The 72089-nt window shown below is 36.8% G+C and overlaps 1 protein-coding gene across 1 annotated transcript; it reads left to right on the top strand.

Annotated features, from left to right (window-relative positions):
- The first annotated feature begins 48152 nt into the window (after positions 1 to 48152).
- LOC105750842 (zinc finger protein OZF-like) lies at positions 48153 to 62544 on the top strand. The gene is made up of 6 exons (XM_012551900.3): positions 48153 to 48250; positions 50335 to 50499; positions 50989 to 51080; positions 54335 to 54461; positions 56324 to 56419; positions 59916 to 62544. The coding sequence occupies exons 2-6, from the start codon at positions 50466 to 50468 to the stop codon at positions 61238 to 61240; spliced, it is 1674 nt and encodes a 557-aa protein (XP_012407354.2). The 5' UTR covers positions 48153 to 48250; positions 50335 to 50465; the 3' UTR covers positions 61241 to 62544.
- Positions 62545 to 72089: the final 9545 nt, after the last annotated feature.

Raw genomic sequence — 72089 nt, 5'->3', positions numbered from 1 at the left:
GAGGACAGGAGATGGGAGGAGACAAAGATAAGCACTTTGCAAGGCAACAAAGTAGCACAGTGCATAGACTATTGGGTCTGAAGGGAGGAAAAACTAGATTCAAACACTTGTTAGATGTGTTATATTCAGCATGCCACATAACCTTTGTGTCTTAGTTTTCCCATCTATACAATAGGAATAAATAAAAAATATTTTGAAGACTCTTACTGTAATACTTGTCACAAAGTTGCTTAGTAAATGCTTGCTCCCTAACTTGTTCCATGGTTGAGACTTGGGACACATGCTTCTCTTGACATGATCTCCTGTCTCAGTGAGAGCAAAAATAAAGAATAGTCAGAGGTGGAATCCTCTAGAGGGATGCTGTCCCTACAGACAGGCTACACAGTGACAGGACAGTTCCTTGGCAGTCTAAGGTGCAGAGCCCCACCCATAAAGAGGATACCTTGCTTATCTGGATCTTATTCTACCCCTGACAAGATAGAGAAGGGAAGCACAAATCCCTGGAGACAAGTTCTAGGATGGAAGCAGACTCCTCTTTCTGTCAAAAAGAGGAAACACCTGAGGGTCGCAACCCTAAGAGTCCAGAGTCCATATAGATATGGGATAGGAAGTACCCTTCCATATTCCACAGTCAGTTATCAGAGAAGGGTAGGAGTGGTTTCCTAAGATCAACATCTCTGTGCCCCCACCAAATTCCTCCATTATTGAATTTGCCTCAGATTTTAGAATTTTTAGGACTGGTTCTTTAACTATAACGTGTCTGTTTACCAACTGCTTGAGACCTAGGTGACAGGGTATCTACTCCTCTCAGAATCATTCTAGTGAAAATTTTTATAAATCAAACATCTAAGTCACTCAGTGAATAGTTCCCTAGATCTCAGGTTGCAAAGACCCAAATTCTAATGTGATCTCAAATACTAGCTGTTTGATTCTGAATGAATCTCTTAATGTTTGTCTGCTTCAGCTTTCTCAGCTATAAAATGGGAATAATAGCACTTGCCTCCTGATGTTGTTGTGAAGTTCAAAAGAGATATTTATGAAAAATTTAACACAGTGCCTGGCACATAAAAGGTGCTAATAAATGCTTATTTCCTTTCTATTTATTACTCCTAGCAAAAGCCAATTAAATCAAATTAAATCCCTCTTCCACAAGATAGGAAGCCCTTTAAATGCTTGAAACTAGCTCTTTGGCCCCTGAATCATTTCTTCTCCAATATAGCTTTACCAGGATCCTTCAGCCACTGCTCCTATGACATGGTCTCCTAAGTCCTACACCACTGTGAGAAGTTCAGCATCAAATATTAACTCATCATAAATGCTTTGGAGCAGCATGGTTCAGCAGAAGTAGCTAGCGACCTGGCACTGAAAATAGCTAGAATTTCATATGTGTCTCCCACTTCTTGGCTGTGTGACTCCATTCAAGCTCTCTTCTGCTTCTACTAACCAATGGTTCTGTGTCTATGGACATTATCTTTGTACAACACTTTTTCTTCTTTGCCTCTTTTCACAAAGTTCAGGAAAGAACAACCAAGACTGTCCTAGATCAGGCTTCCCACTGCTTCTGCATTAACCATGTCATCATTGGCTCCAGTCACCATATTGCCCTTTTGCCCCCTGTGGCTTTTGTTTGTCCTTCCTTGTCAGAGGACCAATGTCATCAAAGGCAATGACTTGTCAGTGAACTGGATTTAAGTGAGGCAGAGTTACAAAAGTTGTCAGCCTCATTGTTTCTTCTAGACTCATCAAAGTCCAGTAGCAAAACAAGAGACACTATATCTCAAAGAGAGCTTAAAAGAGGGAAACAGACCCACATGTCCAAAAATGTTTGTAGAAGCCCTTGTTGTGGTGGCAAGAAACTGGAAACTAAGTGGATGCCTATCAGTTGGAGAATGGCTGAATAAGTTATGGTATATGAATGTTATGGAATATTATTGCTCTGTAAGAAACAATCAGCAGGATGATTTCAGAGAGGCCTGGAGAAACTTACATGAACTGATGCTCAGTAAAATGAGCAGAACCAAGAGATCATTGTACACAGCAACAATGAGATTTTTGATGGACATGAATCTTTTCAAGAATGAGATGGTTGAGGCTAGTTCCAATGATCTTGTGATGACGAGAGCCATCTATACCCAGAGAGAGAACTGTAGGAACTGAATGTGGATCACAACATAGCATTATTACTCTTTTTGTTGTATTTTGCTTGCATTTTGTTTTCTTTGTCATATTTCCCCTTTTTGATCTGATTTTTTTGTGCAGCAAGATAATTATATAAATATGTATGAATATATTGGATTTAATATATATTTTAATATGTTTAACATTGAATTACTTGTCATCTAGGAGAGAGGGTAGGGAGGAGAGGAAAATTTGAAACATACGATTTTGCAAGGGTCAATGTTGAAAAATTATCCATGCATATGTTTTGAAAATAAAAAGCTTTAATAAAAAAAAAAAGGCAAGAGCCAGGATGGCTGGTGATGACTTGAGTTGCAGTGATTGACATTGACTGCTTCAGCCAACTTCATAGCCATTAGAACAAATTGTTCCCATCTGTCCATTCCACAGGGCTAACCTCTTTATAGTCTTGGGGTAAACATCCCCAACTCATCAATGGGCTGCATGCCTATCACTTGCCCTCAACCTGGTTTAGCCCAGCTTCCATTTACCAGAGTGTGGGTGCTATGCATATTATAGAATCTTGTTTCTATAGACAAGAGTTGAGTGCCAAGTAAATGTCAAAGATAGATGAGTATCCTGAAAAGTGCTCAACATGTCCTCCCCTAGAGATGTTAATGTTCCCTCCAGAGATGTTAGTCCTCCCTGAACACCAACTGAGAGTGAAAGGGCTAAAGCCATATTACTGTGAGAGGGAAGAATAGGCTAGGCAAGCAGAACAATGAGAAACTTGGTAGCCAAGGAGCAGAGGTTCAGAGCTCAGCTAAAGTAGCTGATCAAGATACTGAGGGAATACATCCTTCCCCATTAAAGAGGCAACGCAGTGTACCAGATAACACAACATCTGAAGTCAAATGTTTAAATCCCAGTTCAACCCATGTGACTTCAGACAAACCTATCTGGGTCTCACTCCATTTTCCTTTTTTCCCTCTCCTCTCCCCCATTCCCTCTCCTAGTTGGGGTAGTCCAATACATGTTAAATATATTAAAATATAAGGTTAAATTCAATATATGTATACATATTTATACAGTTATCTTGCTGCACAAGAAAAATCAGATCAAGAAGGAAGAAAAAAACAGAGAAAAAACAAAAATGCAAGCATACAACAATAGAGAGAGTGAGAATGTTATGTTGTGTTCCACACTCAGTTCCCATAATCTTCTCTCTGGGTGTAGATGGCTCTCTTTATCAGTGAACAAGTGGCACTTGTTTGAATTATTTCAATGTTGAAGAGAGCTACATCCATCAGAATTGATCATTGCATATTATTGCTCTGTAAGAAATGACCAGCAGGATGATTTCAGAAAGGCCTGGAGAGACTTACATGAACTAATGCTGAGTGAAATGAGCAGGATAAAAGATCATTATATACTTCAACAACAATACTATATGATGATCAATTCTGATGGACATGGTCCTTTTCAACAATGAGATGAACTAAATCAGTTCCAATAGAGCAGTAATGAACTGAACCAGCTACACCCAGTGAAAGAACTCTGGGAGATGACTATGAAGCACTACATAGAATTCCCAATCCCTCTATTTTTGTCCCCCTGCATCTTTGACTTCCTTCACAGGCTAATTGTACACTATTTCAAAGTCTGACTCTTTTTATACAGCAAAATAACTGTTTGGACATGTATACATATATTTTATTTAACTTATACCTTAACATATTTAACATGTATTGATCAACCTGTAATCTGGGGAAAGGGCTGAGGGGAAGGAGGGAAAAAGTTGGAACAAAAGGATTTGCAATCGTCAATGCTGAAAAATTACCTATGCATATATCTTGTAAATAAAAAGCTATAATAATAAAAAAAAGAATTAATCATTATATAGTCTTGTTGTTGCTGTGTATAATGATCTCCTGGTCCTGCTCATTGCACTTAGCATCAGTTCATATAAGTCTCTCCAGACCTTTCTGAAATCATCCTGTTGGTCATTTCTTACAGAACAATAATATTCCATAACATTCATATACCATAATTTATTCAGCTATTCTCCAATTGATGAGCATCCATCCAATTTCCAGTTTCTTGTCACTGCAAAAAGGGCTACCACAAACATTTTTGCACATGTGGGTCCCTTTCCCTCCTTTAAGATCTCTCTGGGATATAATCCCAGCAGAAACATTTTTTGAGCATAGTTCCAAATTGCTTTCCAGAATGGTTGGATCTGTTCACAGTTCCATCAACAATGTATCAGTGTCCCAGTTTTTCCACATCCCCTCCCACATTGGTTATTGTCTTCTCCTGTCATCTTAGCCAATCTGACAGATGTATAGTGATATCTCAGAGTTGTCTTAATTTGCATTTCTCTGATCAATAGGGATTTATCACTCCATTTTCCTACCTGTCAAAAAAGGGACTTAAACAAGATCTTTAAAACTTCTTCCAGTTCTAATATTCTATGGTCTAACAAATCTTTTTCTCTCTGGACTCAATTTTCCATGTGAAATTAGTAGGTGAGACTAGATGATCTATATTCCACTTAATATGATCCAATTAATGACTTTGAAGTGGTCCATTATACTTGGCAGGTATACGATGTGGCACATAATCTTAAGCAGGACAGAATGCCAAGTGCAATAGAGAATAGAACAGAGGCAGCATGTAGGACCAGAAGAGCAACAGACGCTGTCAGTCCCCCTTAGCCTCACTCCTGGCTCTGATTGCTGTGTTTCCAGATGTCTAGCATTAGGAAGGATATAGCAAGGTTTGGTGGGGGGAAGAAAAGGCAAACAAGCATTTACTTGGTGCCTGCTAGGGGCTAAGTGCTTTGCCAGCATCATCTCATTGATCCTCACAACAATTCTTCCAGGTAGGTGCTATTATTGTACCCATTTATAGTCAAGGACACTGAAGTAGAGTTTAATGATTTTCAAGTGGTTATACAATAAGTGTCTGAGATCAGATTTGAATTGAGGTCTTTTGACTTCAGGCCTAGTATTAACCATAGTCCCACAGAGCTGCCTCTAAGGCGGGTGGTCATTCATCTGTGCTTTGTCCTTTTATTCCCAGAGAAAGGTTTCATTTCATCTCATAAGAAAGTATTAAGGATGTAATACTTTTGTATTGTAGGCTCAAGAGACCAGTCTGACAAGTCCATCATCTCTGAGACCTCTAATCCCAGGAAGATCTAGATCATTCCCCTAGTTGATTTGAAAATCAACTTTGATCAGATCCAGATTCATAGCCTAAGAAATGTGGCCTTTAAAAACTTATGTTTGTAGGGGCAACTAGATGTCGCAGTGGATAGAGCACCAGCCCTGAAGTCAGGAGGACCTGAGTTCAAATCTGGTCTCAGACACTTAACACCAATTGCCTCAGGAAAAAAAAATTGTATAGATATATTGCATTTAACTTACACATTAACATATTTAACAGGTATTGGTCAACCTGCCATATGGGGGAAGGGGTGGGGGGAAAGAAGGGAAAAATGGAACAAAAGATTTGGCAACTGTCAATGCTGAAAAATTACCTATGCTTATATCTTGTAAATAAAAAGCTATAATAATAATAATAAAGGAAAAAAATTGAAAAATAAAAGGCATATACAGAAGATAAGAAAAAAAACTTATGTTTGTGACAGCCCTTTTTGTAGTGGCAAGAAACTGGAAACTGAGTGGATGCCCATCAGTTGGATAATGGCTGGATAAATGATGGTATATTAATATTATGGAATATTATTGGTCTATAAAAAATGATCAGCAGAATGGTTTCAGAGAGGCCTAGAGAGACTTACATAAACTAATATTATGTGAAATGAGCAGAAATGAGATCATTATACACAGCAATAGCAAGATTATATGATGATCAATTCTGATGGACAGGGTTATCTTCAACAATGAGATGATTCAGACCAGTTCCAATTGTCTTGTGATGAAGAGAGCCATCTACACCCAGAGAAAGGACTGTGGGAACTGAGGGTGGATCATAACACAGTTTTTTCGCATTTTTGTTGTTTCCTTGCTTTCTGTTTTCTTTCCCATTTTTCCCTTTTTGATCTGATTTTTCTTGTGCAGCATGTTATTTTTGGAAATAAATGTAGAAGAATTACACATCTTTAACATATATTGGACTATTTGCCATCTAGGGAGGGGAAGTGGGGGGAAGGGAAGGAAAAAAATTGGAATATAAGGTTTTGTGAGACTGAATGTTGAAAATTATCCATGTATATATTTTGAATATAAAAAACTTTAATTTTTTAAAAATGGACTTATCAAGTCTCACTGAGGAATTTATGAAGCTAAGCCTAATCAGGAAGGCCTTAAAGATAGGCCTTTGGTCAAGCCCCGACCTGTGAGACAGGACAAGATTGTGAATAGTTTTAGGTCTATGGAAATGAAGAACAGAGCTCTTTCTTTGTTGGTTTCAAAACACAAACTAATGTTGAACAAGAATGTATATATACTTTCCAAACTTGCAATGTGTTTCTCAAGGGAAATATTCATATACTCCATTACTAAATCTTTTGACACTCCCACCTCCATCCAGATATAAGTTTCCCTGTAGCCCCAACCCTGTGTATTGAGGTTCTATTCTCACTGTCACAGAGCAAGAGAGACTACATTTTCCCAAGCAGGTCAGCGTCTCTTGATACATTTGGCTTAAGCCTGATCTGCTATGGTGTTCCTACTGTTAAGATTCTGGAATTTTATTCCTCAGTTTCATCTAACCAATTAACATCATTTAGCTTTTATGTTGGGATGTTTATTTTGAAGATATAGTAGGAACAGAAGTACAAACATTTCCAAAACATGGGATTTAAATCAATCTACACATTATCATCAAGGCAAGGCTCATTGGTCAGTAACCCAATATAACTGATTTATCCTTTCCATAGATGGATAGGCCCATCCAGTCTATGTGCCTTGGACCCCTCTTCCTCTCTCCCTTGATAAATATATGGTACCGCCCAAATGAGAATCTTATGCAGATTTAACATGAATAAACTTTGGCAACTAAACTGAGGTACTAAGGTAGAATGTATTTGAAAGATCACTGACTTTGAGTCAGGAATCCTGGGATCAAATTCTGATATGTCCCCATTTTTTCAGTATGAACATGTGAAAACCCTTTTCCTTCTCAAAATCTCTCTTTTCTCATCTGGAAAAGTTTTCATTAGCTTATCTCTATGGTTCTCCCTGCCCACCCAGCTCGATGAATCTTTTCTTTTCTCCCCTCTCCTCCTTCACATTTCTATAGAATCAACTGTGTACTTTTCCAAATCTTTTTCCCTCTGCATATCATGAGGGGAACTGGGAAAGAACAAAGAAAAGGTCAGTCAGAGAAAATAAGAGTTCAATATAAATGAACAGTGTTACATGATCATCAACTTATAACTCAACCTTGGATTCCAAAGAGAAGCAAAATTTTCAGAATTGGAAAGTAGTTTGCCCTAGTCAGACCATATCCTGGTCAGGATAATGTTCAGTGCTGGACACTATGGTTTAAGAATTGACATTGGAAAATGTACAGAGAGACTAACAAGGATAGGGAAGGACATTGGGTTATGCCATTTTGAATTATGACATATGAGATTTTGCTATTGTTATTCAAGTTGTTTCAAGTTATGTCCAACTCTACACAACCCTGTTTGGAGTTTTCTTGGCAGAGAGATACTAGAGGAGTTTGTCATTAGCTTCTCAAAGTCATCTGACAGATAAGAAAACTGAAGCAAGCAGGGTTAAATGATTTGCCCAAGGTCACACAACTAGTAAGTATCTGAGGCCAGATTTAAAATCGACAAGATGAGTCTTCCTAACTCCAGGTCTGTCACTCTATCCACTAAGCCACCTAGCTACCACCATATGAGGTTAAATTGAAATAACTATGTACAGAGAAAACTCAAGGGAGGAGAGAGAATACATATGAGAGTTGCCCTCAAGTGTTTTGAGAGTCATGTAAAAAAGATATTAGACTTGCAAATTTTTTGGATGGAAGATGCAGAGAAACAAATTTAGGTTTGATATCAGGAAAACTTTCCTAACATTAAAATTGTCCAAAAAATGAAATAGACTAGAATTGTACATATTTAATCTATATCAGATTGCTTGCTGTCTTGGGGAGGTGGGAGCTAAGGGAAGGAGAGAGAAAAATCTGGAACAAAGTCTTACAAAAATGAATGTTGAAAACTGCCTTTACATGTATTTGGGAAAAAATATTATTGAATTTTTTAAAAAATGAATGGAGCTGTCTTGAGAGGGGCCTTCCTATAATTGGAGAGCTTCATGCAAGTGCAGAATGACTATTTATTAGATTTGTTATAATAGAGCTTACTCAATGAGTATGGGTTAAGATGCTTGTGGCAGTATTTTTCCAAATCTATATCCTGTGATTCTGTAATTGTATGATTTCATAATGTGCAGACTCTAACCCTTTCCTAGAACCATCATCTCTATTGAACAGCAAATGTTGAACTCTCCATATGGGCTTGATTTTAAAAAAGGGCTGAAAAGTCTTACTCTAATCTACAAATATTCTTTAAGAACAATCATCTCAAGTACATGTTATATACCAAGTACCATTTTTGGTATTTGGACAGCTGAAATGCAGCAGAGGGATATAGAGGGCAAGTCTTCTAAAGCCTAAATATTGACAAACAAGTTCTGGAAATTAGCATGGTTCTGAAGTATAGAATTTTAAAATCAATATTAAATTCATCATTAGGTCTATGAAAATGAAGTTTGCCTTTACTAGAAGCTAGGAAACCCTCAGAACTTTACTTTTCCTACCACACTAATCTTTCTCACCATTCTGCCTGGGAGAGTAGCTATCCCTTTCAAAGGTTCTAAACATTTTTTTTTTTTTGGCATCATGACACCCTTTAGCAGTCTGATGAGGTCAAAGCATCCATTAGCCATTGGATGTCTTCTCAAGATCATGTTTTTAAATATATAAAATACATGAAATTACAAAGAAAAAAAGATTGCACTGAAACAGTCATCAACTCTTTTCGCCTCTGCCTAGACTGCCTTCCACTTTCCCCGCTGCTGCCAGGGAAAAGCCCTCAGCTGATTCCTACTAATCAATCAGAGTAAGCTCTAATGTCCCAGATGGAGACAGAGCTGTCACGTGGATAACTGAGCTGGCTTCGCTCCTTTTCATTTTACTTTCAAATCAGTGTGGGAGATCATGAATCATGTCGAATCCCAATGACATGAAAATTAAAAACTTCTCGTCCCAGTATCATTGGACCCCTGGGACCAAGTTTGTTTTCTTAAAAGAAGCCACCTAAGAAGACTGTTTCTTTTACAAGACAAAAAGAACATGCCACAAGGGAGCAGAAGCTAGGGGATCTTCCACTTGAAATAATCCCAGTGCTTACCCAAATGCAACAGAATTATAATTTTCCTGGTTTATTGATAAAAGTAATATTTGGAAAAAATGGAAAAAAAAAGAAAAATGTATTTGGGGAGCAACCTTTGGGAATAAATCTCTGCAGACCAGATAGAGGGAAGAAGGCATGGGTTTCTTAGAAATGTAGTCATCCAGTATGGGTTCAACCTGTCCTGGATGGGCTTTTAGAGAAAAGGCTAGAATAGAGGGCAGATAAAGGGATGGGCAAGAGGGAAGAAGGAGTAAGACACAGAGATTCTAAGAGCTGGATTCGAATACAGTTTAGTACAGAGAGAAATAGAAGCTGATTTGGGCTTGCATCAGCTGCAGCCTCTACCCATCAGGACTATGAAAGGTGAGACTGGCTCAACTATTTATTGCCAGGAGATTTTGAAAGGACCTTTAACTCCCTTTCTGGGTCCTTTTTTAATCTTCTTTTCTTCCTCCTTTCCTCTGCCCAGCTGAGTAAAGATTTACTCAAAAATTTCTTCTTTGTTTCACTTCATAATTCCTGATTTAATTAATAATTTATAGCTAACTTACTCTACATAAAAATTTGGTCGATCCTAATTGTCCCTAGATGTGGTTCATTATTGTCAGAGAAAAAGGAGTCAGTGAATAGCTTGTGGTAGACAAAAGATAAAAAAGGAATAGAGGTTCAAACCTTGGTCCACAGAACCACACTTTCTCCTGGTTCAGGACTTGAGCCAAAAGGGAATAAATCTCAATGAACTTTGATTTAAGAATGATTTTATGAGCTTTCTAATATTAGAGAATTAAAACTAGACAAGGACTGAGCCATTAGTAAACTTATTTAAGAGGGGAAAAGAAATTTCATAAATAGGATACAGTTAACAAAGAGAAATCAGTCAACAATTAACATTAGGGAATTTTAGTACCCCCACACCTCCACTGTCCTCTCTCAACTAGTTCAAAGGATTTCATGTGCTCTTGAATGACTGGTGGATGGAAGGAATATGGTGAGTAAAGTCAGTCACCTGCTCTGTAGCCAGCTAAGGCAGGGGCTGGGAAAGAGAAACTCCCCTCAGACTCCCAGAGATGCAAGGAGGAGGGAAGTAGCTAAACAGGGATAATTTTCCTGTGTCCTTAACCACTTCTAGATGCTACACAGTGTTATGCTGGTTTCTGTATTGTCAATCTCACCTTAACAAGGGAACCCTCCCTATAACAAAGAAAAACTGTTATACAAAAGTGGCTACAATGACCTTAGCAAAAAATTTATGTAACATTTCATTCCTGTTCTTTTAATATAAAAAAAAATAAACTTCTTGAGGTCAAGGACTCAGTTTTCACATTTGAAGAAAAGATACTAAAGATATTAAAAGGTATTGTCTATAAATTATTATATTGTTTATATGTGTGTGTTGTCTATAAATTGTTACAATTTAAATTTACAAAATATTTATTAAATCAGATATCTATTGTTTGTTGACATAAATCTTTAGGACTTCCCCATCTTCCTTTGGGGGCGGGGCCTTCAGAAAAGCAAAGTACCTCATTGGGCCAAGCTCTTCTCTTATATGGCCTTCCTTGAGTTCTCATTAATAAAATGTAGGGTTAAGACAAGATTAACTCTTAGGTCTTTCCATTCATCTCCTGCTCTCCCATGCATTCAGTGATTAGAATAAGAGAAACAGTATCCCTGTCCCCTGGTTTCATGAAGCAAACTATAGTAGATGGCTACAGGGCCCCATCCCTGCCCCAACTCTACCACCATTCCTGTTCTCTTCTTTGGCAGTCTGTGTATAAAATAACTGATCTTGCTTTTTCCCCCAACAGTGTTGCTGGTGGTGGCAGAAATTCTGAGACTCTACTTCTCATTATGGTGACTGCTCTATGTTTGGATCTTCCTGCCCATGAGAGAAATTCAGAATTCCCTATACAATTTATTCTTAACATGAAGACTGGCAGGTCTCCATACAAGATTGATTCTGCTGGCTTAATGGTGAAAGCAAAAGCAGAGACTGGTGTCACTCTGAAGGAGAATGAGATGAAAGCGAATCTCAAATTTAGGCAAATAGCCCTGGTGGAGACACAGATGCTGTAATCCTGCCAACCTTCTACCTCTGAGAAAACAAGAGAGAATTTCACGTATCACATTAGAATTAAAAGTAATAACATCACACTGCTCAGCACTTTGTAAAATTCTTTTTTTTTCTTTTTGTGGGGCAATTGAGGTTAAGTGACTTGCCCAGGGTCACTCAGCTAATAAGTGTTAAGTGTCTGAGGCTGAATTTGAACTCAGGTCTTCTATCCACTGTGCCATCTGTTTTCTATTTCCCAAATTCTTTTGTTCTGGATATTTTAGGTACCACTCTTTACTCATCCACAGTACATTCCTGTCCAAGGTATATAAATTCAATCAGTGGACTAACCAACCAACTGAACATCACTCTTTGGACAGTAGACTTTTTTACCCAGTTTGAACTTTTTCTCCTGTGTAGATAATTAGAATGAGTCTTTACATGGTTATGGATCTTCAGAGGAAGCTCTCTAAGATGGTATTTGTGCCATTCATATCGTGAAGAAGCACTCATATTTAATGAAAACACTGATTAAATGGGGTGCAACTTTAGAACAACTGCACTAAACTCAAATTGAAACAGATCCCTGCCAGTCAAGTATTAATTTAAAAAAACACAAATTAACATCACTTATGCTAATTAAACATTTCTTAATGACATTTTAATCTGTTTGGGGACACAGGAGTTTTGCCTGCCAGCAACCTAGAACTTGACATCTTTGCTTTAGACCAAGCTGATTAGACTTACCAGTACCCATATTATTAATGCCAGTATTTTCCCAAGGGTACCTGTAAATCATAGAATAAAACAGTCTCTGCACAATCAAAATTACAAGACATTTAAAGGGCAATAGAAAATTCAGGCTTGGAGCTAAGGAGCCTGTAGCCAAATTAGGCCTCCTCAAATAAAATCAGTGGGCTGCTCATGTAGCCTGAGTGGAGTTGGAGGCAATCTGATCATTGCACTAGAATCCATAAAGTCTTTTAGTACATAGAGGAAGATCTCTATGCCTAATGTAAAGCTTTTCCAGAAAATGTCTAAAATGGCATACACAAGGAGAGGATGATATCTTGGACAGGTTTGGTGAGAATGAATAGAGACCCCACTCACCTTATGCACAACATCCCAGTTCTCCAGAAGAGTTTGGGGAATGCTGGTACAACAGAAAAAATTTATATCATGGAGTCAGAAAATCTCAGTTCAACCCAAGTTCTGCCCCTTAGAATCATGAGATTGTGAACAGCTATTACTACTCTCAAGATAATTTTGTAAAGACAGTTAATATAAAAACTTCTCCTAAAAACCTGGTTGAGTCCTTCCCATAACTATACACAGCATTCCATAGGAGGAATAAACTGACACTTGGACCATAATACTAGTAATGTACATATATAAGAAATGTTTGTGACAAGGTTTAATTTACATCATCTTCTCTGGAAGAGAAAGTCTCTCTGGGTAAGGACCTCATGCAGAATCCTTATTGTTATTTGTCCTTTCTTCTTGATTTGGACCAATGACATCATGAGGATGATGTCCTGTCTGTGGATTGGATTTAAGTGAGGAAGACCTGTGCAAAGCTGTCAGCCTCATTCTCTCCTCCAGAGACATACATGATATTGGGAACAACAGATATATAATCATATAAATCATATAAGGGAAAGATTTCCCAAGTGTGCATTAGTTCTAGAATCATAATGAGAGAAATGGGCTTATTTTGGGGACTCAAGTTCCCTCTGCTATTGTACATTAACCAGAGTGAGCCACAGATCATCTGAGCTCCAGGAATCCTGAGCCTATACATGCTACAATTATTATCATTATTTCATTCTTATCTTTTTAAATGGATTTCAGATTATGTGATCCTTAAAAACATGAAACAATGCTTTTAATAGATGCCATTTTGCCAAGGATTTCTAATCATGAAGATGTGTGAAATGAAAGGCTTTCAAAATACAGAGACTTATCAGAAGACATCAAGATGATGTGGGACCAGAATGAAATACATATCATCTTTATCATCATTATCATTGTTGAAAAATCATTCTTCTCATCTTGTTTAATATTGATGAGGTAGAAGCAGCCTTGAGATGAGTGTCCTCTTGCTATTATTCTTTTCTGTTTAATATTCTGCAGACTATTAGACAGTTGGACCAAATTAGTCCTTTTTTTCTTATTGAATAAAAGTATTGGATTGTCAGATCAATCTTCTGTAGATGAATTGAAAGCATATTCAATGCAATTTCAGGAGTGGAAGGGATAATAAAAATGATATATACCTCCTCTTGCTCCCACATGCTTCTAATTTCTTCTCTAAGAGCTTGATAACTTAATATGATAATTTTGATAATACCAATTTGAATACCATGATAATACAAATGATTATTTTATGTTGTGCAGCTTGAAGATTATATATTTTTGACATAATAATATCTATTTAAAATGTTCTTAAGGTTTTTTTTAATGAATTGATGTTATGTCCAAATTATTGTGGGCAACACTTTGGTCCATGATAATTCTGTGCAGCTTTTGATTCTAGTGAAGCTTATTAGTCAAATTGTTCAGGATATTTTCCATCTGTATTTCTAGGATAGGGATATGTTAGTTTTTGGTCTGTGAAGGAAAGCTTCCAAAGTCTCACATTAGCCCCCAGGAGTTTCTTGGTAGGTTGCTAACAGGTGTTGCTTTTTCATCCTATAGAAATACATTGCACAATATCTACTATTTCCTTGTGTAAATTTCCTTGATCACTAAGTCCAATTTCCTTAAAAATCATCCATGTAATTTCTGTGGATGATGAATTATCAGACACAACTTCAGCATCTCCATAAGTAAATCCCTGTCACTCAGCCATCTGTTCTAATATTCTGTCAACATTGTTGGTTGTGTGTATGCTGGTATGGTCAATGAAGGTCCCTTTGGTTCCATTGTTAAATCCTAAACTTTTTCACAAACTACATCTAAAGATAAACTGCTTTTAATTGCATTCAATAAAGCCAGTGATGTCTGCCTTTGTAATCTCTATTCATCTCCAAATCTGCGATCACCAAAGATAGTCCTTTGGTATCATTTCTGGTGGCAATGACCTGGGCCTAAATTCCCCTCTGTGACCAAATAAACTCATATAACTCAGTCATTTGTTCAATGTTTTTTTGTCAACATGTTGAACTAATGTGGGTGTTGTCCATATAGATCCAAATGAAATATAGAAGTAGATTGTTGCTTGAAAATAGAATTTTAAAATTATAGAACAAAATATATCTATCATGCATGACCTCATTCATTGCTGAATACACTAGAATTTTCTTAATTTTTCCTTTAGGAAATCATGAATTTCTTAAGGGTGGGAACTATGATATTTTTTAAATTTTTTCATAATAAACAGAATATCATGCTTAACACAAAGATGGTGTTAAAGAAATGTTTGATAATACTGATTCTTTTTCATCCTTCAGTTCTCAACAACATTTCAGAGTGCTGAGCTGACCACTGTCTCTTTCTCAAAAGCTCATGGAATAATTCATTCTCTCAATTGAAAGATACCACATATATTGGGTACTCCAGCACAAACATGAACAAGAATCCTCTCTCTCTAGAGAACACTGAAGAGCTGATTGTTCCATTGTGCTTGCCTCCTCTACCTATTTGGTCTTTAGAGATAGGACAAGCAACTTGATGTTTGGTGGAAAGGGAAGAATAGTCATAGATTCACTCTGAACATTTGTGCCATATATAAAAGGATAGCTCTACACTGTGGAATCGACAGATCTGCTTAGGGATGAGAGAGCACTAAATTTGGGTTTGTTCTACCACTGACAACTTCTGTGACTTTGGGCATGCCTTTAGTCCTCATGTTCCTCACTAGTTACAACAAGGGACCACATTAGATGACCTCAACAGTACTTTCCAACTCTAAACACTATCTCTATGACCTATATGTAACTGAGACACTAGCTCTGTGATTTATGTGTTATCTTTGACCTATGAATGACAAGAGTTGTTTAAGCCCTGGGATATCTTACCTGGATTCTAAGTGACCTTCACAATGGCTATTCAAATTTATGCGATATCAGAAGAAAACCACAAGAAAGTATTTACCCAACATGTCCTAGCCATGTCCAATTGCCCTCAGAAGTGGTCTGCTCTTACTTTCCATAGAATTTACTCTGATGAGCCTCACATTTGTCCTCCAGACCTAGAATACTTTTTTAAAGCAAAAAATCCTACTTAACTAAATTAATAGCAAAACAGAAATCTGAGAAGATATACAAATGAAAATACACATCAAACGATACAAATTGTTGAGATGAGTTACCTTGCTCTGAATAAAAGAGAGAGGAAAAAAATAAATGAGAAAGAGAGAGGAAGAGGGAAAATGAGGTGAGGAGGAGAGAAAGAGAGAGAGAGTGGGCACTTATCCTAAGGGGAAGTTCATCAGTCTCATAGAAAGCTGAGAAGGACATGATCAAAATTCTACATGTTGTCTTCATCTCAGAGTTTCTTTTTTTCTCACTTCAGAACCTGAAGAAGGGTTAGCATTGTCCATCTTCTTTCTCAAATCTGGAAACCAAAGACGTTTCATGGGCTTTAGGAATCAGATTATCTACTTCCTGTGGGCCAAAGGTCTCTGTGGTCCCTTGTAAAGTTCAATTGTGGCAAATCTAAAACCTGTAACAACACAGCTTAACCCACTGAATTTTTAATTCCACAGTGAATCAAATAGCAAGGAGATCACTTATTTTGGCAATATTGTATAGGTTTTTAAAGTACTGAGCTTGAATTTGAGTCCCAATCCTATCATTCACCAATTCCATGATCTTGAGCAATTCATCTATCTACTCTGAGTCTCGGTTTCCTTGTTTCTAAAGTGTGGACATAGTAGCTGCCTAATCTTTTTCATGGAGGTATAGAAACACCCAGTCTGATAAGAAGGAACAGGCCCAGACAGAGGCTTTCTTTACTTCACGACAAGTTCATATCAAAAGATATAAGACCTTGTGAATTTTAAAACACTAATGGCCTCTGCAAGCAACCAGCTTTTTGATTTTCTTTTAACCCCATAAATGTTTTAGGGCCACCTGCTTACAAGGGTCTCACAACCAAATGAGTTAACTTGGATTATGCTTAGAAATGAAGCTAATGGGCAGCAACTCAATCATGCCATATGAACTTAACTAATTACGTATACTCTGAAGTTCTTTGCAATCCTCAAAACCTGTGATTTTGTGGTTCTTACTTTAAGCAAAGTATGAAAGCATTAGAGATTCCTGTTTTATGGTTTATCCCATAGTGACATCTAGTGTCTGAACATTAGATTTCATCATTCAGCATTTGAAGACTACTAACAAACCAGAGTGCTGGGCTGGCACTGAATAAGATATAAAGATTAATAAAACACATCCCTTGTGTTCATGGAGTTCAGAGACAAAATATAGGTAACATGCTAATGCTGATAATAATAAAATACTATGTTACCTAATTGAAATAATGTAAAGGGTTGAGGTCTAAAAGATGATTGACCTTGAAATCAGTTACAATACTATAGGCTATATCTCAGAAATAATACCAGATTTCCTGCCATTCAGTTGAGCAGCATAGAACAGTGAGTAAAGCCCTTTATAACTTGCTTCCTCCGTCAATCTTTTTAACCCCTTCCCAGTACTCAGAGAGCTAGTGATACTAGGCTTTTACTACATAATCCATCTTCCAACTCCAGAGACTATTCTCCCATGTCTAGAATACTCTTCCTTTTCATCTCCACTTCTTTGCTTCCCTGGCTTTCTTCCTGTCTCATCTAAAGTACAACCTACTTAATAAGTTTTTCATTTTCTTCCTTGATCTTAGTGCTTTCCCTCTGAAAAAAAAATCTTGTGTATATATATATATTTGTTTATGTTTTTTCTCCCCATTAGAAAGTGAGTTCTTTGAGACTAGGGACTGGTTTGTTTTTTTGTTTGTTTTGCTTTTCTTTGTATCTCATGCATTTAGCACAATGTTTGGTACATAGTAAGTGCATAATAAATGTTATAAATGACTGCTAGGAAAAAATATATAGCCCCCAAATTTGTGATTATGTGATCCTAGCAGTGAGTTTGAGTCACCCAGCTCCAATAAACTGTATCCCTGAGTTCTGAAAGCACAATCAGATGTGATTCCTATCTCTCTTCAATCTTGGAGAATAGAAGGTACGCTACAGGACTCAACATAGACAAACATTGCCCTAGTTTTCCAAACAAGGAAAAAGGTAAAAGGCTACAAGCCCCAGACAAATGACCTTGACTTCATTTCCTGGGATGGGTGATCCTAGATTATATTATTAAAGATATTGTTATTTTTGTTTGTTTAATGTAGAAAAAGGAGTAATGGTCACAAAAAGTCATCCTTGTCTCATCACAAACAACATCAGTGCTTTTTCACTGACTGACCCTGCAATGTTGGTTCTCCTTACCTCTATTTTATCTCCAGGACTCAGCTTAAATTCTAACTTCTCCATGAGGCCTTCCCATTCTATATCCTCCCCATCCTCAGAGTCTTTACTCAGAGAGTATCTTCTCCATTTAAAGATACCTATATTTATATAGTTGATAGCTGTTTGCAAGTTTTCTTATGAAACTGAGAGCACTTCACATCAAGGAACATATTTTGCCCTTCTTATATTTCAGTCACTTAGTACATTGTTTATTATGTAGTAATACATATTAATTAATGATATTATACCAGATTTATTTAATTTACTTTTTTCAACAGGATAATTAGTTTTTTAGATCAGGATAATGCTATAAAAATGGCATCCCTGAATTTTATCAAATACTTTTCTGTAAACTTTTAGGTTGAGCTTGTGGGCAAAATAAATGCATTTGAATTGATGGGGTATTGGTTGAATGACTGTAGTCATTAATGGGTTACAGACAAACGGAATGGGTCAATATTAATGGAGGGAAGCATATAGGAGAGTGTCCTAAATACTCCTGCGACTGGGACTTTCTTAGTGTTTCTCAGTACCTTGAATAAGGGCATAAGCAGACACAAAAAGATCTCAACAGACTAAAAAAGTGAGATGAGTCAAATAAGATGAAATCTGATATGAATAAAGCCAAAAGCAAATCCCAACAAAACAAAAAACTTCCACAAATCCAGAGGAAGGAGTTATGTCACTCTTTCTCTTTAAAAAGAAAGAGGAAGGGGCAGCTAGTTGGTATAGTGGATAGAGTACCAGCCCTGAAGTCTGGAGGACTTCAGTTCAAATCAGGTCTTAGTCACTTAATACGTCCTGGCTTTGGGCAAGTCACTTAACCCCAATTGCCTCAGCAAAAATAAAATAAAATAAATTTTAAAAAGAAAGATGAAGAAAAAAACAAAAAGGAGAGGAGAAGACATGGGGTTCTAGAGGACTACAAGGTCAATGACACAGCAACCAAAGAGCTAATGTCATTTATGGCTGCCTTTTAGTCTAGGGAGATGAAAATTCGAATGTACTTTTCCATGGTCAGGATATATTGAGAGTATTATGGTCAGTTCTGGTTATAACATAAAAGAAAGGAAGGGAGGGAGGGAAGGAGGGGAAAAGGGAAGAACAGGAGAAATAGAGAGAAAGAAACAAACAAAAGAAAAGAAAAGAAGTTATAGACAAGTTGTGTCATATTCATTTCATCTTAGAGTAGGAAAACTTTAAAAGTTTGCACCTTAATGCCTTATCCCACAGTGACATCTAGTGGCCAAAATAAAGGTCAAAGGTATTTTTGCAGAATGTATGCACCCTTAGTATTGAAACTGGCATTCAACATTTGATATACATGTGAATGGGACTAATCCCTAGATGATCTCTCCACTTCCTCCCCAGCAGCCTTCTTCTCCCACTTGAATTGGATGTCCAATAGACACTTTAAAATCATTATATTCAAAATGGAACTCATAATTTTACCAAACTATCTCCCTTCCTACCTGTCATATTACTACTGTAAATGGCAATAGCATTTTCCTAGTCACTCTAGCCAGCAACCTATTTCCTCACTATCTCTCACCCTCCATAGCCAATCAAGTCAAAGCCTGTCAATTCTACTTTTGCAACATCTGACAAATATGCCCCTTTCTCTCCTCTTGAAAAGGTTTTTTTTTTTTGTTTTTTTTTTTTTTTTTTTATATCACCTCACACCTGTGCTATTGCAATAGACTATTGGTCTGTTTTACCTAAAGGTGGATCAGTCTGACTCAAGTCTCTTCTTATTCCAGTTCATCTTCATTGGGATACCAGTTATTTTCCTAAAGCACAGGTCTAATCATGTCATCTTCTCCCATCTGCCTCTATAAATTCCACTGGCTCCCTGTTGCCTCTAGGATCAAATACAAAATCCTCTGAATGGAATTCAAAGCCCTTCAAAACCTGGTTTCCTCTTACTTTTCCAATCTTGTCTTTTTTGCTTCTTCATGTAATGTTATTTATTCCATTTCATCTCTTCTTCCAATACAATCTCTTTTCTACCCTTGGTTTCTTTTTTTTATATATCCTTACATTAAAGTCAACTTATACCTACACCCTCTAAGTATATCCCTAACAAAGGTACAGTTCTCAGGAGTTACATATATCATCTTCCCATGTGGGGATGTAAATATGTTAACTTTTTTAAAAAATGGGGAGGAATTTTTTCCTTCTCTTTTTACCTTCTTATATTTCTCTTGAGTTCTATATTTGAAGATCAAATTTTCTGTTCAGCTCTGGTCCTTTCATCAAAAATAATTGAAAATCCCCTATTTCACTGAATGTCCATTTTCTCCCTAAAAGATAATGCTTAATTTTACTGGGTAGTTGATTCTTGACTGCAATACAAGCTTCTTTGCCCTCCAGAATATTATATTCTAGGCTCTTTGATTTTTTTAATGTGAAAGCGGCTAGGTCTTGATTGTGGCTCCTCCTTATTTGAATTTTTTTCTGGCTGCTTGCAGTATTTTCTCCTTGAACTGGTAATTCTAGAATTTAGCCACAATATTCCCTGGAGTTTTCATTTTGGGGTCTTTTTCAGGGGGTAATTGGTGGTTTCTTTTGATGGCTATTCTGGTTCTAGTATATCAAGGTAGTTTTACTTGATAGTTTCTTGAAAGATGTTGTCCAGGCTCTTTTTCAACATGGTTGAAAAAAGGTAGTCCAATAATTCTTAAATTATGTTTCTTAGAACTATTTTCCCAGTCAATTGTTTTTCCAATGAGGTATTTTATATTTTTTTCCTTTTTTCCTTTTTCTTTCTTTATTTCTTTTTTTCTTTCAAACCTTTTTGGTTTTGTTTGACTGATTCTTGATATCTCATTGAGTCACTCACTTCCATTTGTCCAATCCTAGTTTTTAGTGAATTATTTTTTTCAGTTAATTTCTTACCTCCTTTTACTTTTGGCCAATTATACTTTTAAAGGAATTGTTTTGTCCATTGGATTTTTTTTTCATTTCACCAATTCTATTTTTAAAGATTTCTTTTCTTTTTTCATTTCTCCAAATCTATTTTGTAAGATGTGGTTTTCTTCAATATATGTTTTTTTTCCACTTTACCAAATGTATTTTTTAAGGAATTGTTTTCTTCAGGCAATTTGTTTGTTTTTCCAAACTCTCATGTAAAACTCATTTCCTTTCCCCAATTTTCTTCTTTCTTTTAAGATCCTTTTTGAATTCTTCCAAAAGAGCCTTTTGAGTTGGACACCACTTCATATCCTCCCTTAAAATTTCATCTAGAGGCATTTTGCTTTTAGTGGTCTCACGATTTTTGGTTCTGTTCCCTGACTTCATAACAGCTATCTATGGTCAGAGCTCTTTTTGCTTTTTTGCTCATATTTAAAGGTTAAGGTCTACTCCTAAGGCACATGGGAAATGATCCCAAATTTCTTCTACAAGGCAATAGAGGCTTCACACTGTACTGAGGCCAGTGTGGCCTACTCCTACTGAATAGGTCTGGCAAAGCCCCACCTATTATGCTGGAGTTCAAGGGCTCACTATTTATCTTCTGTAGTTGCATTGGAGGTTTCCCATTTAATCTGCTAATCCACTGGCTTTCTGAACCAGAACAGAGTAGCCACTACTGCTGTATTTTTGCTGAGAATCTCCCACTAGATTCCCTGTGCAGGCCTTCCCTGCCCTGGGCTTTCTATACAAAATTTGCATTGGGCTGCACACCACCACCACCACCCACCCCTTCCCAATTGAGACAGACTTTCCTGAAGTCCTTCAAAGATATTTTCTGCTGGAAATTTGTTATACTCCAAATATTTGCAAGTTCTGTCACTCTAAAATCCATTCAGAGGCTTAATCTAGTATTGATTCTGAGGAAACTCAGGAAGAGCTCAGGCAAAATCCTGTCTACTCTCTACCATCTTGATTTTCCCCCCCCTTCCCCAATCTTCTCACATTTTACTTCCCAACATATATTCTTTGATCCAATGATATTGGTCTCCTTACTTCCAAACAATATACTTTCTCTCTCTCAATTCCAAGTATTTTCTCTGCTTGTTCCCCTACCTGAACTAATTCTACATCCCCACCTATTACTTTCCCTGACGTCCTTAAATTCCCAACTAAAATCTCATATTCTGTAAAAAGCCTTTCCTAATCCCTCTTAGTTAAAAGAAGAGGATACCGGAATTGTTTTCTATTTATCCTGAATATAGTTTGCACAATATTTTTGCTTGTTGTGTCTCCCATTAGATTGTTCTTTTGTCCTTTTTTCTTATGCTGAGTGCTTAGCACAATGTCTGAAACACAATCACTTGAATGTCAATTGACTGGCAATACTATGGTCTTTTCCTCTGATTACTAAGTTTTTTCCCAAAGCTAGAATAGCTAACATGTATGTATGGGCAGGTAAGTGGCACAGGAGACAAAGTGCTAGGCCTTAAGTCAGAAAGAGGCATCTTCCTGAGTTAAAATCCAACTTCAGACAGTTACTTAGTTATGTTTGCCTCAACTATAAAATGAACTGGAGAAAGAAATGACAAACTACTTCACTATCTGTGCCAAAAAATATTCCCATGGACAGTTAATAGAAGACATAAGGGCCTGCTGTGAGATAACATGAGGGTCATGACAGAGAGATATACAACTGAATGACTAAACATATATCACTTTAAGGTTTACAAAATATTTTATAATTATCACCTCATTTTACACTCACAACAATCCTATAAAGTAGATGCTTTTATCATTCTCATTTTACAGATGAGAAAACTAAATCAGGCAGAGGCTGACTTGTCTAGAAAGTACTTGAAGCTGGATTTGAACTAAGGTGTTCCTGACTCTAGATCCACCATTCTAACCAATAGTATACCTAGTTGTGAATTTGAGGTATCACCCATGGAAGCCATGCTTCTTCAAACTCTGACCAGTCCAGTAAGATACTAATTCTCCATCTTGTTCTGAAGGTACCATCTATTCCTTTGCTTTTCAGCTTGTGTCTAGCTCTAGGCCCTAGAATATATAAGCTCCTTGAAGATAGGGCCTACCTTTCTTTGTTTGCATTTATATTTTCTGGATTCAGTACAGTACCTGAAAAAAAAAAAAAGTAAGCACTAATAAATGCTTTATCTATAGCCAGATGGGGAGATTAGTTGAAAGACCTGGGGATTTTTTACTAATTCAGAGGACCTGGTAGCTTTCTTCAATATTTGAAAAACTATGATAATAAGTAAACATGTAATGTTCTCTCTAAAATGTAATGTTCTCTTGTTGGGTTTTCCTGAGTCTCTGGAGGTAGCCTTAGTTTCAGTTCAGTAATCACCACAAGTGCAACCAGTTGTTAAAGACCAAATCCTTTATTGTCTCTTTCAAAGTCCTAGCTCCTTCACTTGGGCCTCGTGTAGTTTTCTGGAGGCCTTCTGGAGTTTTGATTTCAGTGGAGAAGTGAAGGAAGAGAGCCTGTCACCAAGCCTCACACCAAGGTGTGAGATGGGATGAATCTGTCTGAATCCAACGATTTGGGCTTTGCTGCAGCCTTCAGCCTCCAGCCTTTTGTCCACTTATCTCTGAATCTTTCCAAATATCCAAAGGTTTGTGCTTCAGTCTCCAATTACCACAAAGGTGGACAATGGAATGAATCTGTTTCAGCCTCCAAGAGCTTCTAGTGCATTTGTCTCTTCTGACCCTGAATGCTTCTAGCTTATATGCCCCACATTGATTATACACCAATCATTATATCACTAGGAAACCATTATTTGTTGTAGGATTAAATCAATGCTAAACTAGATTTAACCATTGTTTCCTCAATTCTACTTAGTATCTTATTTCAAGTTCTGGTCCATAACATCTCCTTGTAGGATTAAATCAATCATACTGAACCATGCTAAATAGGATAACTATTGGATATAACTATTGGATAACTAATAGGATAACTATAACTAAATAGGATAACTGACTTAATACCTTGTAAGAATCCTTTGTTTCAGTTTCAGAGTGCTGGCCCATAACATCTCCCGCTTTCTTTTGTTTTTAGAACATAGGTGGTCATAACCTCCCTGACTTCTCAAGAAGGTTAGAACCCCCAAAAAGGAGGTGATCATGCCTTCCCTGACTGATCAAAAAAGGGGTGAAAAACACCATAAAAGGAGGTGATCATGACCTCCCTGACATCTCAGGAAGAGAGATGAAAACACCAAAGGAAATGGGAAATCAAATCAGATTAGAGGGTTTCTGAAAGGTCTCACTCTTAAAACAGGTATACATAAATCCATCAGTTACATAAGCACATAGTAGCACAGGTTAATAGTGATGTAACAAATAACATGAATCAAAATGAGGAATTATACATGTCATTAAGTCCTAGAAATAGTCCAAAAGGAATCTATTGTCCATTACTTCATGTGCCAGGAATCCAATAATTCCTGAAAGTTTTGAAGTCCTGCAATTGTTTTATTATGTGTTAGGGAGTGCAATGATTCCTGCAGATTTTGTTCTTAAGTCTTCTCCTGTTTCTAGGTTTTTCTCTTTTTCTGTATCTCTCCAAGGGATCATTGCCACCCATCTGTTTCCTTCTCTATCTGTAGAAATACAAGCAAACCCTCTCTCCCAAGCAGTTAACCTATGTAATCCCTTCTATTTACCACTTTCTAAATTTCTCCACATCACCTGGCAATTACATTGGAGCTGCTTGCACTGGACACTGCCCTTCTGTTAGGTTAAAAAGCCTGTATTCTCCCCAATTGTAATCCTTTTCTGCCATCTGATTGCTTTTTGGCTGATCTTGTAATCCCTTTTTTCTATCTGATTGCTTTTTTGTTGATTGATCACATCAGAGTCCTGAACTTCTAACCTCGGCTGCCATCATGCCCCACCTGTCTTTTGTTTGATATCTTGGAGCTGGGCCCTGCCTCTCATTTCTCTGGGTCAATCTACAGTCTGAGGCCCAGTAGAAGCCTCAGTTGCATTTTGGACATAGGGTTTTGAGTCTTCTCTCACCATACCTTCTCACTCTATCTCTTTGCCTACATTGAGCTCTCAGATGTCCAATTTTTCCACATTGAAAGCATCAATGAGTTTCCCTAGAAGTCCATTGCCAAGAGGGACCTTGTCTTCCCAAGTTCATCATAGTCTGGGTATAATAAGCACTTGTGCCCACTGTGGCACAGTGTCTTATGATCTCCTCTAAAGGAGCATCTTTGTGTAGTCCCCATATAATTCTTCTGCAAACCTCATTAGCATTTTCCTTAGCCAGTTGTCTGATCATAATTCTTGTAGCTGCATTTTCTCCAATGGTTCTTGTGACAGCTGTTTGCAAAAGTCCACAAAATCAGCAAAGGATTCATTAGGACCTTATTCTATTTTTGTGAAGGCTTCCTCTCAATCTTTCCCTGGGAGGGTGCTCCAAGCTTTTGTTGCAGCAGTAGCAATTTGCTCATATGCTACTATGGGGTAATTAGTCTGTGCTGAATTGTCTACATACTGACCTTCACCTGCTAGTTGGTCAAAGGTGATTGGAGTATTAATTCCAGTTTGCTTATTGTGTTGGGCTTGAATCCTACATAATTCACTATACTCCAAAAGCCATCACAAGATGTCCTTGCTATGGATTTCCAATCACTGGAGGTTAAAATTTCATAAGCCAAATTTGATAGTAACATCTTAACATAAGATAATGTAGCCCCATAAAGAGTGCAATCCTTTTTCAAATCCTTAATTTTTTCCAGATCAAAAGGAGTGTATCTTCTCCATTGTTGACCTGAAGAGGCAAGCTCTTCAGTCACAGGATTTACATTTATTAAATCAGATATATCCTGTCCTTTTTTTTTGCCTTAACCAGTGCCTTTTTCAATCTTGTCATAGACTGCTTTATAAGTGGTGCTGATTGTATTACTGCTCTCCCCCTCCTCCTTCTCCCTCCACTCATGAAGGGTTAATTGAGGAAAGTAGGTCAAGGTATGGAGAATGTCCTAATAGCTTCTGCTGTGAAGCACTACACTCAGAATTGTACTTAACTCCATTCTTATCTGATTCTTCATCCTTTTTACCTAGTTTATATGGATCTTCCCCCTCCTGTTCTTTCTTCTTTTTTCTTATCCTAATACTTATATAATTTCTTAAAACCAGTTGTATTAAATTCTATGTATAAAGTGTTTCTTTGGAAATTGAGTCAGGTCTATAATCATTGTAGTATTGACATAGTTGCTCTCCTAATTTCCACTCCCCTAGATCCAATTCTTTTTCCCTAGAGAACCAAGAAGATGTGTACTATACTGTTTCTAAAAGTTTAATGATCTGCTCCCAAGTTACAGTTAAACCTTGATTTTTTATCAGTCTGATCAAGCTTTAGACACATTTTCCTTGAAGAGGAAAAGAAGGCTATTTTCTAAGCATCTGTCCCATTTTAGCTGAAGTACTACTTTAGCCCTTTAACAAAGTCTCCTTGTCGATTTTTGTACTCACTCTAATTTCTGGGTCACAAATGAAGGTTCCTGGTCCCACAGTTTGGCGCCAAAATGTAATGTTCTCTCTAAAATGTAATGTTCTCTTGTTGAGTTTTCTTGGGGTCTCTAGAGGCAGCCTTTGTTTCAGTTCAGTAATCACCACAAGTGCAATCAGGTGTTAAAATCCAAATCCTTTATTGTCACTTTCAAAGTCCTATCTCCTTCATAAATATGTATGTGTTTATGTATATTTGTGTTTTAGGTATTGTCAGGATCTAAAATCACCCTTCTGTCTTTACTATTAGAAGACACCCTGTTTTCCAGGCCCAGAAAACAAACTCTGTACAGAACTTGGCATAACAACCTGTTGCTTACCTTCTGGATAAATTCTGCTGCAACTAAATCACAGAATTAATGGTCCCTGGGCTCAGGCAAACACCAGTTGGCCCAGATTTGGGTTCAAGACATGGTTCTTAAGAAAGAAATCTAGCTGATAAGCTCAAGATATCTTGGAAGGTTTCAGTGATTAAAATATATATCTATTTTACTTTGGGCATAGCACTCATAGGTAATACCCAAGGAAGGAAGTAAAGGTCGTCTTCTACAAGTCTCAGTGTGACTGAGGCAATGACCATTCAGTGATTGGCCAACTATTGGTCCTAGGCAAAAACCCCAGTTGGTCATTGTTTGGACCCTGATTGACTCAGAGTAAATGTAAATAGCAGTTATTTTTTGGCCAGAAACCTTGAAGATTTTCCCCATCCAGATTAGAGTGTAGTTTTGTTTTGTTTTGTTTTGGGGGGTAGCCATTCTTTGCCTCAAATATTACCTAATCAATCACTAATTAGGTATTGCCTCAACTGTGAGGTATCAAACTGAGAACTAGGAAAGATCTTAGTTTAAAAAGATCAAGCTCTCCCATTACATCTAGGGCCAACTTCAGTCATCCTAATTTATATTTGGCCACTGGACTCAGATAGTTCTGAAGGAGAAAGTGAGGATGATGACTTTGATCAGCCCTTCTTCACTTAAATCCTACTCACTTGCATGTCATGGTATCATCTCTCTGATGTCATGGTCCTTTTCAAGAACAGCAACAACAGGCCCAGGTATGAAGCCCTGTTATGAATGGACTTTTTGTCAGTAGATAACCCTGCCTAATTGTTGCTATTGTGCCTTACTATTGCTGTTGTGTCTCACCACTGTTGGTACACTAAACTGTTCAATTCCTTATCTAGCCACAAACATGTAAATCAAGGTTTAAACCTTGCCTCCAGTCTTTTACTAAGAGGATGCCCTGATGTGTCTAAATTTCTCTCCCCCAGTGAATTAAAGTTTTTGCTTTCAATTTGTATGAACTCTTTGATTATTTTTTAGGTTAACAGTGGTTGCAAATCCTCTATGATTTTTTAATCATTTCTTCCCAGAGTTGACAGTATATACATTTATATTTTCATAATTACATATAATCCATAAAGTACTTTAAGGCTTGGGAAGAGTATTATATGTTTTAGTTTATTTGATTCTCACAACAACCCAATGAGAGGAAGACCTGAGTTCCAATCCTATCTCAAAATTTGGCCTTTTCTTCATTGTGCATTGTGAAAAAGTAGTTCCACCAAAAAGAAAAAAAAAACAGATTTAACTACATGGCATAGTGGGTAGCATGCCAGCTTTGAAATTAGGAAGTCCTAAATTCCAATCCAGACATTTACTAGCAGTCTATATGGTGTATATCGGATATATATTGAGATGAAATTCAATTTTATACTGAGAGTAACAATCCAAAGTTATATGGGGTGTTTGGGGTGGAAACATCTATGCCATAAGGGCTTGCCAAGACCTTTTCAGGGCTGCTCATTCATTTTTAGTATCCACTTGCCACCCAGTCTCTCCTGTGGCTTCAAGAAGCTGTAGCATATGCAGCAGCCATACCTCAATAAACCATCTTGGCAAACAGGCTAAACCAGATTGAGAATAATCAATAAAATAAATTACTATTTCTTGCTCATATTAATAGCCAATGATTAAAATTGGAAGACCCAAATTTTTTCTCTATCCTATTTCCTTGTCCAATCTCTCAAGGACAGGTCTGTTGGAAAATAGGATTAACATTCAATACTGCTCCACCCAACTAGCTCAGGCTTGGGTGGGAGACATAGATTCTGATTCTAGATTGTCCAAGGCTAGGGATGATATAGGTATAGGGATAAGTCTTTCTGTCAGAGTGATCCCTTATTGGAGTGAGTCCACTTCTCATTGAAAAGTCCACCTCTCATTAATTGTTAACCAATCAGAGTTGATTGCCATCCTCAGAAATATCCCTCTTCCAAGGATATATAAGCCATGAGCCCACCACATTCAAGAATGTCTCTGACCTTTTATTTAAAATGTTGGCATTGTTAATAAAATGACTAATTACTCAGAAATTGTCTCTCAAGTTTTTAAAAATACTACACCAACAAGCCTCAGCCTAATAAGTGAGGTAGGAGGATGTCTACACAAAGCACATTAAAAACTTCTTTTGGCAGAATAGGCAAGTAAGAATAATTTAGTCCAAGGTCTTGAAGTACTTTGGAAAGCTTAAAGCCAGGTTCAAATCCTAGCTTTGCTTCTTATTCCCTATGTAAGGCCCTTAGTAATGTAAGCTGCATGAGGTCAGGAACTAATTCTGTTTTGTTCTTATCCCCCAACATTGAGTACAGTGCCTACCACATACTAAGTGCTTGTTGATTGATCAATTGACTTGTAGGTACTAAAATTTTGCACCCTTTATTACCATGTTCTATAGTTTCTATTCTTTCCTTGCATGAACTGCATTAAGCCCACACTCTATAACTCCAAGCTCCTTACAGATGCCCTTTCAATAATTGCTTTTGACAAAGAATGGCTTATATCATAAATTACATTTCTGTAAACATATTTGCATGACATCCATTTATATATAGCTTTTTGTCAACATTACTATTTTTTGAGTTCATGAGAATACATTCATAGAAGGTCTTTTGATTCTACTCTTGAATATCAGCTATTCTAAGGAATAATCAGAGGTACATTATTTTTCACCTGACAAACTAATGACCTATACTTATTATCAGTTTTTATAATCTGTGAAATCATGTCTAGCACTCCTAGTCTATTTTGGATCCCCAGAGGTCAATCAATTGTTGCTCTTCTTAGGGTATAGCTTTAAGCAGTTGGCATGTCTCCATTATTTTTGCTCATGAATCTCCATTTTATATGCTCTCCATTAACCACCAGACAGCAAGACTTAACTAACTTTTTGAAAGGGGTATTTACGATGTGCAATAATGAAAAAGTTGATATAAAACCATCAATCCTTAAAGGTTAGGATACACTCTTTATGCCTCAGTGTTTTTCCCCCAACTAATCACATAGATTTAAATGTTATTATTTAAAAATAGTAAGTCAAACAATTCTGTGAAAACCATAGGGAGATTATATAATGATGTCTAACGATAAAGCTGGAATTGCTTATTCTCATATCCTCAATTTCCTTGAGTCATTGCTTAGAAAAAAAAAAAAAGTATCATTGATTTGAGGATTTAAAAGCCAGATAGAGAAGCTATAAGGAGGCATAAATCTGATTAGAGGACATCTCAATCCTACTGTGAACAGAGTTGTCTGAGCTTATTGCTCTTTAGCACCAACTACAACCTGGAAGAAGGAACATCTCTTGGGGATACCAGGCTGTTCTTAATGACCAGCAGGAAGAATACAGAGAGGATTGGTGAGACTTAAATGAACTGATGCTGAGCGAAATGAGCAGAACCAGGAAATCATTATATACCTCAACAGCGGTACGGTATGAGGATGTATTCTGATGGAAGTGGATTTCTTCAACAAAGACAAGATCTAACTTAGTTTCAATTGATCAAGGATGGACAGAAGCAGCTACACCCAAAGAAAGAACACTAGGGGATACCAGGCTGTTCTTTCTCTCCCCCGATCTCTTTTTCACACCAGAAGGGAGAAAGGACAGCCAGGTATGCTTAAGAGATGTCACCTCTTTCAGGCTGTAGATGGTGCTAAAGAGCAATGGAGCGTGAGGGTGGGATTTGTGTCTACTTTTACTGGGAGCTGTGTTTATTTTAGGTGAGGCTTTGTTTTGCTAGAAGTTTACTAAAGAAAGCAGAATCCTATTAAATAAGAGGAGGCTGAGGCTTGTCAGCATTGTCCCAAGAGTCAACCTGAAAAGTTTTGCAGTTCTTTAATTTAAGGAAAATGTTTGTCACCAAGTGCAATTTTAGTTTTCTTTTCAAAAAGAATATAGAAAATTTTAGTTGCCTAGGATGGCTATTTGTAAAAAGAGCTTGTCACTACTTCAAGGGCTTGAAAGCAAAAGATGAACAGCTTTTCCAAGGAGAATTGTGAATACCAAAAATGGACAACTAGTAGAAAAGTGACTTCACATGGTTCAATTATTTCTAGGAACCAAAGACATCAAGTTTGCAAGCTAAATTTTGTGTGAAATTGGCACATAGATCTCCTCCCTATTCATGTGCCTCCCAGCAAGGTTTCTATAGTTGTGTGTCCACACTATCCCACAGACACTACAGTGCATTAGTGGGAGACTGTGTGAGACTATTGATGGGAGTATATGGATGCTTGTTTTTTCAATTATTGGTGTTTTTGTTTTCTATTGAATAAAAAATTATGAATGTTCCTCCCTTTGATGATTTGAATATTTGAATATTCCTCCCATCATGATTAAATGTAATGATAATTATTGCTTTTGCCTTTCACTTTACTAAATATTTTATGGTTAAGAGTCTCCTGATGATTGGTTTCATGTAAATAGGGGGAGGAGAGTTCTGTCAAAACCTAGAGTGGTGAAGAGTAGGGGTATAACATGTGTGCGCGCCCGCGCGCGGGCGCGCGCGCACACACACACACACACACACACACACACACTGCTCCTAGAGTCCCAAGAGAAAAGTGAGTTGTAGCCATGTCTTCATGGCCCTGATCATGGTAGCCACACATTTGAATAATGCCCCAAACTTTAGGAGTATGGATTGGTATGAATGAATCAGCCTAGAGAAAGTGAATGGGGGAAGAGTGGAGATGATATGTCAGACACCATACTCACAGGCTACACGACACTTAAGCATGGGTTCATGGTTACACCAGGACCAATTTATACATTGCAGATACAAAATAAAGAGGCAAATAGACCCTACCTTTAAAGAGTTTACAATCTATCAGAAGGAGACAGCATATAAAATATAGGTCTGTAAAAATGTATTCAAAATACATTCAAGGTTATTTGTGGTTTTACAATCTGAAGGAGAAAATACATAAATATGTATCCAAATAACATTTAAGATTATTTGTGGGGAAAGACACTAACAATTGGGGAATCAATAAAGACTTAATGTGCAAGGTAGCACTTAAGCCTTGAATAAAATGAGGTATTCTAAGAGATGGAAGTGAGGAGGCTGTGCATTTTAAGTATGAAAGACAACTTGATGCAAAAACACAGAGGCAAAAGATGGAGTAGAATATATGAGGAACTTCAAGGAGTTCAGTTTGACTTGGCTATAGGATTCAATAAGGAAAGTAATATGTGATAATGTTGGAAATATAGATTGGAGTCAAGTTGTTAAGGATTTTAAATGCCTAACAGTGACATTTATATTGGATTCTAGAGGAAATAGCAAGAGTTTATTGACATGATTAGAGTTCTATTTTAGGAAAATCATTTTGGCAATTGTGTGGAGAAATGATTATTGTAGGGAAAAAGGAAGGAAGATTTAAGCCAGGGATATCAATTAGGAACCCATTGCAATAGTCCAGGTAGGATTTGGGGGGAATGCAACTAAGAAACTGGAGAAAAGACAAGAACTCTCCCCAAAACCACTCTGATCAACTTTTTTAAATGCCTCAAACAAATTCTATAGTGACAGAATACAAAAAAGGATGAAATGAAACAATTTTCCAGCCCAAGAAAATTTTAGGTTGGCAGGAAAGGTCTGTTGCACCAGAATGTGAATGGAGCACAAGTCTGTGCAGGCCATGCCCCAGTAAACTAGCAGTAAAACTTTTTTTTTTTTTAATAGCCTTTTATTTACAGGATATATGCATGGGTAACTTTACAGCATTAACAATTGCCAAACCTCTTGTTCCAATTTTTCACCTCTTACCCCCCCATCCCCTCCCCTAGATTGCAGGATGACCAGTAGATGTTAAATATATTAAAATATAAATTAGATACACAATAAGTATACATGACCAAAACGTTATTTTGCTGTACAAAAAGAATCAGACTCTGAAATATTGTACAATTAGCTTGTGAAGGAAATCAAAAATGCAGGTGTGCATAAATATAGGGATTGGGAATTCAATGTAATGGTTTTTAGTCATCTCCCAGAGTTCTTTTTCTGGGCATAGCTGGTTCAGTTCATTACTGCTCCTTTGGAAATGATTTGGTTGATCTCGTTGCTGAGGATGGCCTGGTCCATCAGAGCTGGTCATCATATAGTATTGTTGTTGAAGTATATAATGATCTCCTGGTCCTGCTCATTTCACTCAGCATCAGTTCGTGTAAGTCTCTCCAGGCCTTTCTGAAATCATCCTGTTGGTCATTTCTTACAGAACAGTAATATTCCATAATATTCATATACCATAATTTATTCAGCCATTCTCCAACTGATGGACATCCATTCAGTTTCCAGTTTTTAGCCACTACAAAAAGGGCTGCCACAAACATTCGTGCTCATACAGGTCCTTTTCCCTTCTTTATAATCTCTTTGGGATATAATCCCAGTAGTAACACTGACTAGCAGTAAAACTTGAAGATAACTGAATTAGTGTTGGCAGTCGTTGCTGGACCTTTCAGCTCACAGATGATAAGGGGGTGTGGCAACTTGTCAAAAGAAAATTACAAGGGTCCCTTATCTGGGTTAGGAGGATTCTCTTGCATTGTTCATACTTGGATCGAGGTCAATCCTAGGTTTAGTCCAAAGGCAAGAAGAGGAACTAGCACACCAAAACTTGCAATTACAGGGTAACTAGAATTTTTCCAGAATGGTAAAGAATCCTTGTAGTCATTCACAGACCACACAGGGCAAGAGAATAGTAAATACACTTCTCCTTAGATCACACCACCTTGCAAGAACTGAAAACTTACAGATTCCCAGAATTATCTCTGAAAAGAGCTTCACACACACATACACACACACACACACACACACACACACACACACACCTGAAGCTTAAGTTAGTGCCCCTTCTGCCTGGAAGCAGACCTATCTTTTAGCATAGAATTAGAAATTGAAAAATTGATTGAAACAGTGAGCAAACTGCAGAAAAAGATCCTGACTATAAAAGTTACTAAGGTGACAGGAAAGATCAAAACAAACTCAAAAGAAGACAACAAAGTCAAAATTGCTACATCAAAAGCCTCAAAGAAAAATATGAAACCCAAAAATAAAAAAAAAGTTTAAAATTGTTTTTACATGCAATAGAAAATAAAATATTATTTTTAAAATAATCCATGTAGTAACATAAACCTCATCTGCACCAGAGGTTATGTGAATGGAGAAAAGGGGACAGATGCATAAAATGCTATAGAATTCAATACAACAAAATTTAATGACTCCTTGGAAATGTGGGGTAATAGTAAAGAGTTGAATATGACACCAAAGTTGGTAACCTGGATGACTAAAAGGATAATGGGAGTTCTGACAGAAATGAAGAAGTTTGGGGGGAAAAGTAGATTGGTGGGAAAACAATGAGTTTAATTTTTGGATATGTGAAATTTACAGTATTTATGCAACATCCTTTGGAATATAATCAAAAGTCAATTAGTAATAAAGGACTAGAGTTCATGATAGAGTCAGGGATGGACAAATAGAACTAGGAAAGATCAATATAGAAATAATAATTAAACTCGTGTAAGTAGATAAAGTGATCAAGAGAAATTATAAGGGGCAATTAGTCTTTAGGTACACTCAATTTCAAGGGGACATGGATGATGGTTCAGAAAAGATACCTGAGAAATAGACAGGAGTGAAAACTTAAAAAACAAACTCTAAAATCCAAAGAAGAAAAATATTTAAGACAACAAATCAACAGTGTCAAATGCTGTAGAGAAATCAACATAGAAGACTGAAAAAAATCTTTAAGATTTAGCAATAAATGTCTCCAAATGGACAAATGGACCACCCATTATCCAAAGCCACATGTGATTTCATTCTGCCATGGAGAAATAATTTAAAAGCTCAGCTTGAATGTTTAAAGTTGGTGGTGGGAAAAAAGAAAGGCTGTTCCATCTCTCACCCCTGACTGTTGTCAAATTAAGTTTGCCATTGGACCACTCCATGATCCCATGCCACAATTGTTTAGCAATTACCAACTAACTCAAATTAATCAAGTACCATAGTGAGCAGTGCCTAAAGGAAATATGTGTCACATATAAAGTTGAAAGTCACCTTGGAAAGTCTGAGATGAATTTCTCTATTGGATTTCCTAAGTAAAAAGTACAAAAAGTGAGGAAAGGGGAAAGTTGGGAAACTGGATTTTACAGTTTGGTTGTCCATTAAAAGCTATCTTCCAAGTGTCTCAAAGACAATATAGAAACTTCTGAATGATATTCTAGAATGATGAAGCAGTCCCTATTAGAATATTCTCTTAACTGGACACTCACAAGCACAAGGTATGGATTCTCAGGTGGATAGTTGCTGCTTATTTTATTCAGTGTTCCAGGGGTCACCTAGAGCAATCAGAATTCTAGTTCTGTTATGAGCTTCCACTAATATGCTCCCCATTGATTATTAACTAGAAGCCTCATTCCAAAAGGTATTTATTGCAAGAAGATATTACCAAAAAAATCCCCTTAAGGAGAGAATATATTCTCCCCCTGTATACATAAGATCCAAAATGATAATAAGCTCAAACTTAGTGAAGGATGGTAGTGAGGCATACATGTAGAAAATACCTGTTACTAAAAGGTAAATTCACAAGTACTAGTTACTGATCATCTTTTTTTCCCTTTATAGAGTGCTCATGAATTAGTTCCTAAGTGTGACCCTCCGCTGGATTTTTAGGACTGGTATTTGGGTTTTTCCACCTCAAAGTTGCTAATCACCATTAATACTAGCAAGAACCATAGGAAACAAGAGAGAAACAGACTTTGCCACAGAACATTATTACTTCTGAAGGTACTTTTGAAGGGACCTTCTGAACTTCCATAATTTCTTAGGGGAAAAGGGGGGGGAGCAAGAGTTAAATATTCTCCTCTCTCCCCTATTTTCCCCAATATAGCTAGTTCCCAGTGATTTGACTATAGGTCCTCCATCTCTATTCATTTCCAAACTGACTTATGTCATACATAGGTCCACAAGTGTATTTGAGTCTTAGCTGATAACAACATATTTGCTATGTGGTACCATCGGTGTTTTTCCATTGAACAAAGCTTTTAATGGCCCTCAAATGCTTTTTAAAGATGTACACATTTTGAATGATAACTTTAAAATCTGTACTTTGATGTGAGTCTCACAACATGCCTATGAGGTCAATCCTCAGAAAAATTGAGCCCATTTTACAGATTATAAAATTCAAGTTCCTTCAGTTGTCCAGGATCATACAGCCAGCAAGTAGCAGAGCTCTTCCTGACATAAAGTCTAGCATTTTTTTCACTACATCATGTTGTAAAATTTTTGAGTTTGATTTTTAAAATGCTCTCTAATAAGTTACAGCTATCTGTTTGGGGTGGGGGTAAGGGGTTCCTCACAGTTGTTCTACCACTTTAATTCTCTTACATTCATATTTGCAGAGAGTCTAAATGAACATAAGAGAAAGGAAGATGATTTATATGTGATATCAAACAGCCATACAATAGAAAGAATTCAGAGGTGTAGATTATTTTTCTGTTTTATCGTTGACAGAGAATGAGGAGTTCAAAGGAGCATCAGAAATCATCCAGTTTAATGAGTAACTGAAAAACAACTCCTTAATGGCAAATAACATAATGATAAACTCACTCCAGTAACTGTCTGGATACTTCTCTGCAGGGGAAATAAGAGTGAAAATTTATACAGTGCTTTAAAGTTTGCAAAGCACATTTAATTTTCACAACAACTCTAGGAAGTAGATACAGTTATTATCTTTGTTTTACTAAAACAAAGAGAGGCTAAGTTCCTGGCCCAGAACCAAACAGCTAGTAAGTATCTAAGGCAAGATTGAAACTTGTGTTTCCCTAACTCAAAGCATAACATTCTATCCAAAATCTGATTCACTATTCACCAAGAAAAAAACAACTATTCACAAGATTTTCTTGACATGATGCTAAAATTTGCCTTGCTTTATGATAATATCCACTCATTTCTCCTATTCTGCCCTCTGGACCCAAAGAATCACAATAATAATAATCTGAGAAATGGAAAAGTCCTCTAACAAAAGTTAGGCCAGACCAAACTTGACTGAGATCCTATTCTTCAACAGTGTCAGGAAGTAGTCAGCCAGGCTTTGTTTGATTATCTCCAGTGATGAGAAGTCCTAAAATATTCATTTAGAAAAGATCATTTCATTTTTTAAAATTTATCTAATAATTATGTTTGTTTGTTTGTTTTCCCTTCTTTCTTCTTACATTGATCCTAAATCTGCTATTCTATCTTCCACTGATTCCCATTGCTTCTTCATTTGCTTTTAGGACAAACAAAAAAACCCTCTCCTCACGCAACTTTTTAAATATATAAAGGCCCATTATTATATATCTCTTTAGTTTTCACAAATTTCCAAAATAAATATCCTCAGTTCTTTCTATCAATCATTGGATCACATGGCTAACTTTCTCCAGTCTAGCAGCTTTCTTTTAGGTAGATTATAGGTTACAATCCATCAACATCCTTCCAAAAAAAATGTGTTGCTTTGATTACTAATAACTGTCATTCTCACAACCCTTTAAATTTTGCAAAATGCTTTTCATGTATTGTCTTATCTGATTTTCCTAACCACCCAGGGAGGTGAGTGTGATCATAATCCCCATTTTACAAATGAGGCAATTGAAATTCAGGATGATTTAGGGACTAGCTATGGTCACAAAGCTATCAAGTGTCAGAAGTGAGATTGGATCCTGAATATCACCTGATTCCAAATCCAGCATTCTTTGATTCTACCATGCTGATTCTCACATTGTATCATTCAAAGCTTCTCACAAATCACTTCTCAGACTTTTGGCTAAGATTAAGAGGTACTGAAATACATTGAAAAGGCATTTCATGGTTGTAAACGGATTCAGGGGATTCAGGTTTGGGGAAAGAGCATTGATTATATAGAAGCTTGTGCTACATCATAGCCCCCTGGGTTTAACAATCTTTTGGTTTGAATCTTGAAGAAATCTGGCTAGAGTGACATGAAAACCTGTCTTTCATTTGCTCTTAGGAATTTTTATCAGATTATATTAGCTATGATTACCCCTATCTCTTACATCTCATTCCTATAATAGACTATTATAGAAGACTTTATTCTATTCTGGATTAATTTTCTACCTCATCCCCTATGCTTAAGTTGTTAGATTTTCCACTTATATGATTTTCTTTTTTAAGTTTTTTTTAAATTTTGATTGCTTATAATTTTATACTTTCACATATGTTAGTAGCCCCTACATTTTAATTTTTAAAATATTAATTTTCCAATTTAAAAAGTTTGATTGCTTTGGTCTATTTTAACTAGTATTTATTTGATTATCTTTTCCCTTTTTATAATGACATTTGATGTCATCAACTAGATAGTAATGGTTCATTCTTTATTATTATTAATTTTAGTAGTTTTAAAAATACAAACATTCCCTACATTTATACCATGAAGGGTATAGCACCCTCCAAAAACCATAAAGAAATAAGGGAGATGGAATGGAGGAGGGAATAAGATAAGATGAGGTACAGAAAGATATATACATTTATGGCAGAGGGACAAAGTATATAGATTAATGGACAATGGGTAAAGGATAAGGTGGGGTATAGAAGAATGTGTAGAGTAATGGTAGTAGGACAAGATGTATAGATTAATGGGAAAGGGATAAAAAGGGCAGGCAAGGGTAATAGGGAAAACAGGCAAGGATCCATGGGTGGGAGGAGGTTAAATTATAGCAAGGCAAGTGAAGATCTCATATGCTTACCTTCAATGATAAACAAATTCTATCCCTTTCATTAACCATTCAGGAAAAGTCACAGGTACATTAATATACTATTGGTAGGATATTAGCTTATTTAGAAATTCTCATTTGTTAATTTCCTTTAAGCATCTAGCATATTGGAGAGGCTTCACTGATTACCTCTATGGTCTTTACAATTGGGTTGTTTCCTCTGCATGGTTTAAATTACTAGATTTAATCTAATAATTACTTATCTATGATTACATTTTTAAATTTTCCGCACCTTTTGATAAAATTTGATAAATAAGCCAACTCTGTAGCAGGTGGAGGAGATTGCTTTCCCCTTATATGCACATAAAAAAACTTTTTTAGTTATAGAAATTTACTGTATAAATGCTTGATACATGAACTGTTTTATGTAAGCTTGGCTTTCTTGGCTTGTACTTTCACCATTTTATTATTTGAAACTGCCTGTGTAATTAAATAGTACAATACAGAAAGAGAAAGAAAAAACTCTCCTTCTCCAAGCCCTGCAGATACTTTATAAGTCAGAGAACAAGCCCCCACCTTCTAAAAGCTAGGTATAGTCCAACACTTTCTCCAGCCCTCTCTGTCTCCAAGCTCAAGTATTACCTGGATGCTTTTTTAAAGTATTCTGATTCAGTGCCTTCTACAATTCTGCAAACTTTAATTCCTACTCATGACATTCCTGCTAACTCAGGAACCCATTTGGTAATCCATTTACTCCCACTGAGATATAGGTCAATTAATGTTCCATAAGAATACAGCTCTGGGACCAGGTGGCATTAAATCTGCAAGAAGATCAATCCAGAGTGATTTTTTAAAACCATTGTTTTCAAGTATATTACAGAAATGCAATTATGGTCTTGAAGGAGCAGCAATCATATACAACTATTTTAACTAAAAAATAATAATAATAATAGGAATCTGCCCTTGAACTGAAAACCTATTCTTCTGGGCAACTTGTTTCCTGCAGGTAATATTTATGCCTCTGTCCTGTCTAAAAGAATCAGTGATTGGAGTATAAGAAATGGACACATAAACAGGAATCAAAAGGGCTTTTTGTCTACTGACAACTGCAGTGAGCATAATTTCTTATAGCAGTCCATCTTGGATGAAGCTAAATAGAAAAGGGAAAGGTTTAGACTGACCTAACAAGGTAACCAATACATTTAGCTCAATATAATGTGAAACAATATGACTAGCACTAAATTGGACCAGTTTACATGAAGACGCAATTAGAATTATAGATAAAATCTACCAAGATCTGTCCACACTACATATGATCTTCTAGTAGTAACTTCCAGGAAGAAATGAGGTGAAGCTGCCCTCTTCGTACCATAATTTTTAACAACACAAAGTAATAATATGCATCTTGGTAAGGACAAGACTAGGCCATGATCTGTACAACAGGAAAATTACTATCCTAGCATAACCTGACTCAGGCAATTATGTGGTACAGAAGATAGAGCACTGGACTGGGAATCAGAAAGATTCATATTCCCTGAGTTTAAATCTGGCCTCAGACACTATCTGTGTGACTCTAGCCAGACCACTTAATCCTGTTTGCCTCCATTCCTCATCTGTAAAATGAGAAGGAAATGGCAAAAGACTCCAAAAATCTAAATAGGGTCATAGGGAATCAGACATGACTGAAATAAGTGAACAACAGCAACAAATTAAGTAAACTATTTGACCATAGTGGCTGGTATTCCTGGTTCTCATCTGATCAAAATGCTAGATAATATAAATGAGTTTGCCACATGGAGAGGACTACACATTAATGGGACCAAATGTGTATCTTTGTTGATTGATGACCAGAAGAAGATACTCTTCATGCAATTTAAAATACAAAATTAGAGGATCTATGGAATTCTGAGGAAAATACCCATTCTTGCCTTGGAAGTCACATGAGGTTCCATACCACAAATTCATGTAAGGACATGATAACTAACCTGACTAAAGATTGAGACCTCATAGATAAGTCTAGCTCCTTGTAAGAAAATACAGGCAGTAAATGTTTTCAACCTACCCCACATCTCATTCCATAATTAAAAATGGTTTGGTATCCAGTAGTGTCTTCACACTCTTAGAACAATTTTAGGAGATGACAAAAGATAACACATCTCCTCAAATAGCCAATATTGAGCCTCTTTATCTCCCCTAAAAAAGAGGGCATGAATCTGCTACCACTAGTTATGGCAGAAGATATTAGATCACTCATGGAATGAGGTTTCTGGCAACAACAAATTTGAGTCAATTATCTTTCCCTCTTAGTGATACACTGAGGAACAGAATCAAATACGACCCTTAATCAGAAGATCTAGCTGGTTATTTATCTGGCTTTATGGGAGGAGAGCTTGGAAGTACAGGTGTAGTAGTATCTCACATCTGGCCCCAGCTATGGCTAACAATTGTCAGCTAATATCTCAACAGGGTGAAGAATAAATATTTGTGTCTTGGCACTGTAACTGAATGACAGTTTGATGGCCTTAGAAAGAGTGGAGAAGAATTTGAAATATGTACTGAGATATCATTTTAAACTGTAGCTGGTCTGCAAATTCAGTCAGGGTAAAATATATTCCATTACTTCAATGGCTACATCCTCAAATTTCTTTACAAAGGAAGGATCTTTTACCAAATCCCGGACTGGTAATTTATTCACTGAGCCAGACTGAACTGCTAACCATTGAATATAGCCAGGGGATTTGGCACTGGAGACAAATGCTATCATCTGTGAGAGGCAGCAAATGAAATGCTCCTATGTGTCCTTTGCCATTGTGATCCTCAGCTGAGTGGGGTTATTATCTGACAACATGATGCTATTTTAAATAGACTTGTTAAAGCTACCAAAGTGCCAGAAAAAAAATTAGATTCGGGTAAATTCAACAGTTCAGGATTAGAAGAGGCTTTAAGACCAGACTTAGTCATCTTAGATAATAAGAATTATACCATCACAAGGCAGCTAGGTGTTGCAGTGAATAGAGCATGAGCCTTGAAGTCAGTGTTCCATCAACAATGTATTAGTAAATCTATCTTTCCACAATCTCTCCAATACTGATAGTTGCCATTGTTTGTAATTGTTGCCAATCTTCAGGGTGTGCAAAGATCCCAGCTTTTGGGATAAGAACTTACTGTTTGATAAAAATTGCTGGGAAAATTGGAAACTAATATGGCAGAAACTAGGCATTGATCCATACTTGACACCGTACACCAAGATAAGGTCAAAATGGGTTCATGACCTAGGCATAAAGAATGAAATTATTAATAAATTAGAGGAACACAGGATAGTTTACCTCTCAGACCTGTGGAAGGGGGAGGTCTTTATGACCAAAGCAGAACTAGAGATCATTACTGATCACAAAATAGAAAATTTCGATTATACCAAATTGAAAAGTTTTTGTACAAACAAAACTAATGCAGACAAGATTAGAAGGGAAGCAATAAACTGGGAAAATATTTTTACAGTCAAAGGTTCTGATAAAGGCCTCATTTCCAAAATATATAGAGAATTAACTCTAATTTATAAAAAATCAAGCCATTCTCCAATTGAAAAATGGTCAAAGGATATGAACAGACAATTCTCAGATGAAGAAATTGAAACTATTTCTAGTCATATGAAAAGATGCTCCAAGTCATTATTAATCAGAGAAATGCAAATTAAGACAACTCTAAGATACCACTACACACCTGTCAGATTGGCTAAGATGACAGGAAAAAATAATGATGATTGTTGGAGGGGATGTGGGAAAACTGGGACATTGATGCATTGTTGGTGGAGTTGTGAACGAATCCAACCATTTTGGAGAGTAGTTTGGAACTATGCTCAAAAAGTTATCAAACTGTGCATACCCTTTGATCCAGCAGTGTTACTACTGGGATTATATCCCAAAGAGATTATAAAGAAGGGAAAGGGACCTGTATGTGCACGAATGTTTGTGGCAGCCCTTTTTGTAGTGGCTAGAAACTGGAAACTGAATGGATGTCCATCAGTTGGAGAATGGCTGAATAAATTGTGGTATATGAAAATTATGGAATATTACTGTTCTGTAAGAAATGACCAACAGGATGATTTCAGAAAGGCCTGGAGAGACTTACACGAACTGATGCTGAGTGAAATGAGCAGGACCAGGAGATCATTATATACTTCAACAACAATACTGTATGATGACCAGTTCTGATGGACCAGGCCATCCTCAGCAACGAGATCAACCAAATCATTTCCAATGGAGCAGTAATGAACTGAACCAGCTATGCCCAGAAAGAGAACTCTGGGAGATGACTAAAAACCATTACATTGAATTCCCAATCCCTATATTTATGCACACCTGCATTTTTGATTTCCTTCACAAGCTAATTGTACAATATTTCAGAGTGATTCTTTTTGTACAGCAAAATAACGTTTTGGTCATGTATATTTATTGTGTATCTAATTTATATTTTAATATATTTAACACCTACTGGTCATCCTACCATCTAGGGGAGGGGGTGGGGGGGTAAGAGGTGAAAAATTGGAACAAGAGGTTTGGCAATTGTTAATGCTGTAAAGTTACCCATGCATATATCCTGTAAATAAAAGGCTATTAAATTTAAAAAAATTAAAATAAAATAAAATAAAAACAATCTTCAGGGTGTGAGATGAAGCTTCAAAGTTGTTTTGATTTCCATTTCTCTTATTAGTGACTTGGAGCAGTCTTGAATGTGTTTATGAATACTTTGCAGTTTTTTTTTCTTGACAACTATTTGTCCTATCCTTTGACCATATATCTATTGGGCAATGGGTTTTAATTGTGTGTGTGTGTGTGTGTGTGTGTGTGTGTGTGTGTGTGTATCTTGGATACCAAAGCTTTGTCATAGAAGTTTAATAAATTTTTTTTTCCTTATTCTACCATTTCTCTTCTTATCCTAGATGTATTAGTGTGGTCTATGCAGAATTTTTTTTTAGTTTCAAATATACAAAATCAATCTATTTCATCTCTTATAAAGACCTTTATCTCTTGTTTGGTTAAGAATATATCTCCTATTAATATGCATAATACAAGCCTAATTTCTGCCAGACTAATTTGCAATTTTCCCAGCAGTTTTCTTCTATTAAGGATTTTTCCCCTGAAAATTTATGTTTTGAACTTTTATCACTGATCTATTTTTTAACCAATGCAGATGTCATTGATGACTGACACTGTATAATAGAGTTTGAAGTCTGAAATTTCTATCGACCATTCCTTCTTACTTCTTTTTCATCATTTCTTTTTTTTAATTTATGGAATAAACAGGCATTTCTATAATACAGTACAATAAAAAAAGATTATTTTACATGAAACTGCAACTCTATGTACAACTTGCTATTTCTTTTAAATATATAACGAAATTGTCATGTAAATTTCCCCCCTTCTTTTTCTTCTCTCCCCCCTCATCCTAAAGATGGTTACCATTATACACAAACAGATGATGAGGTCAAGATAACAATGCCTGATTTGAAATAAGCATATGACAAGTTCACAATAGCCATTCAACTAGCCAAAAGGAAAGTTTACTGGGGAGAAGAGTTCACAAACAAAAATAAGAAGATAAACACTAGGAATGGTAAAAGTAAAATAGAATTGGGAGAGCATATAATTAGTAAGGAAAAAAACAATTTCTCCTGGAAACTCACAATTCACCAGGAGAAAGGAAATGCTTCATGAGGTGGAGGAAAGCCACTAACTGGAAGGTTAGACTAATCAGAATTAACTAGAATAAGGAGAAAGACACCATTTAAGGGAAGGTCCTATGAGGGAGAGTACCTCATAGTGAGCTTAGTCCTGAAGAGAATTTTGCAAAGATCTTCATCATAAGTAAGTATTTTATAGAGGAAATATAGCCATGGGGGAGTCTAGAGAAGTAAAGATGCAAAACCAAGAGGGAGGGGTCAGAGTGAGATGGAATGTACCTGGCAGACACCAGACCTGGTGATGATAGTCATGATAGTAATGATAGTGATGATAGTGACAGTGGTGGTTGAGTTGTTTCAATCACATCTGATTCTTTGTTACCCCATTTGGAGAATACTTTGTCATTTTCTTCTTCAGCTTATTTTAAAGATGAGGAAACACAGGCAAATAAGGTTAAATGACCTGCCCAGGGTCACAGAGGTAGTGTCTGAGGACATATTCAAATTCAGGAAAATGAATCTTAGTGAATCCAGACCTGACACTTCAACCATTGTATCACCTAGCTACCCCTATACTGAATATTTACCCAGCTATTTAAGCTGCTCTTTATTTCTTTTAGGAGGAATTTGAAATTGAATGTATTTGGGTCTTTTATGTACATATATAGTGTATATGTATATATATTACATCCCTTGTGTGTGTGTGTGTGTGTGTGTATATGTATATATACACATGAAGAATGTAAACAATCTAACCTTATATAATTTATGATTTCCCTTTCCTGTTTACCTTTTTATGTTTCTCTTGAGTTTCATATTTGAAAGTCAAATTTTCTATTCAAGTCTGGTCTTTTGTCAGAAATGCTTGAAAGTCCTCTATTTCAAGGAATATCCATTTTTTTCTCCTAAATAATTATACTTGGTTTTGCTGGATAGGTGGTTCTTGGTTATAATCCTAGCTCCTTTGCCTTCAATAACATAATAGTCCAAAACCTTTGATCCTTTAATGTAGAAGCTGCAAAATTTGTATTATTTTCATGTGGCTCCATCATACTTGAATTGTATCTTTTTGGATGCTTGCAATATTTTCTTCTTGACCTGGGAGTTCTGGAATTTGGCTATAATATTTTTGGAAGTTTTCATTTGGGGATCTCTTCTAGGAGATGATTGGTGGATTCTTTCTATTTTTATTTTACCCTCCAGTTCTAGAAGATCAGGACAGTTTTCCTTGATAATTTCTTGAAAGATGTTGTCTAGGCAGTAATGAATTTAACCAGCTACACCCAGTGAAAGAACTCTGGGAGATGACTATGAACCATTACATAGAATTCCCAATACCTATATTTTTGTCCACCTGCATTTTTGATTTCCTTCACAGGCTAATAGTACACTATTTCAAAGTCCAATTCTTTTTGTACAGCAAAATAACTGTTTGGACATGTATACTTATATTTAATTTATACTTTTAACATATTTAACATGTATTGGTCAACCTGCCATCTGGGGGAGGAGATGGGGGGAAGAAGGGGAAAAAATTGGAAGAAAAGGTTTGACAATTGTCAATGCTGTAAAATTACCCATGCATATAACTTGTAAATAAAAAGCTATAATTAAAAAAAGAAAGATGATGTCTAGGTTTTTTTTTAATTGTGGGTTTTAGGTAGTCCAATAATTTCAAAATTATCTCTCCTAGATTTATTTTCCAGGTCAGTTGGTTTTCCACTGAGATATTTCACATTGTTTTCTATTTTTTTCATTCTTTTGGGAGTTTTTTTTATTTCTTGATTTCTCACAATTTCTGTTTCTTTTCTCATGATTTCCATTTACTCAATTACAATTTTTAAGGAATTATTTTCTTCAATAAGCTTTTGTACCTCCTTTTCCAATTAGCCAATTCTGCTTTTTAAGGCATTCTTCTCATTGTTCTTTTCTACCTCCTTTATCATTTGGCTTAATCTGTTTTTTTAAGGTGTTTTCTTCAATATTTTTTGTATCACTTTTTTTTTTTTCACCACTCTCATTTTCTCTTCCCAAATTTTCCTCTACCTCTCTTATGTAATTTTTAAAATCTTTTTTGAGCTCTTCCATGACTTGAGACCAAGTCATATTTTTCTTGGAGGCTTTGGATGTGGGAGCTTTTGACTTTTATCTTCTTCTGAGTGTATATTTTAATCTTCCTTGTCACCATGGTAACCTCCCAAGGTTAGAATTTTTTCTATTGTTTGCTCATTTTCCCAGTCTATTACTTGACTTTTAATTCTTTATTAACATAGGATTCTGTTTTTCTTTTTTGATCTGATTTATCTTATGCAAGATAATTGTATAAATATGTGTGTATGTGAATATATGTGATTTAACATATATTTCTAACATGTTTAACATATTGGATTACTTGCCATCTAGGGGAGAGGATGGGAGAAAATCGGAACACATGATTTTGCAAAAGTCAGTGTTGAAAAATTATTCATGCAATTAACATATTGGATTACTTGCCATCTAGGGGAGAGGATGGGAGAAAATCGGAACACAAGATTTTGCAAAAGTCAATGTTGAAAAATTATTCGTGCAATTATTTTGAAAATAACTTTAATAAAAAAAATAGAAAAAGTAAGATTCTGATATGCATAGCCTTTATTCTAGCAGTCTCTCCTGAGTCTGCCTCCCAAAGAGATTTTTTTAAAAAAGGACCCACATATGCAAAAATTTTGTAGCAGCTCTTTTTGTTGTGTCAAGGAACTAGAAACTGAGTGTATGCTTATCAGTTGGGGAATGGCTGAATAAGGTATGGTATGTGAAGGTAAATGGAATATTATTGCTCTATAAGAAATGATGAGCAAGCTTATTTCATAAAAGCCTGGAGACACTTACACGAACTGATGCTAAGTAAAGTGAACAGAACCAAGAGACTATAGCAACAAGATTATATGATGAATCAACTGTGATGGACTTAGCTCTTTTCAACAATAAGATGATTTAAAGCAATTCCAATAGACTTGTGATGGAGTCATCCACCTCCAGAGAAAGAACTATGGAGACTGAATGTGCATCAAAGCATAGTATTATCACCTTTTGAGTTGTTTTTATTTCTTGTTTTTTCCCTTTTGATCTGATTTTTCTTGTGCAGCATGACAAATATGAAAATATATTGAAAAGAATTGCATATGTTTGACCTATATTGAATTTCTTGCAGTTTAGGGGAAGAGAAGGTAATGTTAAAAACTATCTTTGCATGTATTTGGAAAAATAAGAAAAAACTATCTAAATCCAAAAGAAAAAAATAGGATTCTGTTTCTAGGTGCGCTGTCCCAAGGTTAAGGTTTTGTTAAAGTTAAATTTTAAGGGGTTTTGTTCAGCAGTTATCAGAGATACTTCTAGGAACTTGTAAGTTTTCCACTCTTTCATGGTAGTATGCTCTAAGGAGAGGTGTTTACCATTCTCCCAGCCTGTGTTCTGATCTGTGAGTGATCATGCCCGATCACAAACACTTTTTTTCTTCCCTGGAACTTCTCCACTTTGGGCACGTAGAGGGATTGACCTTGGGATGGAGGCTGACTCTAACCCTGCGAGGGGTGAAAGGGAACGGCCGAAGGCATTTTAGTGATTATTCCTTCCGACTCTGCCAGCTTCCACACAGTTGCTCTCATCAAAGATGGGGTAAGATTGTTTCTGGGGGTATTGAGATTGTAACAAAGTTTAGAGCAGTCGAAGAGCCCTACAATTTCTGAAGAGTTTTAAAACTGATGCATCTGCAGGGTCAGAGCGCAAACCAGGAGCACGTGCTCCGGTACCGGACAAAAAGCCTCAGTGCCCTCTGGGGGATGTAGTCCACGTATCACAGGGATGCTCCAGGAGGCCGGGAGCCCTTCCCAGCAAAAACTCCATTTCCCGAAATGCCTCCGGAGATCCTGCGCATCAGAACCGTTATGGTTGCTCCTGGTCTTCCAGTCCGGTAGAGCAGAGCTCGATGTGTTGTGGGTATTGTTCCTCGGGCCACTGGAATGCCATCCAGGCTGCCGTCCCTCCTTAAAGGTCAGACTTCCAAGCCTGGAGGCCTGGGGCGGGTCTGAACTGCTGAGGCCTTGGGAGGGAGGGAGGGAGGGAGGGAGGGAGGGAATGAGTACGTGCCCATGCACTTCTCTCGTGTTTCCGTTCCTCGTAGCCAGACGCTGAGGTAGGTGAATGCGCATGCGTTACCTGCTCCCTTTCTCACCCTCTCCGTAGGTGTGAATGTACCTGCGTAGTCCAGCCACCTCCCTCCCTCTTCCTTCTCTGTGCTTCTAGAAACGTGTTCCACTCCCTATTCTTTGTGCTACCTCCTCCCTTCTAGCTCACCACTGAACAAGTGAAGGATAGTAAAAAATGACTGCGCATGCACCCCGGTTTTTCCCACCCTGACAGGTTCCTGCTGAGTGCGTACAGAAGGAGACGTGCCCGAGTTGAGGGCTCGCGTGTGTTAAGGGCAGTTGTGTCCTTTAGTATTTGTGAGGGAATGGGTGCTCCCCTGGTTGCATGCATCTGAAATTGGAAGTGTGTGCATGCCTAGAGCCTGTGCCCATCATTCTGGCATCACAACGTCCCCCAACTCACCATAGAGGGAGCTGCTACTTGGGGTTGAGAGAATCTCCGATTTTTCTGCTAAATTGTACTCACTGAGCCCCAACTGGTATATTTGCCATTAGCATTCAACCAGTAGACTTGTGTAACTCTTAAAGGCATTTTACTCTAAGGTATGTGTAGCTAAAACAATAATTAGGAAACAGTTCTAAAATCTGGGCAGGATCTCCCACCAAACGAGTCAGTGGGGAAAAGTGGCTACAACATTAAAGCACCATGATACAGTAACACATATAGGGGACTTAAATTTGCGCTGTCTTTCTCTTGCTCTCAGATTGCCCCCTGCTTTGTGTTGCTTTTGTACTAGATAGCAGATTTCATTACTAGCCAAGGTCATTCGAATATTGGGCATGGCAAGCTCTTCAAAAGGACAATCTCAGTTGGACAAGGTGGATCCCTTGGTCTCTTCAAGACTCTGCCCTTCCCCAGAAGGGCAACTACCATTTCAGCTTAATATGGTCCTAGTTAACAGCCCAAGTGTCCTCTTCCCACATCATATTGCCCTGAGAATTGTACCTGTGATTAGCAAAATTTTCTTCAATTCTGCTTTTGCTGCTGAACCCTGAAGTCATTAGTTGCTTTTTATGGTTTTCCCCACCTCCCCAAAACCAGGTGGCCATATGGAAAGAAAGGTATAGCCATACCTTTTTCTTTCAGACCTACCTTTCCTGAATTAGGATTAAAGCTCTTCAGTGAAAGAGCTTACCCAAATTTCAGTTCACCATCTAGTTGTAAATTTTGCAGCTGGGTGGTGCAATAGGTAAAGTTCTGAGACGGAAGTCAGGAAGACCAGAGTTCAAATCCTCACTCAAATAACTGGCCATATAACCTCTGCTTCTATTTCTTCATTTGTAAAATGGACCTCATAGCAATTAGTACTTTGAAGGGTTATTGTGAGGAACTAATTAGGTAACCTATATATAGTCCTTTGCCAACTTTAAAATGCTATATAAATGAAGTAGATAGAGCACCAGCCCTGAAGTCAGAAGGACCAGAGTTTAAATCTACTCTCGAACACTTAACACTTCCTAGCTGTGTGATCCTGGGCAAGTCACTTAACCCCATTTGCCTCAGCAAAATAAAATACTATATAAATACTAGTTGTTGCTGTTATGATAATAAATAATATTTTGTGACCACAGAGTGACTGAGCTTCTAGTGGATTTGTCCCAACTCTCCTTACTTAGTGGAAGCCACTGCTTTCTAGTCAAAGTTTCTTGAATGATTAAAGCTCATTCTGTGCCCATTTGTAGAGCCAGAATTTATAGTTATCTTAGTATTCCTTAAGTCATAACATGTGACTATGAGTTCTTGGCCCCTCCTAATGCTCTCATTCGTTCTTAGGCATAACCAGCTCTTGCTAGATTCCAACAGGTCACGGCCTATAATGCCAGAGATCTAATTCCCAGCCGAGGACAAGGATCTAAGCCCCTCAGTGCAAACCCCAGTTCCCTGCTTTGGAGCCAACAGAGCACAGCTTTGATGTTCTTTCACCACAGCCTCAGTGCAGTACCTGATAGACGGAAACCAGTACTGGAGCTGCTGGGGATGTGGGAAGTCTTGACCATCTCGAAGGGTAGGGAGGATCGGTGTAAAATCAGAACGGTCGTCAAGCAAGGAGGAAGTTACCATGGGAGACTTGGCCTTCATCTCTGAGGAGAAAGGTGAGCCTTACCAAAGGGTGACAGTGAAGGGAGAAACAGCCTAATGTATAAGAAGCATGTAAAGGGAGGATTTATGAGGGAATGGCCTGGAAGGGAAGGAAAGAATAAAAAGAGCAGTTCCCCTAACTTCCTTTTCTCTGGATCACTTGGTATACCCCTTTGTCTGACTTAATTCCATTAGTCCCTCCAGGGAGTCAGTAAGCATTCATAACGTGCTGTTGGCCAAGAGAAAGGACAGGCAATGTGTAATGGAAGACCAGTTGAAGGGAGAAAGAATACTCTGTGTACTTTATTAAGATGGCGTTTCATGTCTCTTTTTTTAGCAGCAAGGAGCAGCTCAGGAGAAAGGTTTAAAGGAAGGGGATTGGAAGGGGAATCTGGGATGAAAGACTGAGAGCACAGAAGAGCTGGGGAGTGAGGGAGTCCAGGATGCTAAGTGGGTCTTGGTCAAGGTTTATCTCCCTCTGGGACTTCTTTCTTCTTTTCCAGATAAGCTTCTTCAAGACTTTTCCTTTTTCCAAAACAAAAGAATAGAGGATCAGGAGGAAATGATTGCTGGGTTCATCACAGCCAGGGCTCAGGTAAGTTCTTATTTGGTTGTCACTTTGTGTCATATCATTTCTCAGTGTATTCATCATTTCACTCTCTTCCTTGCAGTTATCACAGTTCACACATCTACTCAATTACTGAGTAGTTGTTGTGCATTTTCTATGAACCAGACACTATGCTAATCAATGGGGATACAAAAAGATTATGAGACAGGGATATATAAAGAAAGTTACAACTCAGTCCCTGCCCACAAGGAGCTCACATTCTACTAGGGAGACAACATTCAAAAAAACCTGTATATTTCAGAGAAAAGGCTCTACCATTAAGAGGGACTGGAGAAAGCTTCTTGTAGGAGGCAGGACCACCACTAAGACCTGGAGGAAATCATGAAGTGGAAAAGAGGGAGAACATTCTAGGCCTGAAGGATAGCCACTAAAAATTTATGACACAAAAGATGGCATGTCCTACATGAGGAGCAGCAAAGAGGCCAGTATCATTGGTCTGTGGACCAGACACAACTTCCTTCCCCACAATGCCATGGCTCCCTAATTAATGATAGAGAGTTTTAAAGTCAGGGGTTCTTAATCTTTTGTTGGCATTTAGGCATTCCAATGAGGGCAATGGGCTCACTTCTTAGAATAATCTTTTGTAAATAATTAAAGATATGCAACATTTCAGTGAGAAGTATAATTTCCTTTTCCAGTTCTGTTCACAAACATCCTTTTCCCTCACCCTCATCTCTCCATAAACCACAGGTTCAGAATCCTTAATATAGATCATTAAAGTGGGAATGTTACTATAAATATAACAAAGAGGAAAATGAAAAATCTCTCCTCCTGCTCCCTCCTCCATTTCAAGGCTTTCCTTCAGCTGAGACATATACAGTGACAAGAAATAAAAGAAAACCACAGATACAAAGAAAGCTACAGATGCTGAGAGACGGAAGAGAAACAGAGGAAGAGCAGGAAAGAAAGAAAGAATGAGAAAGACAGAAGGTGTCCTTGGGTGATTCATTATGGCACTGTAACCCTGAAATTTGTGGTGAATTTGTGGCCCTATGTTTTGGGAAGGCAATGGATAAGCCAGTGCTGCCCTCAGAGGAGCCATTAGGGAAAGAGGGAGGGGATAGGAGGTAGGGATGGAGGGAGAAGGGGCATTTAATCTAGAGAAAAGATTGAGGAAGAAGGTGATATCCCAGAGTACTTGCAGGACTCTTGAGAAAGGGCAGACTCATTCTGCTTGGATTTGTAGCACAAAACCAGGAGAAATGTGTGAAAATTAAAAGGTATTTAAGTGGAATAGTAGATGGGACTGCCTGGCTCCAGGTTCAGTGCTTTGAATTCACATCATATTTCTGACACATTCTGTATGGGGGACCCTGAACAAGTTGCTTGACCTTTCTTGACCTCCAAGATCATGTACCCCCCAAGTCCACTAGATTTTTTTGATGGCATCATTGTTCTAACTCCATAAAGGTTCAGCACATTGGGGAAATGGATGAAAACTCAAAAAAGTGTAGCCTAGTTGTCCCCAAAGCAAAAAAATCAAGGCAATGACAAATGTGTGAGCCAGAGACAACACAGCAACAATATGGACTAGTCAAAGAATAGGTCTCTAAGTACTTATAGTTTTTCCCAGAAACTTTTTTTACAACTAATCTTTTGTTTTTTCATTATCTTCATTTCCCAAAAGGAAGAAAACAAAAACAAACCCTCCATTATAAATATGCATGCAAATCTCTATGCCAAACAATTCTTCACATTGTACATTCCTGGAAATACATGACACTTTTTATATTTTAAGTTCATCATGTCTGGCAGGAAGTGAATGGCATGTTTTGTCTTCAGCCTTCTGGATTCATGATTTTTCATTGCATTGGTCAGTGTTCTAAAATCTTTCCAAGTTGTTTTCATCTATAATAGAGTGGCCATTCTACACATTGTCCTGGTTCTGTTCATTTCACACTATATCAGGTCATGAGTCTTCCCATTTTCTCCTGAAACTGTCCATTTCTTCATTTCTCTTGGTACAGTAATATGCCACTTCATTCATATGCCATCATTCATTTACTTGTTCCCCATGGAAGACTTTCCCCTTAATTTCCAATTTTTGACTAGTAAGAAAAGAAATGTTATATTTTTCAAAATATTGACCCTTCCCCCTCTGTTTTGTAGTTCTTCCAGTTCACATCTCCACCAAGAGTAAATCAATGTGCCTGTTTTTCCCAGCCCTTTCAGCATTCTCATTTTTCTCTTTTGTCAGTTTTACCAGCAAAAGACCATTTTCTTACACCATCCTTTTTTTGGTGATCTTTGAATCAATGAATACTGCCATCTTTGAAAATATGAAATTTCTAGCCAATGAAAGGATAATAGAAGGACACATAATGAGTATAAATAAGCTGTGTCATGTTACCAATGAAGACTTGTGAATGGATCATCAGGATAAAGGTTGACAGATCTTTTAGGGAGAATGAGGGCTAGGATTAGATGCACAGCTCTGATTGTTCATTCCCTTTTCTGATGAGCTCTAGAAGAGGCTCAGTAGTTACAGCACATAGTGCCTGGACACAAAGGTTTCATTTGGTTTGGTTTTGTTTTTCTGGGAAGATGGAGGCAAGGATCACAAAAGCTCCAATGGGTTACCATTTTCAGCATTCAGCAGAGTATTCCTTTTCTCACTTCACTGGAATCGTCACAAATCTAATTGAAGGACTGAAGGAAATTTCTCCTTTGGAACATAACAAATAATATCACAAAGTAGGTTTGGATTCACAATATTTGAGATTGTAATTGTATAAACTATATTTATTGTTTCTAGTCTAATGAAAATGTGCATTGTGAATTTTAAGATTGGGATCCATTTCATAGGATTTGTCCCAACCTACCTGTGCAAAGGAAGGAGTGATTTATGGGAAAGAGCCATGTACCTTCAGTAGCTGGAAAATGGGGAAGATTCTTATAATGACTTGCCTTTTGTGGATTATTGCTTCCTGATTAAATCTGTGAGGAGTATCTTAATCCCTGATGGGATGTGATTGCAGATGTCCATGTCAGGACACATAGATCGATACTAGGGAATGATTTCTTTTAACATAGTTGACTATCAGGAGGATGTGTACCAGTATGAGTGTTGGTTAAAGTTTGTGATTTTCTTAGGGTTCATTTGGGAAAAAGATTTAAAACCATCAACTTCCTGCGTAGTTTAATGTAAAAGAAGACATGTGAGTGCATCAAGAAATGTTGGCTACATAGTCCCTGGTTAAGCAGGCACTTATTTGTTTCAGGAATTGGTATCATTTAGGGATGTTGCCATATACTTCACCCAGGAAGAGTGGAGCTATCTTCATTCAACTCAGAAGCATCTGTATTGGGATGTGATGCTGGAGAACTATGAGAACTTCATCTCACTGGGTAAGCAGAGCTCTGGCTTTGAAGGGGTCAAAAAGCTTTGATGAAGTTGAGCTGGCTCAGCAGGCTATTTAAGAGCTCAGGGCATACATCTAGGGGAGAGGGTGGGGGTGTAGAGAGCCAGAACTCTGGAGAAGTATACTTGAAAGAAGTATACTTGAAACAAGGCATTAACCATTGTATCATCAATTCCTCTGAGTCATCTAGTTTACATATACTTAGTACTTAGCATGGTGAAGTAATAATTATCTAGTTCATGCATACTCAGTATGCTCTAATGATGTAATTGTAATAGGGTATATAAGAACTGGGGACAGGAAATCAGACTGAAGTCAGACTACTGAGGGAGACGGGGTCAGACTATGACAGACGCAGACTGTGTAAGAGGCAATAAAGACTTTAGATTGTATTCTTGTCCATTCTCATGGTGTCTGTCCTGCCGAGACCAAAGCCTGTCCAAAGGACCTCCAGAAAGCTAGCCCAAACATTACATGGGGAGAAAGAGAGGAAAATATGGAACACAAGGTTATGTAAGAGACAGTGTTAAAAAATTATCCATGCATATATTTTGAAAATAAAAAGCTTTAATTTAAAAAAAAAGAGAGAGTTCAGGGCATATGTGGAGAATCCCGAATCCAAATGATAGAAGTCCCAGTTTCTATGCTCTCTGAAATCTGTAGTTAAAGATTCTGGCTAAAGTTCCATGGGAATTGGGAGACAGTTTGCTTCAGGAAGTCCTTACACCTCCTCCCCTTTCCCCTTCCCCAAAGATAGCTCCAGGTTCTTGGCCTGAACTTTTCCTTTACATGAATTTCACTCTTCCTAGACTGGAATCCCATGAGGCAAGCAGGAACTTAATCTTAGCTAAACTTGCTATTTCCCTGGGCAATTCTTATAACAGGCAGTAAGTACTAAATAAAATGATTAAGAAATTGAACACACACACACACACACACACACACACACAATCCAAGGGAAAAATTTTCAGGTTTGACCATACTTCCTTCCTCAGAAATCTCCATTGGTTCCCTGTTGCCTCTAGGTTAAAATATAAAAGCCTCTGTTTGGCCTTTGTAACTCGGCTCCAATGTACCTTTCCGTGAATAGTACATGTTACCATCATGCATCACGATAATAATAATAATGGTAGTAATAGCTAGCATTTACATGGCTCTGAGATTCACAACAGCCCTTCTCTATCCAAGTCATCAGATTTGATTCTTATAAAAACCTGATGAGGTAGGTGCTGTTGTTAGTTTTAGTTTCCTCATCTGTAAAGTTGGGATGAGAGAAAGTTAAGTGACTTACCTGGGGTCACATAGAATGTCTTCCCAGGATTAGCTTCCCAACTCTAGAACTAGCATTCTGAGGTACCCCTTAGTTGTCTAACTTATTGGCTTTGTTGTCTTATCTCACTTAGGAGATTCTCCATACCTTTGTATAACTTAGCTCATTTCACTTCCTAAATAAGGCCTGCTGCTGACTCCTTCCTGAAATTCTTTTTTTTTTTCTAAAGTTTATGTTGACATCTATGCATACATGTCTCCTTTGATAAAATGGAAGTTTCTTGGGGGCATTGGTTAGTCACAGTATCTAGGCATAATTGGTTCTTAATAAATGTCTGAGTTCCTCAATCTTATTTGACATATAGAAAGAGCCTTACTTTCTTAACAATAGACTGAATGAACTATTTTCTGAATCTAAAATCTAAAGATTTTTAACCCATATTACCTTGAAATATACAATAACATGTTCTTGAGAGACTTCTTGTACGTTTTAGCTATTCTCTTTTCCATGAATAAAGTTAAATTCTTAAATAATTTTCTGTCCCCCGGCATTTTCCCCATTTCTATTTCTACTTATAGGGCTTCCTGTTTCTAAACTGGACATGCTTTCCTTGTTGAAGAGAGAAAAGTCTTCATGGAAACCAGGAGAAGACAATCTACAAGTTTCTTGTCCAGGTGAGTTCATCATGGCACCAACACCTTGATTGACCACGTCAGGGCTGCACCTTGGCACAATTGGACAAGTCTCAAGGTCTCTAGGGAAGATTTAGCCTTCTCCTTTCACAAGAATTTAATCTTATACTCAAGAGCATCCCCTTTTCAGGAAATATGCTTCTCATATTCTCAGGAAATGCTTCTTATTTTTTGGTTGAACAATTTGAAACTTAATAGTTATCAATAATAATTATTCAATAATCACCAATAAAAACAAATATTCAGACAACTGTCAAATAAAGATCATGCATCAAAATATTCACTTTCCATATTTCTTAAATATAGAGTAAATAACAGACACATTCAGACACACAGAGATGATCATATCTGTATCTGAAGTAGGGTAGCATGTTTCTTTATAAATTCCTTTGTGGTTGATCAGGTGTTGATCAGTCTTTCAAGATTTTTTTCTCTACATTATTGTTACAATATAAATTGTTCTTGTTCTGCTTCACTCTGCATTATTTCACACTAGTCTTTCCAGGTTTCTCTAAAATTAGCTCCTCATATTCCTTGACACCACAAAAAGAACTGCTGTAAATATTTTTGTACATATGAGGCCTTTTTTTTCCTTTGTCCTCTTTGGGATACAGTCCTTGCAATGGTATTACTGGATATGAACAGTTTTATAAATCTTTGGGCATAGTTACAAATTGTTCTCCAGAATGGTTAGACTAATTCACAACTCCACTAGCAGTATATTAATTGCTTGTTTTCCCACAGCCCCTCCAGCATTTGTCATTTTTCCTTTTTTTTGTAACCTTTGCTAATAAGAGTGATAGGTCTTATGTTTTAAATTGCTATTAACTAATTTTAAGAATTTAGAACTTGATTGCTTAGATTTCTTTGTCTGAAAACTGCCTATTCATATCTTTGAAATTTACAAGAGTAAAAACAATTCCCCAGCTGATATATAGAGACTTGACTAAGCATTTATTGTAGAAATGAGATCCTTATCAATGAAACTTGCTGCAAATATTTTTTTCTTATTTACTTTTTCCTCTCTTTTGGGGAAGAATGGAAAATTAGTTTGATCTAATCAGAATTGTCCATTTTACTTCCTGTCAGTCTCCCTCACTTCTCAGATCTACGGGTAGGGAAAGAGTTCCAGACCAATTTCTTTCATGCTTCTTTAGTTTAGTTATCATAACACCCTTTATGTGTACATCACATACATATTTGGAATTTGTTGATATAGAGAGTAAGATGTTCTCTAGTTTCTGCCAGATTGCTTTCCAGTTTTCCCAAAAGTTACTGTTTTATACTGATTTTTTACCCCAATAGCTAGGATCTTTTAAGCCCAATAATTCTTAAATGTTTTGCTTTTACATTTCTAAAACTGAAATGAAGTTTTCACAGCTTAAAATGTACTTATGCCATTGATTGCATAACAAACCAATCTAGAAAACTAGGGAATGCTTAAAGAAATGTTTTATTACCCACATTCAAAAGCAGTATTAGGCTACAAAGCATAATGTTATACTAATTCTATTGTAGTCAAAAAATCCAAAGTTTAAACTTTGGCTTTGTAGAAAGACAGTGGATATGGAAAGAACCAGTTACGTTAAAACCAAGAAGGTTTTTAAAAAATACAGTTTCTGAGTGCAAATTAAAATTCTCTTTATCTTCCTTGATTTTATTTTATTGTGGACATGTTTCATATGACTTCATAAATATAATGAATATTGTATATTTTTTTTTGTTTTTTCAATGAGTGGGGGAGGAAATGGAGGAAGGGAGAGAATTTGGAACTGAAAATAAAAACAGTTTACATCATTACAGTTTCTAGGACCAATTTCTGTTACAGTGGAAGAGCTAAGCTACCATGATAAAACATCTCAGAAGAAAAACTTAGGCGTATATTTTATGGGAAAAAATGCAACCTAGTCACAATTATGTGGGCTTTAGAAGACCCTTACCCAAAATGATTACTCAGAGATCACTCAAAATAGAAAGCAGAAAGGTTGTTTATTAAATCTCCGGAGGATGAGCCATCCCATCATGAGATAAGGGAAAGAGAAAGCTCATGGTAGGGAGGCTAAAGAATTAGTAAAAATACACAGCTTTTATAGGTTCTGTTACAAGGGATTAAATCAATTGGGGAGCTATGAGAAATAGGTGCCCTCTCCCCTAATTGAATGTTAAACATTGGTGCCAAAAGTAGATTAGAACAGAATGCTTTCAGTTTCCCTGGTTCCAAGAGGAACTATCCATCACACCTTCAAACTTCAGATTACTAAGCTGATGGCATTTAATAATCTAAATATTGATAATATTGAACAAGGATAAACATCATCATCTCTGGTTAAGTAAATATTGGCTAGCACACACCGTACTTATGTAGGTCACAGAGACATAGAAATAATAATAATAAAGATAAAATTCAGAAAAAGAATTTAAACATTCTTATAAGTTCTTCACCTTATCTCTCTATTCCACACACTATCAAACCTCATTTTTAGTAACTAAAGAGTTTAAGCAGATTTAAAGTATTACAAAGTATTAATTATGGTTCAATAATCTTTTTGCATAAATTACTGAAATCAATATGGTAGTCAAGAATAAGGACATCCTCTAAGAACTTTGTCCCAAAATACACCATCTTTAATTTTTTTTTGAAGATTTTTCAGAAATGCTGATACTCAAAAATTCCCTTATGCTTAGACCTCTTGCTATTTAAGTTTATAAAGTTGTCAGATTTCATAACTATTCAAATTCTTTTTTCAATAAACGTTGCTTTCTCTTTACTGAGAGGAAAAGGAAAACAATCTTTGTACCACACCTGCATAATCTTGCAAACAAATATCTTATACTGTTCATATCTGTCATCCCTCTGTCAGAAAGGTAATATCTTTCATTGGTCCTTTGATATCATGAATGATCATTGTATTGATCATAATTCTTAAGAATTTCAAAATCGTTTATTTTTAGTGTTGTTACTGTATAAATTATAGTCTTAGTTCTGCCTATTTCATTCTATGTGTTTCCCCATGTTTTTCTGAAACTATCCTCTTTACCATTTCTTAAAATATATAATATCTAATTATATTCATAGGCCACAATTTGTTCAAGTATTCCTTAACTGACATCTTCTTTGTTTACAGTTCTTTGTCTCCTCAAAATGAGGAGATATAACTACATATACACACATATATATATACACTTATATATCTATAACCATCCTGCAATTTTTCATTGAATATTATTTTTAATGACAGTTATATGTATGATTAAATATCAATGTTCACTTATTCCTAAGAGTTTCTCTTTTACTATTTCCTTATCTATCCTTAGCTTCAATTGCCCCCCCAACTTTTTTTTAATCATATTTAGGGTGACCATTGTTCTTATTGATGGATGAGACAGAAGCTAAATTTAGTCCTAAATCAGGATTTCCCCCTTCGCCCCCCCCCACATCATAATCAACAGCAGATAGTGACTTTAAAATTTCTTTCAGATTCCTTTAGTGAGATCTGGTTTGAAACCCTGGATTCAAGTCCAATACAATACACTGGAAGTCTTTTCTTGGATGATACTCCTATATCGAACAGTAGTCTCTGGCTGTCCAAGAAGAGTGAAGATGGAAGACGTGATGCCAGTTCAGAGGAAAGAAAGATGATCAGGGAGACAACATTCAGACAATTAATAAACACTCACAGAACATCTTTTAAGAAAGAGAGTATACCTCAGTGTAATGCATTTGGGAGGCATTTTCTTTTGGGATCAGTCTTTGATGCACTATGGAAGGAAACTGTATGGGGAAATATCCAAAAATATATGGTACTTGAAAAGAGCTTTAGGGATTTTTCAGATCTAATTCCAAGTAATATAGTTTCCTTAGGGAAGAACTTTTCTAAGTATGAAAAATGGAAGAAACCCTTCAGTTACCACTCAAACTTAATTAGATTTCATAGAACACATGGGGAAGAACTGCAAAAACACAATGAATGTGGTGAAGCCTTTTTCAGAAGATCAAATCATGTTGGACACCAGACATTTCATATTGGCGAGAAACATGACCAGTGTAATAAATATTGGAGAATCTTGAGCCATGAGGGAAGTTTGACTGAACATAGGAGTACTTATGTTGGAGTGAAACCTTTTCAATGTAATGAATGTAGGAAAGCCTTCAATCAGAGGGAACAACTCATTTATCATCAAAGAACTCATACTGATGAGAAACCCTTTGAATGTACTGAATGTGGAAAGGCCTTCAACCGGAGGGCAAACCTTATTAGACATCAAAGAACTCATACTGGAGTCAAACCCTTTGAATGTAATGATTGTCGGAAAACCTTTAGCCAGAGAGGACATCTCATTTATCATCAAAGAATTCATACTGGAGAGAAACCCTTTGAATGTAGGGAATGTGGGAAAGCCTTCAGCAGGAGAGCTGCTCTTATTACACATCTGAGAACTCATACCGGAGAGAGACCTTTTGCATGTAATGAATGTGGGAAAGCCTTCAGTGAAAGAAGAGACCTTGTTACTCATCAGAGAACTCATACTGGAGAGAAACCCTTTGAATGTAATGAATGTAGGAAAGCCTTCAGTCAAAGGGGACACCTCATTTTTCATCAAAGAATTCATACTGGAGAGAAACCCTTTGAATGTAGCAAATGTGGAAGAGATTTCAGCCAGAAGGGACACCTTATTAGACATCAGAGAATACATGCTGAAGTGAAACCTTTAGAATGCAATGACAGAGGGAAAACTTTTGATGAGAGGACAGACCTCATTTGTCATCAGAAAATTCAGACTTGGGAGGGGATGCCTAATTAAACATCAGAGAACTCATAAGAAATTGAAACCAATTCTTTCACCAAGAATTGATGCCTATTGATTGGGGATAGGTAAATAAATTTTGGTAGCTAAATATGGAATATTATTTTGTTGTCAGAACCATTGGATATCATCAAGTTCTTAAATCAAATTCATGAGTGGAAGAAAAGGATAAATCTGCTATCTGGGGAATATCTCTCCAGCAGACTCACAGGAAAAGGATCTTATGTTTTTAGGAGAAAAGGGGAAGGAACTTAAATTAGGTAACAATTTGCTAGCTGCTCTTGACAATCTCAGCAAGAAAAACCACTTCATTCTGGCTGTTTTGCCCTTCATGCCATGAATTCCCATGGAAGGGGTAGGGACTACTTTGGGACTAGTCTGACTCAAGCTGACTTTGTTTACAAGGCAAAGTCCCAGGGTAGAGATTTAGTGTGGCTCAGCTCAACCTAATGGACATTATACTAAAGGTAGGAATATAAGGACATTACTAGAATTCTGGCATTTTTAAGATCATTAAAAGGTAGTGGCAGTTAATATTGTATTTGATTTTAATAATTTTTTGTCAATATAATTCAGAGAAATTTGTATGAACTTATCAAAATGAGAGGCAATTAGGTGACAAAATGGATAGAATACTGGTGCTGGAATCAGGCAGCCTTCTAGCCTCAGACACTTACTAGCTATGTGACCCTGGTCAAGTCACTTAACCTCTGCCTTAATCCACTGGAGAAGGAAATGGCAAACCCCTCCAGTATACTTGCCATGAAAACCCCAGAGACAGTATGATCCACAAGATCACAAGGAGTTGAATGCAACAATGAATGAACAACAAATGCAGAATAAAGTGTTCAGATCTAGAAAAATAATATTCATGATTAGTACAACATTGTAAATGGAACAAACAGCGAAAAAATGGAACAGTAAAATAGCAAAAAGCCCTAAATACTGTGTAATTAAAGTGACACCTTGACAGTTGAGAATATGTACCTACCTCTCCACTTTTTCCAGACATGAGATTATAGATATGCAACACTATTTTAAAAGAACAGGCAATGCTAAAAGTCACTTCATTATCATTCTTAACAGGATTACTTGACTGGCAGATCAAAAGGAATATCATACAGGATTTACCTAGGTTAAAAATCCTGCTAATTTTATGGAAAACAAAGAGATGTTTTAAACATTAATATAGTTAAGATGGATCAGACATGGAGTCAGGAGAGCCCCAGTTCAAATTGGGCTTCAGACACCTATTAGCTGTGTGACCCTGAGCAAGTTGCTTAACTCTATTTGGCTCAGTAAAATAAACTGGAAAAGGAAATGACAAACAATTCCACTATCTTTGCCAAGAAAATCCCAAATGGAGTTACAAAGAGGCAAAACTGAAAACTAATGAACAACAAAATATATATGGAAACTCTAGATGTATAGAGAAGTAGCCTGTGGAGAGATGTGTAGATATGATCTGATGTCTGGTATCCCAACAGTGCTGTGGTCTAGCACAATAGCTAAATGTAGGATCAAGTAAACCCTAGCAGGGGTCCTCAAACTACGGCCTGGGCCAGATGCAGCATCTGAGGACGTTTATCCCCTCACCCAGGGCTATGAAGTTTATTTAAAGGCCCACAAAACAAAGTTTTTACTATAGTTCGGCCCTCCAACAGTCTGAGGGACAGTGAACTGGCCCCCTATTTAAAAAGTTTGAGGACCCCTGCGGCCTAGAGCATCACAAAGCTTTTGTCCAGGTGCAGCTCGTAAAAGTTGCCAAAAAGGACTTTATCTGCCTCTTTAAATATTGAGAGTTTACAAGTAAGTGATTCAGAGCAAAGCCACTTAATTAGTTGCTGTCTCTTGTAGGAAGAAAGGTTATCCTTCAAGCTTATCTGACCAGTTTGACTCCTTTCCATGAAATGTTATTAACAGAAAGACCATTATAAGTAAGGAATAGAAAAATCAACACATTTACACAAGCAAATTGAAATTGAAAAATATATACAGGCTAGAATATACCAGAAATGAAGAATTGATGTACTTTCTTGACTTAGGTAATTTGCTTTCATTGGGAAAGAGGCCTAGATCTCACCAAAGGAAAAGTTCCCCAAAGTTTTTAGGGATAGTAGCTAGAAATTAAGGACATAATTTTGTAGTCAGTCCTAAGAGTCTGGTATCACCTGCGCCTCTAAAAAAGTTTTTGAGTAAAATCCCTCTGCCATATGTGGCAATTTGTTAAGAGTGTGTATGTACACGCAAGCGCTCTCCACCTATCCAACTTTGGAAAAAGAAACAACAAATAATGGTCAAGCAAAACAAATCTCCTCCCCTCCCTTGACCATATCAAAACATATGACTCATTCTGCTCCCTAAATCCAACACCTCTGTCTAGAAAGGAGTTGATCAGAATTCTTTATTTTTCAAAAGTAGTTTGTCTTTACAATATTGTTATCGTACAAATTGTTCAACCTAGTCCTATTTATTTCCTTCTGAATCAGTTCATACAAATCTTTCTAGGTTTCTCTGAAATCATCTCTTTCACCATTTCTTAGAGCACAATATCATTCAATCACATGTATAATATGTTCAGCCATTCCCCCAAATGACGATCACTACTAAAAAAGCTATCAGTATTTTTGTACATATGGGTCCTCTCCCCCTTGGTCTTTTAAGATAAAAATGTTTAGTAGTGTTTGCATTCTTTCTAAAATTAGGAGAGTTTCACTCACTGGCTAGAATTGACATTCTTAAAAGTAACATATAAATTGTATTCCTCTAGTAGAGGAATTTTCTCTAAATTCAAAAATTCTCAAAATTAGATGTTTCTATTTTGTTCCTTGAATGCCAGCACTAACCATAGTGCTTATGACATTTCAGCCCTTTAATAAATAAATGGATAAGGGACAGCTAAGTAGCACAGTAGATAGAGCACCAGCCCTGAATTCAGGAGGACCTGAGTTCCAAATCTGATCTCAGACATATAACACTTCCTAACTATGTGGCAAATCACTAAACGCCAAATAAATAAAATTAAAATTGGATAAATTTTGTTAATGTGATTAAGCTGTTAACCTGAAGGAATCTCATACTAAATAATTCTGATGCTTTATAACTACTATAATTCTGATGCTCAGTAAAATTAAAAAAAAAAAAAGCCAACCCTTTAAATTTAACTAATGTAGGAAAACTTTTAGTTCCAACTCCTTGAGAAGCACCACTGAATTAATGTGGAAAATAAGTACCATGATATATTGACTATGTTATGACCTCAAGGTTGTTAAGTCTACGTCACAGGCTTTGTGCTAAAGATGAATGTGTCGATTGATACCCGTGGTTAAACATCTACTCTATGCCACCCATTGTGCTAGACATTGAGGATTCAAAAAAAAAAAAAAAAAAAAAAAAAGAGCCCATACTTACTCTAAAAGAACTGTCAGAGGAGACCACAAATACATATATAATGATGCACAGAGTAACAAATTCATACAAAATATCTTGGTAGAAAAAGCACTAGCAGATGGAGGGAAAGAAGGAAGTAAACAAGTATTTACTGTGTTCCAGGCACTGTACTAAGTACTTGACAGCAACTCATTTCATCTTCACAACAGCCCTGGGGAGGCAGGTGTTATTGTTTCTGTTTTACTGTTGAGGAAATTGAGGCAGAGACTAAATGATTTGCCCAGGATTATATTTCTAGTATCAGAGGCTTAATCTGAACTCAAGTCCTCTGACTCTAGACCCAGAACTCTATCACAAAACCTAGAAAAAGGAAATAAGGAGATTCAGTGAAGTAACAAGTGAGGAGGGTCACTTCAAGAATGAGATATGACCAGTGCAAGATCTTAGAAATAGGAGATACTGTGTACTATCAGAGAGGATGATAGTTCAGCTAGGTTGAAGAATCTAGAGAGCAGTAATGTATGATGAATCTGGAAAGATGGATTGGGGTCAAATTTCTAAAGGCTTTATTACTTATGTTATCTAAATCTGTTTTAAACAGTACAAATCACTTCATTGACCATAGCTTTATAGTACACTTTGAGATCTGGGATTATCGCCCTTCTTCCTTCCCTCTTTTTTTTTTTAATTACCTCCAAGGTTCTTGATTTTTTGTCCCTATATATGGATTTCATTATCTTTCTAGGTGTGTGAAATATTCAGTACCTTATCGAACTTCTTAAAAAAAAGTTACTCACATGGCATTCTCATTTTTTTTTAAATATTGGCTCAACGTACCCTTGGAGCAATTAACTTTCCCCCCAATTATTTAAATCTATTTTTTTCCGGCAAAGAATATTTTATAGTTGGATTAATGTAATATTTGTCCTCAATGCATGTTGTTATACTACCAAGTATATTATAGCTCTGTGGCTATTTTGAATAAAATTCTTCTATATAGCTCTTCTTTAGAGAGTCATCTAATATCATAGATTTTATATAGCATTCATTTTTTGAGTTCCAAATGCTCTCCTTCCCTTTTGAGAAGCCAAGCGCTATGATATCCACTATACATGTGAAGATATGCAAAATGTTTTAAAGAAAAAGAGGGAGGAAATATGTAAGTGATTAATACATGAAAAACTGAAAATGTAATACAATAGACATCACTTAAAAGGATAGGTTTGGGACTTTCTTCTCATCTTCTTTTGAGCCATGTTTATTCCTTATAATTTTGCAACATTTATTTTTGATTGAAGGAAGGGATGTCCTCTCCATTTACATAGATATAGTCATTGTGAATATTGTTTCTTAATCCTGCTAATTTCACTCTGCATTGGTTCATGTAGATCCTTCCATGCTCCCCTATTCATAGCATTCATAATTTCTTCTAGGATAGTGATATGCCATTACGTTCATGCACCACAAATTGTTTAGTCCTTGTCCAAATAGATGAGCATCTATTTGGTTTTTTATTCCTCCATGTTGCAAAAAATTAGTTCTAATTATAGTAAGGATATCTCTGATGAAAAATAATGTAATTATGTGCTAAGCACTGTGCTAAGGTAAGAATACAAAGAAAAAAAAAAAAAAACATGAAACAAACCAATGATTTCAAATTCGCTGTCTAATAGAAAGACAACATGTATACCACTATACACATATAAGATATCAACAGTGAAAATGGGAGATAATCTCAGAGGAAAGGCTCAATTTAAGCCAAGCCCTGCAATAAGCCAAGGGGCAGAAGTGAAGAGGGAGAGATTTCCAGACATGTGGGGTGACCAGTGAAAAGGCACCAATGGCTTGTTCATGATGAGGCACTGCTGGCTCTTTTTGATCACCATTTCCTTTTCTAGATTTTCAAATTGTCTTTTTAGCAATACATTCTGGGATTCCACTGCTTCCATTGTTAAAACCAGGATAGCATTTGAACATCTTGATGTCCAGCAGCACATCTCCCATTTTCCAAGACTTCTCATCTCTGGTAGAGGCATAAGAATCCCATACGTTCTTTAAGTATCCAGTTTCTCAAAGATAGGTGACTTGAACTTACTGAGAGCATCTAGGATCTATTGATTTCAGATGCTGTGTACCTATCTCCTGTTATTCAGTCAACTAGCATTTATTAAGTGCCTACTATGTAGCCTCCATGTTTAGCATAGTGCTTGGATTTCAGCTTAACACCAAAGGAAGCCAGGAAGTAGAGATGAGGGAAAATGTCCAAGTAATGGAAAAGAGCCAAAGAAAACATCCAAAGCTCTTTTCCATATGCTCTCTCCAGCTACTTTCAGGATGGAGATTTCAGTTCATCCATAGTGTAGGTGCCATAAACAGAACTGGTGAGAGGGGAAGAAATTCCTCCCTTGCTCCAAGAAACGAGTCTGTTTTTCTGTCTTTTTCTTTAGTTTTAGTTGTGGACAGTAAATGCCCATCAAATCTGGGAGTCTGAGCCACAGCAATTACAGAGACAAGCCTGTAGGCAGAATTTGCAGCAGGCCAGCCTGAAAGGGAAGCATAGAGAAGCCAGGATGCCTAGGAATCAAGCCTAAAGTTGATTTGAACTTTTAATTAAGGTTGTGTATGCTATAGGAATTGATATAAGCTGTGAACCTAATCTCCTTTCCCTCCCCCAGAAACTGAACCTATGGGGAGCTGAGGATAATGCCTTTCACATGTTAGTGCACTGAAATTTTGTATTTGTGATTACACCTCTGAAGAAGCTATTTCTTTGTCAAAGCTTAAAAGGTACATGGAGGGAAGAAGGGAAGAGAAGGATGCTCATAACCAATTTCACTATCTCTGAGAGGTCTAAAAAGACTGATTGGAAAGGTGGGAAAAGACCAAGTTATGAAAGAATCCATCATTGGCTCCGATTAAAAACAAATTAAAAGATGACTGGCATTATTTTTGATCATGAGCACAAGGAATATATCCATTTAGAATTGTTCCTGCTCCCTCCCTCCATGGACCCCTTTATAGACACATGAGATCTATGTCCTTGACCACTAGATGTCACTGCGAGATAAGGCAAGAAAAGGCTTGGCTACAAGGAAGGTGCAAGATCTCTTCCCACAGAGAAGTCCTTGGACACTCCCAAATACATAGTAAATAACCAAAGCTCAGTAGAACAGGTGCATACAATGAGACTGTCAGTACTGGGAAAAGGACAGGAACCAGTCAAAACAATGATATGAAATGTTAACGAGATAATGCTATCCTTGCTTTACTGCTTTTCCCATATGAAAGAGCAAATTTTCTCTGTGATATAAAGACCTTACTTGCTTGAATAAACTAGTCAAGTCTAGTATTGCATCTTGACTCCCCTAGCCCGAGCTTTTTCCTTTATTCTACTTGTTTTTCCTCACTGCCTCGCCCAGCACTCCTTACCAGCTACTGGCAATTGGCACCTGAACAGAGACTTGAGAGACACTGAAGGAGAAAGAGACAAGGCAGTACCTTACCACCTGGAGCTCCACGAATTATGAAGGATAAGGGAATTTTGTTGTTCACGGCTTATTTGAGGGTTTTCTTTCACTTTTTTATTGATATGTGACAAGTACATTCAAAGCGATCAATATTTATAGGACCTTAAATGATGAATTGGGGAGAGAGAGTTTAGAACCGCAAAAGAGCAATTGGAGGAATTTCTTGCATGTGTAAAACATTATTACCTTTGGTTCCGGAAAGAAGGAACCCTGGATTTAGGAAGATAGGAAATAATAGGAAAACAGATGGGGCTCATCTAGGATTTTTAATTCCTTTCTTGGGGTTCCCCAAACCTGAAAGCAGGGGTCATACCAGAACTTTTGGTGGCTTTTGTGTTTGGCTCTGGAACTTTCCCCTTGAAAGAAAAACCCAAAAAGAAGAGACTTCACAATAGTAAAACAGAAGCCACCTCACACACACACACATCCCTTCTCTTTTCCTCTTTTTGACATTTGTATTGAGGCACCAAAATATAAAAGGAAGAAAATTGGGAGGACACTCTCAGGACTAAGTGAATGCCAAGTGAATACCTTAAATCTATAGGTAAAAGATGGAAGTAGATTTCTCTATGTGTCGATGTATCTGCTTTGCATTCTGTTTTCTGTGTTCAGTGTTCAAAGTTAGCAAGCTGACTTGGAAAAATATCAATCTGAATTGTTTGGAATTCATTCAGAGTAATAATTATACCAGAATGTCTCAAAGTATATTGGTCTTTGATCATGATAAGGTGATTTGGGAGCAAATTTGGGGCTCCTCTAGATTAGGATAGTGCAATGAAAATCTTTTTCTCTCTCCCGCTGCCTCTGGCAGACTGCCCCAGCTTTACAAGAAAGGGGGAAGAGGAGAAAAATATATTTAATATAGCAAAATAGAAAGCATGTGGGAATGAGAAGAGCATAGATTGAAAGGGATTAGAGAGTTTGGGAACTTTTGATAAAAATGGAAGAGCAGTGTGCTATCACTTTAAAAACTCCTGCAAGCAAGGAGCCTGAAACTTTGTTATCATAACTCAGGTTTGTGGAATCCTGCCAGGAAAAATCTCAAGGTAAAAACCCATGTGAAGCAAAAATTGGCACCTCTTTCCTGGATTACAAAAGAGAAGAAACTTGATTGGAATATCTACATAGATTTTAGGAAATCTCGTGAACTGAAGTACTAGTTAATTTTAAAATAACTTTAAATTGATGTATATGTTAAAAGTTGGAAAATCAGTTGGCTGTGATAGATTCTGTTCTACCTGAATTGATTTAGAAATAGGTTCTGAGATTGCAGAAACCACATCTGGTTTGTTATCTAGTACCCTAAATGTTATTACAATATAAACTGAAAAACTAACAGGAAGTAGGAAATCTGTTGTTATCAGTCTTGCTAACTCAGTAAATGCTATTTAGTAGATTGGGTATTTCATCTTTGCTTGTGAGTTTTGAGGAGTAATTTCTGTTTAATGTGAAAAAAGAGAAAAGGCACAGTAGCATTACCAAAACAAAATGCTAAAATATTGAAATGGGAAGATCCTGAAGAGAATAATGGTTATTTTCAATGTTATGTTTTTAAAAAAAAATTCCTCTAAATCTATGGCACAAAGACATTCTTAAATAGATGAAATTATGCATATTTAGCCCTTCTAGTCATGTATTCCATCCTTTTTAAAGGTCATTATAAACAATCCTTGTCACATTCTAGAGTGGGTAGAACAGTGGTCTCTATCAAAGGAGAAGTTAAATACTCTATATTGACTAGTGTGAGTATTTCAAAATTGAATTTTCTGCTAGCCCTTGGAATTCTACAGTATTTGCAATAAAGAAAAAAAATCAGGGAAATGGCAAATATAATATGATCTTTGTGCAATAAATGATACCATGGTCACTATGGGTCCCTTTCATCTTGGCCTTCCTTCTCCTACTATGGTGCCTGCTGAATGGCCCCTGATAGTTATTGATTTAAAAGACTTTCTTTACTATTCTTCTTCAATAGGAGGATAAATTTAGATTTGCCTTCACTATTCCTAGTATAAATATGGAGGCACTTGCACAAAGATTTCGATGGAAAGTGTTACCACAAGGTATGAGAAATAATTCTATAATGTTCAAAATTTTGTTAACCATGTTATTTCAAAGTGAAATTAAAATATCCAGATTCCAAAATAAGTCACTAGAGCAAACTCTACATTCATGGGGGTTGGCAATTACTCCTGGACAAGCCTCTTTTTCATCTCTCAGCTATCTGATAGATTCTCAAACAATCAGAACCCAGAAACTTGAGAAAAGAAAAAAGATTCATTACAAATTCTTAATGATTTTCAAATAATAGTTAGGTGATATTAATTGACTTCAATCCATGCTACAGATACCCACACATCAACTTTCCCATTTATTCTCCACTTTACAAGGAAACCCTTCATTAAAACTCTGCTAAAACTATGTCTTCAGAGGAAAAACGTGAACTATATCTTAAAGAAAAAAATCCGAGACCCAATTAATAAAAATACTTCCTAATGAAAAGGTACAAGAGGCAATATTTGCTACTCCTGTGCCCTCTATTACAGAGGGCACAGTATCAATCACAGGGAATAACTGAACTGATTCATTTCCCCCACCAATTTCCTGTGACTCCTGTCACACAATAGTGGCATACCTAACAAATAAATTAAACAATATCTCTAACTCACTGACTCTTCCTTGTTAATCACACATCAGCCATATTCAAAATCTCTTCAGAATGAAGAGTGGCAAGTTTTTATTTCCACTAACAATGGTAAGATAGATAAATCACCGACCCTCTATAAAATTGCTCACCTTTTGTGAAAAAGGTCAATGGATATTCCCAAAGATAATAAAGAACTATCCTACTGAATCTGCACTTAATGCATTTACCAATGGCTCCAGTTCAGGGAAAGCAGCATACTGTATAGATAAGAAATATGTCACACAAACTCATTATAATTCACAAAAGTCTGAAATTTTAGCAATAATCACCCTCCTTAAAGATGTTACAGAATTCCTCAACATTCTTTCAAACAGTAAGAACACAAAATATGTCTGTTCCCATTTAAAGGGATTCTAGAATAGTAGTCTATGCCTTTGCTGCTTTGAACTGGTTAATAATTGAATATGTTTTTGCTATAGACAATACACAATTTGGAATTTTTTGCATTTCTAAAACTTGAGTCTTTGGTTATTGGTTATTGAATCTCTTAAAGCAAAATTACTTGTATAATGTTGAATTTAAAATCATCTACTAAGATATCAAGGTTATCTGTGAACTTTCTGGGATGAATCTTACTATTATTAATGTAATGTTATTCATGTAAAATTATAGTCAATACTTATTTAAATCCACCTGAGCTAAATCCACCTGAACCTTTGATTAGTGAAACTTACTATTTAAGATGGAATTTCTTGGGACTGTAACTGATATTGTTTGGAATTTTGAATTCAAGTATGATTGTCTGATGGATCATCATCCAGTCAGTAACCCACCATCCAAGAGATATTCTACAAGTTACTCAGAAATATGATTCTGAACTGTTATAGATGGAGATCTGTATCTGGATGAGAGTTGGGAATATAACTTTGACCTCTGCTTAAGGTGGGATCCTTCTGACTCAGTTTCCCCATTATGTTCCTTTGAATAGGAACTCACCTGATTATTCCTGAGTCTGGCTATGAAGTGGAATTGTCACTGCATGATTGGATGTATGTGCTCTCAGGCTGAGGCCTGAAGAACCACTTTTGATGCTATTATAATCATGCCCTTGCAAGATCTTTTCTCTTATGACAAATTTCTATAATTGGAGCAAGTGGTCAATAGAAGCCATAAGTACAATTCAAGTGTGTCAGATCTTGTAATTTTCAATCTGAAAATGTGGTCATCATATTCTAAATGAGTAGGTAAGTGAATATTTGGTTCAGTCATCTATTTATTGCTA

The sequence above is a fragment of the Sarcophilus harrisii genome, chromosome 6, assembly GCF_902635505.1.
Source record: "Sarcophilus harrisii chromosome 6, mSarHar1.11, whole genome shotgun sequence".
Classification (NCBI taxonomy): domain Eukaryota; kingdom Metazoa; phylum Chordata; class Mammalia; order Dasyuromorphia; family Dasyuridae; genus Sarcophilus; species Sarcophilus harrisii.
Note: the sequence above shows the minus strand (reverse complement) of the source record. Positions and strands in the feature narration are given on the sequence as shown.

Excerpts from the sequence above, each read along its gene's own strand:
- LOC105750842 (XM_012551900.3), top strand. The coding sequence starts at position 50,466 with ATGGGAGACTTGGCCTTCATCTCTGAGGAGAAAG. Across the intron at positions 51,081-54,334 it reads TCATCACAGCCAGGGCTCAG|GAATTGGTATCATTTAGGGA; the intron begins GTAAGTTCTTAT and ends TATTTGTTTCAG. Across the intron at positions 54,462-56,323 it reads TGAGAACTTCATCTCACTGG|GGCTTCCTGTTTCTAAACTG; the intron begins GTAAGCAGAGCT and ends TTCTACTTATAG.